The sequence below is a fragment of the Pelodiscus sinensis genome, chromosome 2 (assembly GCF_052426305.1).
Source record: "Pelodiscus sinensis isolate ZL-2025 chromosome 2, ASM5242630v1, whole genome shotgun sequence".
In the NCBI taxonomy this organism is placed as follows: Eukaryota; Metazoa; Chordata; order Testudines; family Trionychidae; genus Pelodiscus; species Pelodiscus sinensis.
This window is the reverse complement of record NC_143053.1, coordinates 118,170,553-118,239,892: the sequence shown is the minus strand read 5'-3', so window position 1 is coordinate 118,239,892 and position 69,340 is coordinate 118,170,553. Positions and strand designations below refer to the sequence as shown.

The window sequence follows — 69,340 nt, the reverse complement described above, 5'->3', positions numbered from 1 at the left end:
ATTATCTGTCCTGACTGCAGCTCTGAAGCCCCTCCCTTCCCCTGAGGGGCACTGCTTCTTACAGGGACACTCCTTGACGGGGGACCGACAGCTTCTGCAGGCCCCTATAGAGAAAGGGATGGGGACAGCTGGCTCGGCACTGCCCAGACCTCATGCTAGGACCTCCATGGCACTCAAAGCTGTGCAGAGCAGTGCTCCAGTGCTCTGGTGGTGATTCAAAGGTCTCAGGGTGCCAGCTATGGTTGCTGATCCAGTACCAGCAGCAGCCAGGAGCCCCGGGTTCATTTGAATCAGAGGGCCCCAGGACAACTGCTCCTTTTGCCCCCTCCCCTCGATCCCCCATTGATGGGCCTAACCCTTGAAGAAGAAAAAGAGACGATTACTCACCGTGTGCAGAAACAGGTTCCTCAAGATGGTTGTACCTGTGGGTACTCCACTACCCAACCCTCTTCCCTCTACTTCACAGTTTTTATACTAGATATTTTGAGGTAGAAAAGGAACTGCTGGTTGGAGGGGGGTGGGGCACATGGCACTATGTATTGCCTGAAGCAGCAGGAGACAGGGACAGTGCATATGTAGCCCTGGTACTACTACTACTACAAATCTCCAATTACAACCGCAGGGGATCTACGTAACCTAAAGTGGAGCGCCCATAGGGACAACTGTCTTGAATAACCTCAATTATGGTACAAGGTGAGTAACCTCTTCTCTGCACCTCTGGAAAACACCTAGAGCAGTGAGTGTTGCATGTCATATGTAGGCTTGGAAAATTAGATTTTTGCCAATAAATGTCGGTAAAGGTTGATTTCACCATACTCATACAGTCTGATTTTAAAATTTTCCATCGATAATAACTGAAATTTACATATAGGCAGAGTAAAAATAATGCTGCTTGAGAACATACTAGAGTTTGAATTAAGGATATTTACTTTTTGTTATGTGATGCTGACACTTTGGGTGCATCTAGACTGGCAAGATTTTGCGCAAAAGCGAGTGCTTTTGCGCAAAATCTTGCCGCCTGTCTACACTGGCTGTGAGTATTTGAGCAAGAACACTGACTTTGTACTGTACAAAATCAGTGGTTCTTGCACAAATACTCTGACATTCCCACTCAGGGATAAGCCCTCTTGCACAAGAGAGCGTCTACACTGGCACAGATACTTTCGTGCAAAAGCACATCTTTTGCGCAAAGGCACATGCCAATATAGACGCTCTCTTGCACAAATACTTAACGGAAAAACTTTTCCGTTAAAAGTAGTTGCACAAAATCATGCCAGTCTAGACGCAGGCTTTGTGTTTTCATGGTTAACAACTTGTTGAATCTCACTGGCTATTGTCATTAAATAAATATTGTCTGGCCTACCTACCCCATAAAATTATAAGAGAGAAAAATCAGGGGGAAATGCTTAAAAATAAACATTGATATTATCTGCCAAGATTCTATATAAAAAATTAAATATAGGCAGTCCCCAGGTTACATACAAGATAGGGACTATAGGTTTGTTCTTAAGTTGAATTTGTATGTAAGTCGGAACTGGCTCCAGATTCAGCTGCTGCCACTAAAACTGACCAGGGGCTGACTACAGGAAGCCGGAGGCAGAGTTGCTCTGCCCCCAGCTTCCTGGAATCAGCCTGATCAGTTTCAACAGTGGCTGAATCTGGAGCTTGGGACAGAACAGCTGGGGCGCTGCCCGGTAGGTTCCCACAGGACCAACCCGGCAGCACCCCAGCTGCTCTACCCGAGGCGTCCCGCAACAAAAGCCTGATCTGCTGGGGGGGGCGCACTAGCTGCGCCCCCTCCCCCCCCAGCAGACCAGGGAGACCCGAGCAAAGCCGCCCAGGCGGCGGAAGCCCCGCCGCCTGTGCGGCTTTGCTCCTGTCCCCCTGGACTGCTGGGGGGGTCCAGCAAAGCCACTGGACCCCCCCCCCCCAGCAGACCAGGGACACTCCTCGTTTGCCCGGGAGCAAAGCCACCCAGGCAGCGGGACCCCCGCCGCCTGGGCGGCTTTGCTCCTGTCCCCCTGGTCTGCTGGGGGGGGGTCCAGAAAAGCCGCTGGACCCCCCCAGCAGACCAGGGAGACCGGGAGAAGCTTTTCTCGTCCCGGAGGACACGGGTGGTGACCCACCGCCCGTGAGCTCCGGGGCGAGAAAAGCCCCGTTCGTAAGTGCAAGTCAGGGACTGCCTGTACTGCCAAACTGAATCATATGCCACCTTCATCTACTGGATTTGTATTTCAGAGCTGTAAATGAAAGACCAACTCTTGAAGAACAACAGAAACGACTGGCCCTCCTCCAAACATTAAAATCACAGCTGGTCATAATTCTGTCCAGGCCCTATCTTATACATGGCAATAAAGCACTTCTGTAAAGTTTAAATAATTTCTGAAAAATGCAGGTATTGAATTTGCTGGTCTGCAGTTTTCTATTCACCATGTTTCATTGTCACAAATGCATTAATAATGGCATCTCTTCTTCACGTGCATACTGTTGCTGGGAAGGGAAAGTCAGATCACCACCATTATCCATAGCAGACTCCATGTCAATGAGCCAGTAAAAATTCTGAGGAACATTTCAACAAATCTGACCTTTTGGGTATGTCTAGACTGCATCCCTCTGTAGGCAGAGGGATGCAGATTAGGCAGGTCGACATTGCAAATGAGGCAGGGATTTAAATATCCCACCCCTAATTTGCAAAAAAAATGGTCGCCGCATTTTGCCAACTCGGCACTTTGCCGGCGAAAAGCGGCAGTCTAGAGGGGGATCTGTCGAGAAAGAAAACCTTTTTCGACAGATCCTTTATGCCTCCTGCAAGGAGGTTTACAGGATTTACAAATCATACCCTTTGTGAGGTCGTGCCTTGCTATTTATATGGGATCTAATCCTATGTTTTCTTTCTCCACTTAATAGAACAATATTTAAACAAATTGGCTCTTCTATTCATGGCCCACCATAGCGAAGATCAAAGAACTCAGTGTATTTTTCTCCGAAAAAAATTAAAGCAGGAAGCAGGGACTGTGTGGTCTCTTTGAAGACGGAGTATGTGGGACAGGCTGTTGTCCACTCACAGAATGAGGTAGATAAGAGCACAGCAGAAAATAAAATGTTCACCTCATGATTTTCTTTCTTCTAAGAGAAAGGGGGAGATGGTTAGGGTAGCATGATGCCAGTCATCCTTCAAGAAAGAGAGAGAGAGAGAGAGGGTATCATCCTTCAAGAAAGAGAGAGAGAAAGGCTCCAGCAGTGGGGAGCTGGGTAGAACCTCTCCCTACTGCCCAAGTCTGTCCTTTCAGTGGGTAAATGCTCCAGCAGCTAAGAGGTAGCAAAGACACACCAACAGCAATGTAGACAGGAAGGCATGTAGAGTGATGATTCTCAGCTGGGGTACATGTACCCTTGGGGGGTACACAGAGGTCTTCTGGGGGTACAGCACCTGATCAAGATATTTGCCTTGTTTTACAGCATACTACATAAAGAGCACCAGCAGAGCCAGTACAAACAAATTTTAAACAAGCACTTGTTTCTACTACTGTATAGACTATACCCTGGAATGTAAATATAATATGTATACTCCAATGTATTTATTTTATAAGTATGTGGTAAAAATGAGATCATAAGCAGTGTTTCAGTAATAGTGTGCTGTGACACATTTTTATGCCTGATTTTGTAAGCAAGTAGATTTTAAGTGAGGTGAAATGTAGAGGTACACAAGACAAATCAGACTCCTGAAAGGAGTACAGTAGTCTTGAAAGATTGAGAGCCACTAGTGTAGAATATACATATGGGTACATACACCATTCAGCAAGTCTGTACTTCACCTGTGTGTATTTAAGCACATGTGAGGGGGTTACCTGAGTACATACCATACACACCATTGAAAGAACCATGCAGCACAGACATAGCTTTAATATGAAACACAAGAGAATCAATGACATAGAAGAGAGAGCTAGGCAGGGAGGGATATTTTGAATTTGTGCAACAGAGTGAGAACTGGTCTGGAATTTTTTTTTTTTTTTTTAACAAAAATGAAAATTGTTTATGTTCATTGAAGTATTTCTTGGAATTTTTCAGGTTTTTGTGAAAAACAGAAAAAAGCTTTTTGTCTCTGACAAACCCTGACATTTTAGAAAAGAAGTTTTGATGGAAAAAATGCAGTCAGCTCTAATTGTGATACATTCCGTGCAAAAAAAAAAAAAAAAAAAACCTGACAGACTGTCAACGTTACTTGGAAAGCATCTCTTGCCTTCTTTCTAGGGACTGTTTGAATTTAGTGAGTTGCTAAGTGGAAGAAGCAGTGACATAACCAGCTGTGACAGAGACCCACAGTGCTAAGCTCAGTAATTTGAAGATGGTTCTTGAATATATAATCTAAGCAGTTTAGCTTAATTTTAATAATGCTCATAGCCCTCTTATTTCAATGGAACTAGGCATATGCTTAAAATGAAACACATGCATAAGTGGTGGGAGGACTGGAGTTCCAAACATATGGGCTACAATGGAGACAATATTGTTTATGTATTGGGTCATATGCGACATTCAATGTATATTTGCATACCCTTTTCTCCCCTTTAGCTCTAGAACTTATATTTTAACTTTAAAGTTATCATTTTCTCCTCTAAGTTTTTGACCTTTGCTTATTGAGTGATCTGGAATTATACAGAAGAATGGCAAATACCATATATAAGCATTATACTATGAATTATAAATCACTATGCAGTGCCAGTGATAGAAATGTAGCCGTGTTAGTCTGGTGTAGCTGAAACAAAATACAGGACTATGTAGCACTTTAAAGACTAACAAGATGGTTTATTAGATGATGAGCTTTCGTGGGTCTGGCCCACGAAAGCTCATCATCTAATAAACCATCTTTTTAGTCTTTAAAGTGCTACGTTGTCCTGTATTTTGTATGTAGTGCCAGGATTTGGTTAGCTCTCAGGGAAATCACCACCACGCGAGTTAAACAATATCCTAATATGGAATGTATTTCCACATAAAAAATAGTTTACAAGTTCAGAAAAACAGAATGTTAATAATGGCAGAATGAGACCTTTCATCCCACAACCTCAAAATGCTTACATGGACCCACAAAGTAGTCAACGGCAAAATTCTCGTGTGTTTATCAATTAAGAGACAGCTCTCCTGTGATCTATGCCAGCATTATTGCATTAACAGGACTGTGGTGAGCAAGACACGAGACGCCATTCTGCCGCTCTACTCTGCGCTGATTAGGCCTCAATTGGAGTATTGTGTCTAGTTCTGGGCACCCCATTTCAAGAAAGATGGGGAGAAACTGGAGACGGTCCAAAGAAGAGCAACAAGAATGATTAAAGGTCTAGAGAACATGAGTTATGTGGGAAGACTGAAAGAACTGGGCTTGTTTAGTTTAGAAAAGAGAAGACTGAGAGGGGACATGATAGCAGTTTTTAAGTACCTAAAACAGTGTTACAAGGAGGAGGGAGAAAAATTGTTCTCCTTGGCCTCTGAGGATAGGACAAGAAGAAATGGGCTTAAACTGCAGCAAGGGAGGTTTAGGTCGGACATTAGGAAAAACTTCCTGTCACGGTGAATAAATACTGGAATAAATTGCCTAGAGAGTTTGTGGAATCTCCATCTCTGGAGATATTTAAGAGCAGGTTAGATAGACATCTATCAGGTATGGTCTAGACCAAAGGTCCCCCCACCTTTCAGGGCTGCCGGGCGCCCGGGGTGGGGCCACACATGCACCCCTCGGGCCGGCCCTTGTCACGTGCACTCTCCCACGTCTTCCATAGGAGGCAAATCATGTCAACTATCAGGTATAAACCCAATCATTTTTGTTATCCTATGAAACGACCATTTAGATTTCAAAATCACCTCCTTTGACTGCCATTTTCCCAGTGCCACCAGAATTGGAGTGTCACTAAAATAAATCAAGAAATGTGGGTTCTTTGTTTTTATTATCTTAAACCTTAATATCTTGCTGTGGAGAAAGGTGTTCAGTTGAAAAACATAGTTCAGAGTTTCAAACAGCCTTGCTTGTTCATACTAAATAAATAGATTATTATAATGATGACTGTGTCCCCACTGCAACGAAAAAAAAAAGAGTGTTTTTAATTCTAGTTAGCTAGCCTAGACTAGCCAACTCTTGTTAGTTAGCTTGGATTAGCAACTCAAGTTAAAGCAATAGTGTAGCCAATGGTAGGTATGCGTAAAATGAAGTTTAGCCACTTTTCATTTGGAGAATATGCAGTTTAATTTAGTTTACCAACTTCTATTTTTACCACTACACCATTGACTTTAAAGACTGTAGGAGCCCCAGGGGTTGAACGTGAGCTGTCTGACTTAAAAGCTAAGTTGCTGTATCTTCACTGCTGTTTTAGACCAAGCTGGCTGACACGGGTTATCACATCTTTTTTAGCAGTGTGGATATCCCCCAGCAGAGCTACATATGATACCTATAACTGCTCTGAAGTCATAAAAAGAAAAAGTAGTAAAAAGGTTGTTTTACAATTATATTTGCTACTAAGTAACACTATGGGTATGACAAGCAGACATGCACACACTATGGTCAGCCTCTACTGACCACATAGTAGTAAACACTCATCTGGAAATCAGCTCACTATGTGCTGCTAGGTGTTGCCTGAATTCATATACTATACATACAACATTTCCCATCAGCAAGGTCTAAGATGAAACGTATGCCAAGATTGTGCTGGCTGGTTTAAGAAGTTTGTTCCCTTTTTCTCTGGGCTTATACAAGTATGAGTGAATCTCGCTAAATGACTCTTAGGTTCCTCCCCTTTTTAAAGTGGGTTATTTTTTTTTTCTGTGGCTGGGTGGCCACTTTTCAATTTAACATCCTTCCTGCTCTTTAGCAAGCCGCTTAGCATGGGGAAGAAAGAATGAGGCAGTTCAAAGTTAGCTGAGGACTATAGCTGAACTTCCTTACTGTTAAATGTTAGAATGGTTGGAATACTCATCTTTACATCTTACTGCTTAGCTTCTTTCAGTGTTGTGGTTGGCTTTGGTTTTCCTTTAATAAGATCACTCCTTTCTCAAACCATGATTTCTGTCATTTTGTAGGATTCAGGGCAGGAGGATGGCCATGCCAGTATTTTTTACAAAACACTTTAACATGCTAATTACTGATATATGATTTCAACCTTGACTCAAACGTCACAAAGATGGTGTGTGTTGTGTCATGGGGAAGTGCTTTCTGAGTGAAGTAGGTCGCTCTACTTATTGTAGGAGGTGGGCTTTACACATTTTAAAATGTTGTTTTTTGTACAGAAGTGAAAAGTACAGAAAGGTAAATGATCAAATCAATGAAAAGTACAAAAAGATAAATGACCAATAGTGTGTGTCTGTTTCCAAATACCATACACTTCACAGCATAGCAAATAGAATTATGGAATTAAGCAGTTTGACAAAGCTACTCAAAGAATGCCAGACCTCCATTCTACCTAGCTTCTCCTCTTTTTCCTTTGCCCAGCCAGCCTGTCCCTATTCATTAACATCTTTTCTTGTTTAATATTACTGTTACCTGCCACTTTAAGTCTATGTAGTATCTGGTTAGGTGTTGTCTGGTCTTGCAGCTTTGACACTTTTTTTAGTTCCATAAAATGCACCCTGCAGTGTTTGCCATTAATTTGGAGAGGGGAAAGAAATGCTGGGGAGGAGGAGGAGTGATCAAAATGTTTCCAGTTGTTTCCTTGTAACCATCTAGTACTTCTTGACACATTTTAGAAAGTACTTGAAACTCAGATAGTTCATCTACTAAACCCAAATAGCAGTGACTCACTCACCAAGCTCATCTGGACAACCTCTTGTTCCTCCATAATAATTTCAGTGATAAGAGTTAGAGGTTCTCATGCACACATTTCATGGAAGCCAGCTCAGAATAAAAGACAGCTCTTCATTTCAGGAAACCTCATTTGTCATTTGTAAAATGGAGCAGTAGACACTTCCATTCAATCAAAAAAATGTATTTTTTTTTTAAAGAAAGAGGGTCAATTCTCCAATGGTCATGGCAAATAAACTGCAGTCAATGGCTTTAATGCTTTGAAACTGTAAAGACTGTATTATAGTAGGAGCTGACTGCAGTACCTTTTAGTAAGGTTGCTTGACATTTGCCATTATAAGATCCTGTTTTCAGTTTATTCTAACTCGACTAAACATTAACTTTTAGGCCTGACATTTTCCATCCCGGTTGTCTGTTTCAGGCTGATTTATTTATTTATTTGAGATTTCAGCCAGAATCATTCAGCTGTTTCCATGACTGCTATCAAGAAACAGTCTTTGTTTTCAAGACAACAAATTGTGATGACCTTTTCTTGAATGCCCCCCCTTGCCTTATGGCAGGGTATTGAAATTTTATGGCTGGGAAAAGGGGTGATCTTTGTGTCAGGGATGTGTTCTATTATTGCAGTGAAAATCTACCCAAATTTGCCCAAGGAAGCCTTTGAAAAAAGTCACACAGTGGAAATAAACTAGAGCTTGACAACTAAAATTTCTAAAGATTCTGCCATCATTGACCATGTTCTGTCTCCTCACAGCTCTTACATATGACCAGACAGTGCATATACCATCTCTCCCGCCTCCCCAGCAACTGAACAGCTGCATCCATCTGAAGTATACAGGGGTAAAGCTGGATTTTCCCTGGAATAGCTGCTGCCAGGCATAGGAACAAAGAATAGGAAGCTTGTGGCCACTGGGTAAATCTCCACTCTGGATGGGTCAATGAAGATATGCTAAATCAATTGCTATTCGCTCTCTGGTACTCCACCAGAATAAGATGCATAAGTGGAGTCAACAGGAGAGTTTCTTTGTTGACCCAGCATGGTGTGGACCCTGTAGTAAGTAGATCCAAGCTACATAAATTTGAGTTATGCCAGTAACATAAAATGCAACTTAGATTGACGTGTCCCTGTATTGTAGGCCTGCAACCCCCCCTCACCCCCACCCCCCCCACACAAACACTCATGCTGCCACCCAAGCAGCATAGAGAAGAAACCATCTGATCTGAATGCATAAGGGACAAAGGTCAGGTAGATCTGGTCAAAAAGTCTGGTTTGCACAGGATTGGAGAGGAGCTGACTGAGAACTTGGAGGGGGGGAGAGCTGAGACTGGGAGGAAGGAAAGGAGGGCAGGTTTAAAACTGGTCAGGCAAAGAAGCTGGGATTATAAGCCATGTGATGGGGAGACTGGGAGCAGGTGAGGGATTGGACAAGATACTGAGGAAAGCAGGAAGAGGGGAGTGGTTGCGCAATGAGACTCAGACTGTAAAAGTTTTGGGGAGAGACTGGAGCTAGAGGGGAGGGCAAAGAGCCTGAGGGGAGGTAAGGAGGACTCAGACTGGCTGAGGAGCCAAGGGAAGCAACTAGTGGCAAGAAGGGGAAGAAAGATTGGATAAGAAGCTGGGAGGGGGGAAGTGGGACTAGCTGGGCAAGAAGACTCAAATTCAATGTGAGTAGGGGAAGATTGGGACTTGGACTCTAGAGATGTCAATTTTTAACCAGTTAACTGGTAAGCCTCACCCATTACTGTGAACTGGTGGGGGCTGGAGCAGCCTGCCACAGGCAGGGGGCTGCTCCAGCCCTGCAGGGCCCACCAGGCATACTGCAAGTAAGGGCGCTCCAGCACGGTGGCAGTGGGTGAGGGTTCGCTCCAGCCAGGCTGGGCCACACACACACACACACACCATTTAATTGGTTAACTGGTTAAACATAACATGTTACGGGTTAACTAATTAAATGGGATTTTACATCTCTATTAGACTCTGAGCACAGAGAACTGGCTGGGCATGAAGCCTGAGGCTGGGATGAGGATCCTGATTAGTGGTGAGGCAGAGATCCAAGGGTGGGCAAGAGGCCAGACTAAGAGAAGGGCAAGTGGAGAAGAATGGGGGAGAAGTGATCCTGACTGGGGGAGAATGTGCAGGAGAGTGTGTCCACTCATGTACTCTCCCCTCCCGAGTCTAAAGTGGAATCCAAGATTCTTGACTCTCACCATTCCTCTGCTGTCAGCAAAGCATTGAACTCCAGTAGCATCTCCTCCACAGCTAATGCTAGGCAACATAAGGGATGACAACCTGCTACTGCTGCCAGTCATTCTGTTAGCTCAAGTGACCGAGGTCCGTGCAGTGGTTCTAAAGGTTCCAACCCTGCAGCTGCTAAGTGTGTGTGTGTATAACTGTGTGTATAATATGCCGCCACCTGCCAGAATTTATTTGTTTAGTTTAATGGAAAACTAGGAGATTATGCATGTGCATACAGGCACCCACATAAACACACTCAGAAGCAATCTTAATTGCCTAACCTCAGATCACTTGAATTTGCAGCCTTCATATTGCTTGTTTAACGTAGTTCTCATGTGTAATATCATGTGTAAAGTAAGGGGGGGAGCAAATAAGAGATCTGAAACTTGTGTGATTAAAGAGACTTCCTATGAGAGTTCAAGTTATCACACTAACTTTTCAGCAACAAAGTGGGTTGTAAATAATGAGTGGGTTGGTAAGTAAAGGTTTGTTTATCAGAAGGACTGAACACCCACCCCTTCACTCAATTGGTGCTACTGGTGCCCAGGACCTCTGAAAGCCAGCCCCTCTGTTGCATCTGAAACCTCTTGGGAACTGGTATCCTATCCCTGCTATGCTCTCCTGATGAAGAATGAAGAGTTTCATGCACTTCTGTCTGCATTTCTCCCTGCCCCCATGCCGCATATATTGATTTAATCTAGCTCTTTAGTATTTCTTAGACCATAGCTTCCCATTCTTTTTGGACACCTGGGCCAATTCCTCAGGCTGAAGTCCTGATGCTGCACTGGTTTGAAGCAAGTAGGCCGCTCCACCTGTGCAGATTCCCAAGTGCAATCAATGCGGTTCCAGGCATCTGCATGGCACTTATTGGCCTAGATCCGTAAAGCTAGACAGACCGCTACTTCCCGTTGAAATCAGTAGAAATTAGGCACTTAAATTCCTTGGCTACATCTAGACTGGCATGATTTTCGCAAATACTTTTAATGGAAAAGTTTTCTGTTAAAAGCATTTGCGGAAAAGAGCGTCTAGATTGGCACGGACGCTTTTCTGCAAAAGCACTTTTTGTGGAAAAGCGTCTGTGGCAGTCTAGATGCGGTTTTGCGCAAGAAAGCCCCGATCGCCATTTTTGCAATTGGGGCTTTTTTTCGCAAAACAATACCGCGTTGTCTACACTGGCCCTCTTGCGCAAAAGCATTTGCGCAAGAGGGCTTTTGCCTGAACGGGAGCAGCATAGTATTTCCACAAGAAGCACTGATTTCAGACAGTAGGAAGTCAGTGTTCTTGTGGAAATTCAAGCGGCCAGTGTAGACAGCTGGCTTTTGCGGAAAAACTTGCCAGTCTAGACCCCCCCCCCCTTATGTTTAATGTACTAGATTGGGAGGGGGAGAGGTGGACTTAATTTGCAGCTCTGCCCTAGATGCCCTGTATTGCTTTGGCTAGTCACATGGGGCTAAGTCCAACACCAGAAAGCCAGATAGACAAGGGGTACTTAAGATGAGCATTGCAGTAGCTAGCTGCTAGGCAGCCTGCCCCCAGGTGCAAGTCACAGCTCTGAGTTAGGAGCCCAGGCCCTCTCCACCAACTGTAGGAAGAAGATAAACACCAAGGCCTGGCTGCACTTTTAGTCACCTGAAAAACCTTTGGAATCCACAAAGCCTGAGTAGGCACCTGAGTTCTCCTGTGCACTGTGCTAGGAAGTGAGCAGCTTGCAGGGGAGCTGCCTAACCTAGCCAATGAGAGAAGCGTGGCCCAAGTCCTGCCCGTAAGTCCGGGCTGGAGAGAGATGCCTATCTGTGCCAGCACGTTACAGTTGAGAATTGTCTGCTGGAGTCAGAGGAAGTAGGTTCTCTCTTGCAAGAGAACAGAGGAGGTGATCCTTGCTCCCTGCTCACTTTGATTCCTGTCCTTTAGCCCCTCAGCTGGGATGGGGGAGAACCAGGTTCAAATCCCTTTATCGGCCTGCAGGGGATAAGGGCTTTGAATAGGGGCTCCATTCTCAGAAGTGTGTGGTAACTACAGAACTATGGTATGTGGAAGTGGGAATCTCATCCTCCCCTCTTGAGACTGTTCTGCTTCGTATTAATAACGAATGAGGGATTGGAGCAGGGCAACCAGTCCCCGGGGCTCCCGCTTGGGCTCGAATCAATTTTTGTCTTCTCTGTCTCACCAATGGCTATTTATCCAAAGTGGAACAGTATCAGTAGAAGAGAGTCCCACCTCAGAACAGCCAACTGCTTAGTGATTAGAGCAGAGAAAGGAATTGTTGGTCGCCGTTATGTCTGCTTTATACTGTTGTGATGGGAAGTTGGCTTCACCAAACCAGGGAAGCCCCTGTATGCTTGTGAAAGCTTAGGTTGTGCAGCATTGTTATGGCCATTTCTAACTCCAGCCTCCATGGGACATGTCAGAAAAAGGGGTGTGGCTGGAATAATGCACCAGGGGGGAGTTGATGGTAGATAAGAACACCTTAGGGCAGTCCAGAGGCTGCTCTTAAGTCCCCTCTCCCCAAGGCAAGGTGCAAATGGTGACTGCAAGCTGCCATTGTCCCTTCAACTCCCATTCCCCCACCCGCCTGCAACTTGGGTCCTGTGGAAAGCTTAACTGGCACTGAGGACTAGATCCAGTGCTGTCATCTTAAATTAGTTATGGTGCGATCTAGCAATGAAGGGGGCACAAAAGCCTAGGCTCGAACTGCCCAAAAAAACCCTCAGGCAAGGCTGGACTTCACTTTTGCAGCATGTGCATGTCACTGAAAAGCAGGAAGGCACACAAGAATGAAAATGATAGCATGAGGGTCCCTGAGAGAATGGAGCCTGTGGCTTAAAAGTAGAAAATCCCCGGCTAATTTCAATGGTAGAATGGGTGCAGGTTCATCTTTGAATTGTAACCATTTAAAAAAAAAGGGACCTCCCCAAGCATCACCTCCCCAAAGCCATTAGCCCAGTAACTACATTTTACCAAATGAACACACATTCATCTCCCCCTCCCCCCCACTCTGGGCTTCCATTCATACAGTGACTACATCAGTAAAATCAGTACAATTCAAGGACTGTAGATAAAGGGGCTTGGGTAAATGGAGGTCTCTGACCCGGTCCATATCTGACTCAGTTGTTCTGTTTTTAGAACAGTAGGGTCATGCATAAAAGCACTTAACTGTGTCTAAGGCCTGCCTGTTCTGAAAGGATCATGGAAAGCAGAACTAGAGAAGTAGGGACGGGGAACAGCAGATTGTGATTGTTCCCTGCCCCGGACACCATACAGATGGCAGAATAGTCTGAGCACTCCAGGCTACTACAGCTGGTCGACTGCACGGTTAAAACCAAACTCTTGCTGAATTATGTCAACTTTGCATCCCAACAGCCACACTCGGATGCTCACAGTTCAAGTCAAACATAGAGCTCCTGGCGCTGAGTAATAGTGGTATTTACAAACGGTTTTACACCTGTTCAGATCATAGAAATAAGATAACACCGCACACTGGAACCTAACAATAGACGTGGAAGAGGTGATACGCGTCAACCACGCTCTGCACTCAGCAAGCCAAAGTATGGGGGGGGGGGACATAACCTAGGAAACTGGTTAGCCCTCGAGCTCCATGGTTGCTGGGGACAATCATGCCATATGCTGGGGACAGGTTTGTGTGATTTAATAGCACTTCATTCTTTAACTGGTACCTCAGATTCAACCAGGTCCAGCTCACTTTCCTCCTTAGCAGAACATGATTGAAGTGTTTGGCACTTCCCACTTCTAGCACTCAGCTCACGCTTCCCATCCCAGCTACTGATACTGAGCTGCCTACGTTTCCTACCCCTGCCACCAGTGTTGGCTTGACTGTGATGTCCACCCCACTTTCAGTGCAAATTGTGTCTCTTCTTGTTGCATGGTGCCTGGATCGAAACTGGAGCTGACTGATAACCCATCACTGCACAATTGTTTGTTGGGGGACCCATAGTGCCCAGTGAAAGAAGGCGAGAAGAGTGGTGATCCCTTGACATGCGAGACGGAAGACGAGCAGACAGAGCCATGACGGCAATGGAAAGAGCTATCCCTCCTACAACATCCAGTAAGTCCTGGATGCTCTCAGATGCCCGTGTTGCCGCTTTCAAAGATGAAAACAGACAGAGACCACATGCTGCTTGAGTTGGACTCATCCCACCTCGGTGTAATTTAATAAACCAGAGGAAGAAACCACAAATGAGTCGCTGACTGGCAACTGTGGGTGGTGCTCAGTTTCAAAATCCCCCCCAACAAAACTGGCACGTATAACACAAATATTAGGCTTTAAATTTTGTCTTCACTTCATGCCCACCTAGTACAGCATTATTGTGTCTATGGTGCTTGCTCTTCCTGCAGCCCACATCAGCACTCAGCGATTCATAGCAAAAGGAAGGGCAAAGCAGTAAGAAGCCATTCAGAATAGTAATTTTTCCCCTTTACATTCACCCTTTATGACCTAGGAAGTTGGCACTATGAGCAAGGGTCTCATGCTAGCTAGTGTGGTATCATAGTTCAGGGCAGTCTCACCCAAAATGTCACAGGCTAAGGGTCAGCCCCGTCACTGCAGCATCATTGCTCTCGATAGCCATGCTGGCAGCTCTAGTCAGGAGCTGTTCCTTGTCTGAGATGGGGATGCTACTCCTAATGGTACGTGCTGGGGCAGCTGAGTGTTAAGTTGTGACAGCATTGGTGGCTGGCCTTTCTACTGTAGCCACGTAGCAAAACAGGTGCAACCATTATGGGCTTGGAGGTAACCCTGTAGCTGGACTGACCCCTTTCCTCCCCAACCCGCATTTAGCAGACTACTTTGGAGCTGCTAGCACCAGGCCAATCACTCACGCAGCTCCAGCAAATGCTTTCACATGATCCCAGAGCCTCAAAGGTAGGTAGGCACCTCACGCCCAGGAAAAGGAATGCAAATGAGCCACTTAAATCCTGTGGTGGTGCTGGGCCAAGGATCTTATGACCAGAGCAGGCTGCTGCCCTGCTGCACATAGAAGGGGCCTGGATCTCCCCCACCTCTCACTTTGTGAAGTCATTTATGCCCACGCACATTCCACGAAGTCAGAATCCTAGCTGTGTACACCCACGTGGCCAAAGTGTAAAGGGAAAAGTGTGAGGAGGCACCGCAAGCCAGACATGGTTAGTGAACACTTGGAAAGATTTTCTTGTCAGTGGCCCACTCTGGGGAGAAAGCTGGTTTATCAGCTCCAGTTCATGAGAGCTGACAACATGTGGTGACATTCCTGAGCACATCTTTGTAGTCGGTGATACTTGATTTGTCCTCTCGCTTAAAGTGCTGGAAAGCAGGAGCGAGTCCTTTGATATAGGTAGCCTTACAGTAATGTAAGCCCGGATCAGCACTATGCCCAGGCTCTTTTGTAACCCAGACTGTATTGTTCACACCATTTTAACTAGCTAGCGCTAGCAAGTGCTATTACGAATCATTTCAGAGATAATAACTGAGGCCCAGCATGACAACAGGTGATGGGACACTATATTTGAACTGAAAGGTTTGATTCCCAGCTTCCATAGATGTTCCCACACTAGCTCTGCTCAAATGCCCACCTAAAAATAGTAATGGGGCAGGTGTCCTGTGTGTGCTAGCTATCACGAGCTACTGCAATACAGTGCTTCCCTGCGTACAGACCACCAGGCTATCCTGCTATTTTTAGGTACCATTTGGAGCAGAGCTAGCACAGGTATGGCCACAGGAGCTGGGAATCACACCCCCCCAGTATAAATATAGCCTGGCCTGTGGGTGACTTTTAGTGAGGCTAAAGCTATGGCTGCACCTGGAGTGAGGTGGGAGGTGAGTCTTGGCTTCTGCTAATTCTAATTTAGCCAGCATGCTAAAATCAAATGTAGCCACAGCAGCATGAGTGGCAGTAGGGCCTGGCTACCCAGAATACTTACCTTCTCTCCCTCACGTGCATAAACTTGGGCTGGCTAGCTCTGCCTGCTGCTTTTGCTTCTGTGGATACACTCCAGTTTGAATGCCCTAGCTCAGTGTGAGCTAGCCTACATATGTCACCTCAAGCTGGAAACCACCCTCCCAGCTCTGTGAGGATACGTACGCTAAGGAACATGATTGCTGCCTGCGTACACACAGCCTTGCTAGCTCTACTTTAGCTGGCTTTGATACCAGCAGTGAAACCTCAGCAGCGCCTGCAAGGGCGAGCCAGCTAACTAATTACCCAGGGTCCAGGCGAACATGTACAGCCCACACAGAAACCCACTCTACAGCTTCAGTGCTCTGCTAGCTGCACTACAACTAGCCCGGAACAAGGGCAGAAGAGCCTTCCCGAAAATGGGGAGGCCAGGAATGGAGAGGAGCAGGAGTGTTCAATTTTGTGCCATGAGAACATTGGTAACCCTACCTCCACCTGGAGACATGGGCAGGGGCTGCTTTTGGCCCTGTGTGGGGAGAGGCAAGCTGAGGATGACCCATTGTGGCTTCCAACTTCTCAGGGGACAGAGTAGCTGAGGAATGGCAGGTGGGGACAGGGCCTTGCCCCCTCCCCCAGGCTGTACGCCCCCTGCTCATTCCCCCTCCAATTCACTCGCTCATTTTCACCAGGCAGGGGCAGGGTTGCAGGCTCTGGAGTGGGACTGAGGCTGAAGGGCTGGTAGTGCAGGAGGGGGACTTTGAGTTGGGGCATGGAGCTGAGGGCTTCAGTGTAAGAGCCAGGGCTCTGGGCTGAGGCAGGGAGATGGGTGTGACAGGGGGGTACATGTTCTAGGTGGGGCATGGAGGTTCTGCATGGGAACAGAAATGAGGGGTTCAGTGTGCAGGAAGGGGATCCGGGCTGGGGCAGTGTTACAGGTGGGTGAGTGGGAGTGAGGATGAGGGTGCAGGTTGATGTGGACTCTGGAATGGGGCTAGGAATGAGGAATTTGGGGGCAAGAGGCAAAGGGGTTTGGCCAGGCTGCGGGCAAGGGGTTTGGTTGGGGGGGTTCAAAATGGGGTAGCAGTTTGGGGTGCAGAAAGGGTTTTGGGGGGTTGGTTCCAGGTGGTGCATACGTGGGGTGGGGCTTCCTGGAAGCAGCAACATGCCCCTCAGCTCCCAGGCAGAAGCACACCCAGATGGCCCTAGCCTTCACCCAGAGGCATCGCCCCTACAGCTTCCATTGGCTATTGTTCCTGGCCAATGGGAGTTACAGAGCTGGTGCTTGGCTGGGGGCAGCACATGAAACCCTTGTCACTGTCCCTCTGACTAGGAGCTCAGGGATATGAAGTTGCTTCCAGGGAGCCATGTGGAGCCAGATGGGGATTCTGCCAGCCCCACACCAACCAGGATGTTTAACAGCCAGGTCAGTACCTAGTCCCTTGTCAACCAGGAGAAAGTTGGCCCACAGGAAACTCTTGCGCATCTTGGCTCTTCCCCTGGCCAGAGCCAGGTTGGGATAACAGGGCTTTGGAGCTACGGCCTAAACATGGTAACAGCTGCATGTGCACCTGTGAGGAATCGCCCTCCCGGAATGGCCTGGAGTCTCCAAGATTTTAAGCTTAATCTTTAATTAAAGATTATGGCATGTGAGTAAATCTCAGGAATCTATCCAGCCACAGTGGGCAATCCCTAGAAAACCAGGGCATGGCTCCTCCACTGGCTTCCAAGGGCTAGAATCACACAGGCACTTAGATCTGTAGGACTCAGTGCGACCTGGCCTAATGCTGGCATACTCTGTCAGCCAGGAGAATCCTTAGCCCTGAGTTTGGTGCCGCGGCTCCCCGGGGAGTGCCCAGGACACAGTAGGTGTCTCAGAAACCAGCAGTTCCAGGCCAAGAGTGAAGTGCAGAGGAAAAGGGGCATTGGTTAGGGCTAAGATTCTCAGTAGTGATGAGGGCATTTATGGCAAGAGCCACTAAGGGACTAACTGCCACTTTAGGCACCACTGAACGCCTCAGGCCCCCTCCTTGCTCAGCTGCCATCTAACCCTGTGGGTAACTGAATTCCCTAAGTGCCCAAGTGTCTACTGCTGGGCATGCACAAATGTGCCCAAGCCCTAGCATTGGTAGGCTGCCCTGCTCCCCAGCTGGTGCCTAAGGCCTGGCAGGATTCCCATACTAGCTATTTCCCTGCTGTCTTATCTGTGGGGCCCAAATCCAGAAGATATGGACAGAGCATTTCTAACCCTCACAAAACGCAGCTTGTGTGTGTGTCTCCATGTCCCCATTATAGCCCAGAGCTGAGCGAGTAGGTACATACCTGAGATGTAGGAGGCCTGTTTTCCTCTGCCTGAAGTGGAGCAGGGACTTGAACCACACAGCTGCCCTAGACACTGGTTTTTCAGGAGAAAGGGCTGCCCTGGCTTAAACCCCAGGAGAGTGTTTGGGGTTGGGAATCACTAGTGGAGAGAGGCATCTGCCTTTGGCCTGGTTTCTCACTTGTAAGGGGTGAGGCCTAATCACCACCCTTGTCCTCAGCATTGCCTACTGGTTAACTTAGGCACCTCCCAGTCAGCTTGCTGATTGGGGAATCCCTTTTTTAGGCTCTTAATGCTCCCTGTACAATGCACGGGGTACTGTGCTCAGGGCTGGGAATTCCACTGTGTGGCATTGCTTGGCATTGCAACACCTAAGTCCCCTTAGGACTCTAGCCCTTATACACCTTTGAAAATGGGACCCTGTTATCTCAGGTCACCCAGAAAGGGATTAGAACGCTAGGTGCCCTGAGCTCCAGCATCATACCCAGTGGACAATCTCCCTCCCTACCTAAAAGGAAGGCTCTCTTGCCAGGGCCATGAAAAAAAAACACTGTTTAAAGTTACAGGGCAACTGTAGAAACATCCTATATTTTCCCTTCCTCTTAAAAGTCAACCATGACACCTACCCAACTTAAGCCAATGATACTTCAAAAGCTCTAAGTAATCTAAGCCACCTAACTCCCTTCAGCAAACATTTTTGCATATCAAAGAAAAAGCAGCAAGTAGGAGGGGAGGGGGGAAGGAAGCTACTTAATTCAAAGATGATAAAACAGAAAATCACTAGCGTGGAGTTCCTGATGCCAACCGCAGGAGAAAAGGCACTAGTGTTTACATAAGTAAATGTGGTCAAGCATGGTGCTGGTTTTAGGTGTAATACAGAAGTGCAGAATATCTTTACCTTGAGTTAAAAGTATAATCTAATCCTTATTGATAGTACTGCAGAACGTTCACTGATGCCACGTTCCAGAGACTGCATGGCCCAGGGATCCAGAGAACATTGTTACAAAGAAATCATGACTTGATGTGAGACTAGTAATCGTAGCATCTAATACAACCAGTAACAGTTGTTCTTTGTGGTTTCATAGCGGGGATGAGTGCAACGATTTGTATTAAATAAAGACTGACATGAACCTTACCCTACAACTTCACGCCAGCATGCCCCTTGCTTGAAACACTTTGGTTCACTTTTTTTTTTTCTATTTGGCTTAACTTACAAATGCACCAGAACAGAGATTTTGAAAGCTGCCAAAGGGATTTGAATGCCCAATTAATTTTAATAGAAATAGGGCATCCAAATCACCTAGGCAGCTTTGAAAACATCAGCCCTCTTGGTTTCTGAAAAAGTCCTTTTCACCCAAAGAGTTCTTTGGAGCAGATGTAGCTGCCAGGTGCATAACAGAACAATGATGAAGGTGCTTTCTGTATACTCTGGTGCTTATGGGATGGTTGGCTTCCAGCAAAGCGCTCTGTATTCGTGTTTTCCTTTTGATTGTGTTTGTTGTCCATGTGCTGTCTTCTCCACTTACTATTATTACTCTTTTGTACTGTGGTAGCCCAGTGAGGATCAGTGCCCCATGATTAGAGCCCTACCAAATACTCAGACCATTCTGGCCAATTTTACAGCCATAGGCTTTGAAAATTGGTAAATTTCATGTTTTCAGCTGTTTAAGCTGAAATGTTACGCTGTTGTAACTGTGGGGTCTTGACCCATGAGGAGATTGAGGGGGGGTCACCAATCTGTTATAGGGGGCTCACGGGATTGCCAACCTCACGTCTGCGCTGCCTACAGAGCTGGACTGCAATCACACAGCATCCTGTAACCACTGGAGGTTCCAAGAGGTGGAAGTGGGTCTGATCTCCCCTGTGCTGCTGAGAGCACCCAGTCAGGTCTCTTCACTGCCAGTCCTGGCCATCTTGGGAGAAACATTACTTGCTCTCTTCACAGCTGCACAAACCTCAGGCTGCTGCCCAGTCCCAGAAAGCAGCAGCAGCAGGGGGAGGCACCCAGAGGTGGATCTGTCTGGTCTCTCCTCACCCCCCAGAAGCTATGCAGGAGATGGGCAAGTCCCGTTCCTCTGCTACCCAGTCAGAGCTCGGAAGCCCTCTTTGATGGAGTACTCCTAGGAACAAGAAGACATCACATTTCATGGGGAAGGGCTTATTTCATAGTCTGTGATGCATTTTTCATGTCCATGAAATTGGAAGGGCCCTACCCATGGTAGTAGATTCCATGCAAACACATATGCCTCACGGAGTTTACAAAATTTGAAACAGGACTTCACAAGCAAGAGAAACAAACTATAGAAGGCAGGGTGGGGAGAGAAGCAAGACAGAAATAATGACAATAAAATTATATGTTTAAGTAGGCAAATTATTGTTCAGTTGAATGGCTCCAAATAATCTGAAATAATCTCTCCGCAACTGCTGCTTAGCCTGTGGACTGATTCCTTGTTGGCATAAAGGCCAAAGTGGTTCGTGGGGGATCTGAAGGAGAAGCTGTAGTAAGTAGCCTGAAGTGTAAATGTAGCTGCAAAAAGTGCTTTTTTGCCCTCTTAAAACCAATAATGTTTTTCAGTTTTATTCTGCAGCAATTGAGGTATTTGGCCTATATTTGGCTGATGTGAATTCAAAGCTAACTGCTGGGCTATTGAGTGTGATGAAGACACTGAGATAAATATAAGGCTCCTGACTGCAGATGAAATTTCCAGAATAATATTTCTAGGGAGTCTGTGCTGCCAGTTTATTCCCACTGCTATGAATACAGAATGTCTTGGACTGCAAGGGTTGACTTACTTTGATGTCATGTGTCCAAGCAAGCAGTGATGATTTTAGGACTAACGTATGGGCTACATGTATAAGGAGGAGCCACTGCGCTCCTACAAGATCCACTGTGGTTACTAGGCAACAGTCTACTTACCATTTAGGCCAATCCAGTTCTTCTTCTCTGATGGGAAGTTTTTGGCCAAATAACCCCCACTAAAGTGGTGGCTTTGGTTCTCCTCAGTTGTGTGTAGCAGGCATCTTTGGGCCTCACATATGTCCCAGAATTATTTGCACTGTTTTCCACAGCATCTCTCTTTACACCTCCCAACATGTGGTACATAGGATTCTGGCACACATTTATTTAACTTCAAACTCATGCATCATAACTCTCACTGGCTCTCCACCTGCAAAATTTAAAACACAAGCAGCCATCTAACTGAAAATGTGACAAAAGGAAATTGAAAGGTATCTCTCTAAAAGGATCCCTCACTTCTAAAACAAATAACTGTTTTTTCATCTATGCTCTATTTCCATCAACCCTGAAAGAAAATAGAAAAAACATAAATATTGAAGCATTCTCAAGTCACCAAAGACATGTTCTAGCAGCTCAAGAGAAGCTGTGACAAAAGACCCTTTGCTAAGAATGCCCTGTCAAAATCCCCTCCATCTTCTAAAGCAACAGACTATAAGCTTGAGCAACAACTGTTGATTACAACTGCAGCTAGGACCCAAAGCTTTTGGGAAAGAAAACTTGTTCAGAGCACACACAACTGAGGATGGACAGGGACTGATTTCCTTGGGAACTAATGAGTGCATGAGCTGGATAGGTTTGTAGGGTAAAGTCATCAAGGAGTGACTAAGGTGGCGAGAGGAATGTAATAACTTTTAGATGACCCATCCTCACTTGCCCAAGTAAACTATGAAATGAGTCTTTTGTCTTATAGCAAGTTCATCAACATTCCTTCCAATACAGTTCCAAATTCCCCTCCACACACACAGCCATGCATTAATCCCTCATCATGGGCCCTCAAAATAATTCAATCAATCTCCTAACAAAGTCCTCATGAAACAACCCCTTTCTATTCTCCCTACCTTCCCCTCCCCAGCCATACAAAACCCACTCCACCCACCTCCAGCTCTTCCTAGAAGGGAAGATGCCAAATGCTTCACTCACCTGTGATGAAAATGCACCTGTGAGCACCTTTGATAATGTGGTAGACAGTTCTCTTAAAGATGCTATTCATACCAATTATTGTCATTCTCTTTCTCCAAACACTGACTAAAAGGGTAACTCACTGTAAATACTGAAATTAGGTATCTATGGACAACTTTCTTCTAAAGGGCGTTGTTTTATTTTCCCTCATGCAGAGTCATCCATGGACTTGGCGATGTGGTCAGAAGGAGAACTAGGGAAGTAACCCCCTCCAAGCGCTGCAATCAGCTCATAGTTACCATAAGGAGGAATGGTGTTATTAGCTTAGACACAAGGCAAACATTATATAGACATACATACCAGATTATACACTGAGGGCTGTGTGTCCAATAAGCATTCAGGTAGCAAGTAATGGGTCTGATGCTGGTCTGAGTTATTTTGGTTTTATGCCAGGAAAATGCTAAGGAAATCAATAGTTACACTAGTGTGAAACTGACAAGGAATCAGACCCATTTCTTGTGATTTTATTTTTTGCTATCACAACACAGCAGGTCACTCCAATGAGTACTGTAGCTCACAGAGCTTCAATGCTCCCTACAGATGCATTAGCGTCACCAGTATGCTGTGTAGTTGAGCACTTTGTCTTTATTTTTTTTTCTGTTTCACCCACAAGAAACTTTAGTGGCGCACCTATAACATAAACACATTTGGACTGTCAACAGGAGCCAGGCACTCAAAATAGTTCCAGTGGAGGCTGCTTGTCTTTTCTTGTAAAAGGAGAGATTCAAATAAGTTCTGACTCTTACATTCCCACCTTGACAAACAGAACAGGGAAATGCCATCAACACGCAAGCTTTTCCTCAAACTACCTTGTTTTTAGCTAGTCTTACTTCTCTGCCAGTCACAATGGAAACACACCACTTCCTCCCACATGCTCTAATCTGTTGCTGTTCTCTTCAATTAAACCAGCCCATTGCTTCTCTGTTATCCTAACCAAGTGCTTATGTACTAGAGACTGCAAATATTCTGCTGCTGTGACTAAATCAGACAGTGAGATAATTATTTCCATGGCTAAAAAACCCCAATCCTGCAAATACTTTCACTTTGCTCCCATAAGCAGTTCCATCCACTTCAGGTGGACTACTCACATTAATTAAATGAAGCATAGGCTTAACTTAGGTGTAGCATTGGGGCCATATGTAATATTATGTTGCTCTACAGACAATTATGTCTTCCAAACCTGTCATGGGCGTATCTTAAAATCCATTTACCATTGCTTACGCAGTTATAAACACTGTCCTAATGAATATTTCATTTGGACAAATTTAAAAATGACATGCTTAAAATCTATTTAGAATCCGACCTAAACAAACAGTCCTTTACCCAGTTAGCACAGAGCAATTTTAGTTGAGAAAGGCTGGTCTTGTAGGTAACATTCTGGAGTGAGACCCCTGAAATTAGAAAAACTGGGTTTTATTCCTGGCTCTGCCACAGACTTTCCTGGCTCTGCCACAGACTTTCCAAATCTCTCCTTTTCTCAGTTTCTCTCCCATCTTGTGTATCTATACTGTAAGGTCATGTAAGAGTGCCCAGCAAACTAAGGCCATGCTCTTGGTGGTGGAATACACTGTACTTTAACATTTGAATGACTTGCTAGTAGAATGCCAGTAGCACCTAACTAACATGCCACTGGGATTTTTCCCATCTGCCAAGAGGAGCAATACACAGGGCAACATGTGAAGCAGCTGGAAGGAGGCAAAGCAAAAGAAGCATCTGCTCAGCATACAGGTTGACTCACTCCATATGAAAAGGGAAAGAGTAAGGATGCTGGAAATGGCTGATTCAAAACAATACTGCACATCTTGGGCTCGGTCAATCACTTCCTTTGCTGTCAAAACTGCCTTAGTCTGTATTTGCAAAGCAACTCCTCTGCTTTGTTGAAGTCAAACAGAGCTACCCCTCTGATAATTCTTTTGTGCCCATTAAACGGGTTATAACTTGTTACTTTATACTGTGCAGCTTCCCGGCAAAATCAGTGTGGGACCAGCCTAACCTATGAGTTGAAATAAAGGCAGGGATGGGACAAGGGGCCCAGAGAGAACTGTCTCCGTGAAAAGCAGGAATCCTACTAGAGGAGAATAGGCCATATCCCTAACTGGCTTACAGTGCCATAGTTCCACTGAGGTCAGCAGAGCTACATCCGTTTAAACTAGCTCTGGATCTGGCCTAGGAGTTTTAGTTTTCACCAGTCACTGCCTGAGATTCCTGCTGGTGTATGGAATAGGTGGGATATTCTTTTCTCAGCCCAAAGCAGGACCATATCAGAAGAAGTTGCAGTCACCTTTGGTCATGGCAACATACCCATTGGAATCTGGCTCCTGAGGATAATTTAACCCAGTGGTCTTCTTGATCTGAAACTTCTTTTTAAAATATTTCCAACACAAGCTGTTTCACAGGCATTTTCTGTCTCCTGAATTGTTGCAGTCACTTGACCAATTTGTATTCTTGGGACATGAGCTGGATTTCACTCATTTTGCTGTCAGCAAATTTACATCTAGACAGTTAAAGTTCCTTCTGAGTGGAAGTAGTACCAAAAGAATACTTGTTAAAAATTGCTCCCACAAATTAAAAAGAAATGCAGGTATCATCTTACATATGAAGATGCAGATGGCTGTGATAGCATATGCACATGTGTGTGGTTGTGGGCAATTCTTACATGAAGCCCTGGGAAGCTTTGCTAAACTTTGGTGAGGAAATGAGGAATTATTCAGCAGCCCAGTTTCACTAGGGCTTCACCACATGGAGACCACTTGTTAACTTTCACTCTCCTTTAAAAAGTTCTCAGTCTAAACATTACTCCTTATCTGATCTCTGGTATCTCAGTTCCCTATCTTTGACCATCTTCTCATCTCTTTATACACCACACTCATGCCTCTCCACCCAGCCCTTTCTGGACCCCTACACCCTCATTGTCCATGATGTCTCTGCTGTTGAATTCATTCACTTCATTGTCTCTTCTGGTTTTGCCTGACTGCCTTGTCTTGTGACCTGTTTCCTCCACTCCTCCCCAGTGCCTTCTGGCAAAAGTCCTAAGTGCACAGTCAGGCAGTAATTAATTTGCCCACCTTGCTTAGTTCTGTCTCATGTCTTGCCCAGCCACATTACTTTCCTTCCCTTATTGATTCCCATGAACATAACCCCATCGCTCATTTATGACCATCAGCTCCCACTATATTTCAGTTCTGTCCTGAGGCCTCCTCCTTTTTCTTGACAGGTCTTGCCACTGTAACCTCATTATTTCCTGCCTCCTGTCTCTCCTGGTCCCAGCAGTTCCCCTTTCCACTCCTCCCCCTTAGTTTCTCATTCTCCTCTAGCTCTTTTCCCGTAAAAGCATGGCCCAAGTCTGCCATCTTCAGAATGCTCTCCTTTGACCTCTCCACTTACCTCTTCAGCTAGCATCCAGTCGCTTTTCACCACTAAGTTCATAGGTGGTGCCATTTGTAACCACTGTCTCCCTGTTCTTTCCTGCACTTCATCTTGGATCCTCTTTAATCTGGCTTCTTCCCCTTGCATGCCACATAAGTTGTTCATCAAGGGACCAAAAATTCCTGAGCCAATCTCCATCCTCATCCTCCTTGAGCACTGCTGAGCTGGACACGGAGAATGATTCCCTCTGGCTTGATATCTTGTGCTGTCTTGGGGTTTGTGATACCTTCCATTTCTGGGCTCCTTCCTGCCTTCCCAGCCATTTCATCAGCATCTCTTTTTGTGGGTCCATCTCCACTCTCCCATGTTCCAGAGAGGTGCCCTCAAGGTTCTGTTCTACATCTCCCTACGTCGTCACTCCCCCTCAATCCCATCTACGAGCACCTGACCCACTCACATAGCTCTAAGTATCATTTCCATGCAGATAATTCATACTTTCTCCACTCCATCCTTGACCTGCCCAGACTCTATCTAAACGTGCCCTGATCAATATAAAATGCAAAAAATCAAATCACTTAACTTAGTTACTCAGCATATTATCCTACCAGATGAAACCCACCTAGTTGTGAGGGGAACATGAGGATTCCTCTCACAGCAACTCCTGACCACCTTCCTACTCTCTTTGTTTCTCCTGAATCCACCTAGTGAGCCATGGATGTATTTAGGCTGCAAGCTCTTTGGGAAAGAGGCTCTATCTTTTATCAATATGCTGGCTGTAATTTTGAAGAGTGTAAGAATGACTAAAATAAAAATGGCGAGGAGTCCTGTGGCACCTTATAGACTAAGCGAAGTGTTGGAGCATAAGCTTTCGTGGGCAAAGACCCACTTCGTCAGATGCCACGTGCAAAGTGGGTCTTTGCCCATGAAAGCTTATGCTCCAACACTTCAGTTAGTCTATAAGGTGCCACAGGACTCCTTGCCGCTTTTGCAGATTCAGACTAACACGGCGACCCCTCTGATACTTAAAATAAAAATAATCATCATTTGTTTTATGTTCCTTGTGGTAAATACTCTTGCACAGTTCAAAATCAGCCGCACAGAACAGGTAGCACAAAGAGCTAATTGGGCAGTCACCTGGAAGACACACTGGCATCACCACTCCTAGGTCCATCTTCATCCATGAACCCAGGCCTCTGAGTTTATAGCCAGCCTGCACACTGATACGTTACCAATCTTATTTTAGAGGCTTATAGTTTTTTTCAGAATCTGGAGGTGAAACTCTCTCCCACAGAGCAAACTTCGCAATGAGAATGAAGCTAAGCACGAGAGATTCTTGCTGATCAGGGTGAAAGGAGTCATTCGGCACAGATGAGCGCCCTGAAAGAATATCGTAAATTCCAGCTGACTCGATGGTCGCAATGGTCTTTGAGACAGGGCTTGGTATGGATTATGGTTTGTACAGAACCTGACTTAATGGGATGCACGCTGGTTGTGCAGCTCTTGCCATAGAAATGTTCAATAATCATTACAATAGCATCTGTGGGGGGGGGGGGGGAAGGGATTAGGAATGGGAGGAGGGGAAAATAAATATTTTATGATTTACAACAGGGGTGGGGAAATGTTTTTGGGTCGGGGCTGCTGACCCACAGAAAAATCAGTTGGGGGCCGCACACAAGTGAGAAGCTAAATAAATAAATAAACCAAACCCGCTCTGACATGAGCCCTGGCTGAGAAGGAGAAAGACACTCCCTGCATTCCCCTCACACACCTAGAGCCTAGGAGGGGCCAGCCTAGCCGATTTTGTGTGCTCCAGCTCCACGGTGCAGTGGTAGGGGGGAGGCCTGCAGCACCAGGGTGGGCTCGCCAATGTTGGGGGCAGCCCTGAGCCTTGGGGGCCAGATTCAGGGAAACCAGGGGCCACATCTGGCCCCCAGGCCTTAGGTTCCCCACCCCTGATTTACAAGGGTCTTTTCTTTGCTCATTATTCCCACATTAACTATATTCACCAATAAAAGGGTGCACATTGGCATACTCCCAGATTGGCTATGATAATGTTCCTTTAACAAGCACCAACCAGTCAGAGTTTGGGGGGGGGTTGCTTAACGTTCTAATGTCACCACTATTCAAGCTTTCCTTTTGTGATTCATGTCACCTGAGCAACTTGATATATTCATTTCATTGCAAGTTACAGATAGCAATCAATGTATTCTAAATTTAAGCACTGTGACTAATGTACTTGGGTAAGCCATATCTGGTTGTTTAATGGCTACAATAAGACAAGCATTCAGGCAAACCACTGAAGCTGTCATTCTCCTGCCGTGATGGCTATTCAACTACACCCACTTCTATCTCAGGCAAACTTTAACTAAATAGCCAGCTCAACTATTGCATACAAACAGGTTCATGGCAAAAGGCCAGCTCAGGATTTCTGTTGCAAAGTTCAAACAAAGAATAATCCAAGGAAGTCCTAGGGCTCGCATGTAGGTGATCACACTAGACCAGTGACACTCACATCTCAGTGGTTCAGAAGCCAAATTAGAGATCACCATTACACAACAAAGCCACAAATCGTGAATACATTGTTTCTGTTCAACACTTACAGCAAAATGACTGACCACAAAATACTATTTTATCACCTACCATTGATTAATAACACAGGTTCATAATTAAATGACCAGGATTTTAATATCACATGCTGCAAAGAACTGCAGGAGTCACATTGAACACCTGCTTGCAGCTTGCAGTGTGGGTATCACTGGACTAAATGGTCACAGTGGTCCTGTCTGACCTTATAATGTAAGAGACACCTCTCATCTGTCCTCTATGGAATCATGAGGCTGATCTTCCGCTCTCTAAAATTGCTATAAATCAGGTATAATGCTATTGTTAAACTGGTCTGAGGTAAGAAATAGGACCAGAGAGGCCATCCAACAGGTCAGGGGTGCATTTATGCCTGAACATACAAGCAGGGAGTGGAAACATGCACAAAGTAGCATAGCAGCTCCCCCACATGCTCCTACTGCCTATGAGCTCACAGATGCTCCTCAGCAGGGCTACCACAAGGAAGCAGCCACCTTATGTATGGCCCCTGGGACACAGACCAACCCTCTGTGATAGAGTTGGTCAAAAATGTTCAGTCAGAAAAGGCCTTCATTTGGAAAGTATTTGATTATTTTTATTTTAAAAATAACCAATAAAAATAAAACCCAGAAACATCTGTCTTTTCTTTCACAGTTTTTCCACCGCCAGCTCGAGTCTGGCAAAAAGCTATTGCACTTTGTTTCTCTGGGACAAGCATCGCTATCCCATGCCACCACCGCCACTGCTACCACCGTAATTCTTCACAGCCGTGTCGCCTACCGGCCATCTGACAGGGAAGCTCAGGGCAGCGGGTAGTAACAATACTGCAGGTCTGGATGAAATACTCATGGTTTCACCAAGTAGCCCTGATCTTTTGTAGAACCAGAAGGCTGCCAACACCGCATTAGATAGGGGATGATGCAACAGTCACGCTGCAGTTAAAAACGTACCATATTTTTAAAGTCTCTCTCACTCACTCTCTAGCCCTCCCCATGGGTTTTTCCATGGGAGGGGACAATTATGAAGAGTGATGAAGCTCTGGGTCATGCATGAAAAGAGGAATTGAAAATGACTTATTGGCGGTGCAGTTAGTCCTGACCCAGGACTTTGGTTTCTGAGGATATAAAGCCCAGAGCCATATTACAAGCTGAAAATGAAAATGAGGAAGATAGAGACATTTGATCTGATCTCATTCTATCCACACTATCCTCAGAGACTGGAAATGATCACCTTCCACTTGTGGAGGAAAGAATATTTTTTCCTCCATGAGATGTCTGATTCCAATGTATTGGGGAAGCCTGAGAGACACTGGTTTCTGTGACAATTCTAAGCCTGGATGGTATGCAAGACTCCGATGAGCATTTTTTATGGATTAGAAAATGAGAATCACAACCAGCAGGCTTATTACTAATAGTTATTGGTATTCTTATACTGCTTAGACGCCCCAGAAAAATCTGTGCCCTTCTGAGAGAGGGCTGTGCAATGACAGAGTACAAAACAACTCCTACTCCCAGAAAGCTTGCAAGCTAAATAGCCCCAAAATAGGAGAGAAGAACCCACAGAGAGGGGACAAGGCTGGTCCAACTTTACATCAACTTTAGGTGAGTATCTAAATTAGGATGAGAGTGCAGGTCTCCTGAGTCATTCACCTTTGCCTTATCTGCTGAACCATTTTGCCTCTTCTTGCACACCCTGGAAGAATAATGCTCTGTCATCAGATGGGAGCTGGAGGGCATAAATACCAGAAGAAATTGAGACCTAAAGTAAAGGTTGGCTCCTGCTTAGATGACTTGAGATGCCAGGAGGCATTTTCAAAAATGGGAGCAGAGGACGGAGCCATACACAAAATTGCCCGGTCCCCATTTTCTGAGTAGCAGAAGAGCAGGGAGACTAAAGATAACCTATAACTCAGGTTCCAAACAGGGTGCCTAAACAAGAGATTTGCATTCAGAAGCACAGAGCACCCATAATTCTAGTTGAAGTTAACGGGGAGATGTTGACATTTGGCATCTCTCACAATCAGGATGAGATGTCTCTTTTTGGGCACCCGCATTTAAAAACTTGGTGCAAAGGAGCAACATAGCCCATATTGCAATGTTTGTGTCAGCTGTGATGTTTTGTCTCATTGCTTATTGGTATGGCAAAGACAGCAGAGAAATAAATATGTGTCGACGATCAAGATGTAAATATTTCATTTGAAAGTCTCCACATAATCCATTAAGCAGAGGGAGATTTGCCCAAGGGACGCCCATAACGATTTGCTGCATCAATCACATCTGGACTGGGAGGGGACTGCAGGACAGACACACCAAAGGTCAGAAAATAAACTGTTTTCCAGCTACTGAATGGGACATGGATGTAGAATCTGGGGTTTCTGCAAATGACGTTGTCTTGATATTTTTGTCATCTGTGCTCAAGCAACAGGACTTGTGCATCTTTCATGAATAAAGCCAGACCACAAAATGATACCCAGAGTCTGTTAAACTAATTTCAGGAAACCGACCCCCTGCAAAGTGCCAAAATTACTTGGCAAACCTCATAAATGCTGGCAGGACTTTTCTCTTAACATGACTAGCACACAGGACAGTCATGTTGCGCAATCAGTGATAGAGGATAAAAATATATTTGCACAAAGATGCTCTGTGCTTTGTCACAATTCGGCCCAGATTTGTAATCTAAGCGTATAATCAATAGTCAAGTGACAAGCTCTGGCTGAAGTGAGCATACCACAGTGTGGGGATTTGCACAAAGATGGGGTTTTTTTTAGCCCTTCAATCCTAAGTCCTGTGTGTTGGGTTCATCTACTAGCCTACCTTAGCACAACCTGATAGTTGCTTTCAATTACACCAGCTTCCAGTTGGTAAAAGGGGCAGTAATAGCAGTCTGTAAGAGCCAGGAGCATAAGGAAAATATGGCCAAGTCCCCTTTCAACTGACCGAATCCGATCCAGTGCCATAGAACTATTGTAAGTTTCTTCCAGCACTGGGATGCTAGAAATAAGGGCTTGTGTATACTATGGGGGCAGGGAAAGTTCCATTGAATTTATGCAACTTCAGTTATGGGAATAGCAGAGCTGAAGTTGACATACTTAGATCTACTTATCATGGTGTCTTCGCAGCAGACTGTCAATGGGAGATGCTCTCCCGATGACTTCCCTTGTGCTTCTTGTTGAGGTGTAGTAACAGAGTTGATAGGAGAGCGATCACCAGTCAATTTATCACATCTATACTAGACATGATAATCCATCCCTGCTGGAGCAATTGCTGCCCAGTCGATCCAGTCTGTAGTGCAGACCTGCCCTAAGGGCTTTAAGGGGTGCGGTTGCACCCCCAGACATGAAGTGGCTTTCATCACATAAAGAGTTTACAGTTTGGTTCAGTGGCTCTCAGCGCCTCTGGAATTTACACCAGCTTCAATATTGCAAACTGCCAGAAATGAAGTGAAAAGCAGAGGCACCACACATAGAATTATAGTCAAGATTTCTTACCTGTTTCTTGACTCACATATGATCCATTTACTTGATTATCAAAAAATGGGAGCTAACTTGCCATGTAATCATTTACATCTACACCATAGGGTTTGTCAGATATTTAGCTGTTTAGCCTGGGGAGAGGGTACATAAAGGAATTGCTATTTTAAGGTACTGTGCTACTTCCTTCTTGAATGTCACTTCAGAGAAGATAAGCCTCCAGTTTTCTGTATTTGTACAACTGGGGTCAATTTCTACCCTCAATTACACATATTTTCTCAGGAAAATCTGTGGAACTAAATGTGTAAACGATATATTCATCCCTCTGTCATTTAAAGGTATTTTAACCTTCAATTTGAGCCCTTTTAAAATCTAAATCTCTTTTAGCTTGTTACCATGCAGCCTCACAATTCTCTAACAGCCAGCATATTAAAAGGGAGCTTTATACTCATTTTTTCTTGGCTCCAATCTGTCAAGATGCCACTATCCACAACAACTTCCAAAATTAAACAAACAACCCTTTTAAAAACATAGTCTTGAATAAATATGAAATGAAAATGTACTACAAACTTAAGGAGATATAGTTTAATTCATTTGAAAATACCACAGTGATCAGTTAACTTCCACCTCAAGTCCAACTAACAGTGACATAAATGGCATTACATTGTTTCTGAGAAAGGAGAAATCAATATTTTTAAAAGGGTTGTTCTTATTAAAAAGGAACCACATATTTATGGTGTCTCTCGGGGCTAGAAGGAGACAATGATCTACAGCAGCATGACTGTGAATGCTTTACTTTTTCCTGAAAGCTCTCTGATGAGAATGGTGTTTCCCCACCTCCACTTTGCTGGCAAATGCTGATGTAAACAGCATACGTACAAAGCATGGGGGTTTTCACGTGAATCCTGCGTTTTTTCCACAAACCCTTTTACACTGTATTTGCTTAAAATATATCTTCTCATTTCTGGTTAACCCACATCCCTTCAAGTGTTAATGAGCTTTTTTCACAGGAGACTGAACCATTTCACAAAAGTGAGACAAAGCCAGTTTTTAGGAAAGCAAAGAGTTTGTTGGACTGGGGCATGAAGCTCCTACAAAAGATCTCAGACATTTGTAGCAATATTAGAATGAGATTACAATATTGACAAATTGCAATGGGGCTCATTTAAAACACAGATCAATCTTGCTTATCAATCTTGCTAGGAGTAAAACATTTAAGATATTATACCGCTGAAATCCTACAGGAAGGAAGTAGACTTCTGAAGCTATAAACAAAGTTTAACAGAAGTAGGAAGTAATTCAAAAGCTCTTATACTAGTGCTGGTGTAAAAATATTTAACCAGAGAAAATGTGCATGTTTTTCCCACTTTATTTATGTATTGGTTATTTGGAACAATAGCAGGTTGTCACACAAATCAAATACAGTATTTAAAAATCAATTTACAATGTAATTCACAATGCCACCGAGATAGTCATTACTCGTTTTTCAAAAATAGATCTTTCTGGATTTTTGTCTGTATTAAATAAATTTTCACCTTTATTACACTATAAATAGGGTATTTAATATTAGGTCAGAATCTGTGGAAAGTCCTACTGGATGTCACATGCAGCTTCTTATTGGATGCTGTTCTTTTTCTTTTCTTTCCTTGTTTTTTCTTCGACAGCTGCTAACTTTACACTGGGGAGAATAATTAAAAGTTCCTTCAGAAGACTACCTCCCTGTACCTCTGACTTTGTATAGTAGAGAAGATGCAATACAAAGACTTGCATAGTTTCCCCGTCTTAAAAGGCTTACTAGATCTCTTTTCAGACTCTTCTCTTGCTTTGGGTTACTGTGTGTAATGGCATAAGCTATTGCTACACCAGCAGGACAATTCCCATTATTTAATTTATTCATCTCCCTTTGGTCCTATCCCAACTCCTCTTCTCTCTAACACATGCACACACATCCCAGTGCCTCACTCTCTAGGCCCAATTCTGCAAAGCACTAAGAATCTGTCATGCATTCAAGTGCTTTGCTGAGTAGTAATGGATTTAAACACATGCTCAAACTAAGAGTTCCTATGCTTTGCCTAATCGGGGTAGTAATGTAACAGCAATATAGGTTGTCTGCAATGAGTCTGTGAAATCCTGGCCATCATTATCAAAGGATTAAAAAATCAGTGTAAGTTTGAAAACTTCTTCACTCCATGGCTAGAAGGGGTAAAACCTGGAACACATTTTGAGAAGCTGCCTTATTATATACTTGCAATTCCCTGCTTTCCTGGAAGGTATCACATTCCAAAACAACAAGTAGTTCAATACAATCAGGTTTCAGACTAACATAACAGTAAACTATCCTAAAATATCTACAAGCAAAAAATAAATGTAATTTGTAACCCCCAAACTTTCAGTGTTTCTGTAGCCTTTATTCTAAAACATGTAAGCTTATGAAGCTGTGGTCTTTATACTCTTGAGGGAACAATCTGAAACTCCCTTCACGTGCCGGAAGGATTAAAACTGATCACTTAACAGTCCGTTCCATTCTTTGCTCCTGCAAGGCATCATCTGATTCCCACTGAAGATCAATGGGACTTTCACTATTGATTTCCATGGGAGCAGGGTCAAGAGCCAATATCACTAACTTTCAACCTCTTATTTTCTCCTAGGGAATTTAGTAATATAATCCTGAAAAATAGCATATTACAAGTCACACTTGATGAACTGAACAAAATGTGTAGTGGTACTGAAAACATTCATCATCATCATCACTATGCCTTCATTTTAAGAATCCAGATTTCACATAAGCCATAGAAGACATCAAGATCCAAATTCTGAAATCCATGGGAGGCCCAGGCATCCAATAGCAGAATCTGGCCCTCAGTTATTTGTATTCCTTACAATGACTACAATTCAGCAAGGAAAAAACGTGTATTTTTCAATGTTTTGTTAAGTGAATCAACATACTGAATATTTTCATATTTCAAACTCCCTTTGTTGTGGTCTGTTCCTGCAACCTTTACATAAACAAACCTCACACTTACTTAACTGGCTCTCTTGCTCGCCTGAGATGTTAATGCAGGAGCAGATCTCTAAGAACTAACCTACCTCAGAAAACAACCCATCTGGTCTACCAAATTGACCAGGTGGAATCCATAGCTTGATTCTGAGGTGAGAGTTGATATACTTAGCAAGGAAAGCAATGACTATTAGGAAAAGTTAAAACCACATCAAATACTGTATAACAATTCATTTCTGCAATCCTGCACACAGAAGTCTAGTTGATATCAACTGAAGCTAGGCATGCTTCATTGGACTAAAATAAACATAGATGTGTGCAAATTGAAAAAAAGGGTTGGAGGCTGACTAAAGCAGAACTTTTAATGTCTCTGGGACAGAGTATTCTCCTAACAATATATAAATCAGAGAATACATTTCAAGAAATAAAGAACATCAAAACCTAATGAATTTATAAACTGGATTTATGGGGAGGGGAGAAGAAAAAAAAAGAGGGATATTATATCCCAAAATAGTATGCATCTTTAAGATGTATAAATTTAGGTGCCCTAGAATGCGAGTCTGCTGTCAGACCATATACGATTTTGTACTAGCTAGAAATTCAAGCAAAGAGTATTTCTAACTGTGGAGAGGATTTTTCTGGCATGAGAAATATAAATTCACAGATTTTTAAGGCCAGAACAGACCATTATGATCATCTAGTCTGGCCTGCTGCATAACTGGCTTTAGAATTTCACTTGTACATGCACATACATTTGAATATGACAGATCTCTCTCTCTCTCTTTGCCATACAAAAGAGTTTCATGTTCATTTGCATATGCAAGCAAATAATCAACAACCCAGCATTAAGAGTTGTAAATCTCCTGAAATTACACTTTTTTAAACTTTTTAAAACAAAAGCTAGGATAAATATTCCCAACCCTACTAATACTGTGAGCCAAAGTCTGCTCTTCTTCGGACACCTGTTGCCCACTGACGTCTGTACACAAGAAAGAGTGCACATCCAAGAGCAGAATTTGACCTTTTGTAAGACAACAACTTTTTTTGTGAATATTTACCATATCTGTACAAATGTACTTTGGAAATCTATTACATGTTACATACATGTGCCACTGAGAATGCCCATCCAAAATAATCACTTATGAAAGAATAATTATCAAAGGTTACAAAGCTTTGTTTCCTCAAAAACCTGTTTTATTCTAGGCTCTAGCATTCGAGTCAATGGTCCCACCTGCAACACAGACAGCAAAAACTCCCCGTTCTAGAGATTGTTAGCAAAAAACATCAGTTGATTGCTGACTCTGTAATGTTAAATGGTCACGCTTCAAAATATACTACCCCAAATACACCATTCTAGACAACTCTTCTAAGTGCTATTATGGGTATCAATCCACAAACAGCAATGATCGCAACAAAATGTCCTGTGAAGAGAAATGTCAGGCATTAAAAATATATATCTCATTAGAATTGGATTTTTTTTTAAAAATTAACACTGAAACTTTCATAGAAGAATATAGGCATAAAAAGTTTACCACACTTAATCTAAATTCTTAACCATTTACATATGTAGCTATTCACAACATAATATTTATGGATTCCTAGGCCACTTGTGTGCTATCTTTCCCACAGTAGCTACAGCTTTGTGCTGGGAATACTGCTAATATACTTCTCCGCCCTGAGATTTGTAATCACAAATAAATAGCTCTGCAAATTTAACATTGTAAACTTTGAATTTAAGTCTTCAGTAAGAAGTCATCCTCAAACCATGGAGAATGTTTAAACAATGTAAACATATCAAACATTTTGTCAGTTTTCACAGTTATCCCCAGTAACCGCAGAATCTATGTGAGATGTACCGTCCAAATCCTGAAGACCCATTGTTTCTATTGTACAATATTCTTGTCTAGTTCATTTTCCAATCTCTCAGACTTTATTTTCCTGGATAAATCCAGTTGTGATTTGCATCCCCAAAATGTAATCCAGTTCTGTTCTTCCAATATGTATCATCTTTACATAGCTTTAAACACGCTCCTTCTGAGGAGATTATTCTTGGATGGAGGAATGGCGAATAGCTCTGTGGTAGTCCTCTGGACTAGTGACATGTTCTGGTAAGTCATAGCCTCTCAGAAAATGTCCACTGTTTTGTTGAGCAAAGTAGTACAGCTGCCTTGCAAACACTGGCTCAACCTTAACAACAGATAAAAACGTTATTGAAGTGTGACAGCATACTCAATGTTAGCAACTTACTCAACAATAAAACGATGTTTTAAAACAAGACAAAATAAAACAGTTCTGCATACCAAAATGGAAGGAAAATGCATTCTATTTTCATTGGACTCTGTCTTTACTTCATCTCCAGATTTGTAGAGCTGGCTGCAGTTTTTGCCAGCAAAAACCACTGCATAAAGCAGTTTGCAACTATACCCTGTCAGCTAATCCATATTTACATGTAATGTCTGATTGGTGTGTGCCCACATTTCCATGGCTAAATTAGGCATGGCAAAATGCAGACATTCAGCTTCACATGCTTCACTTTCAAAAATCTGTCCCTTATTCTGTGTCCAAAAAGTCTGAAACTTGAAATGATTAGAGTTATTTCTCAAAAATAATGCTTCTCAGTTTAAATATGACGGTATGTCCATTCACCCCTAACTGTACTTGTTCAGCACTTTGCTGGTCTAATATGGCCAAGATTTTGTGAAATGTTTGAGAGGCTCTACTTATTTTGTGTGTCTCACTGGCGCTAAGGGCTCCCATCTTTGCACAGGGGCTTTAGTTAAATATTTAACCTTGACTCCTAAGATCTAAAAAACTTGAGACTTTTAAATGGAGAACAAAGATGCTCTCAAAAGGGTTTTTTTTATGGGCCAGGCCCTCCTCCCAATTTGAGATCCTTAGACATGTCTGCACATGGACATCATTGTACAGAGGAAAGATGTGTGTGGGTGGCAGGGGGGAGAACATGTTCTCCCAGCTTTCAGCTGCTATCTGCAATGGAGGAAGGGATGGGAGCCTGAGATTGCTCAATGGAGCCTGCTCAGCTCCTGCCCTCCCCAACTAATGTACCACCCATTCCAAGTGCAGAACTCAGGACCCAAGGCAGGGGCTCAGACAACTCCAGAGAAGAATTGAGCTTCCAGTCCCCTGCCCAGCAGCATAACAAAGGTTCAGGTCTGGGGCATGGCCCTGGAGGAGAGACAAACTCATTGAGAGGTGTAAGGAAACAGTGGGCACTGGCTTTGTCTGTGTATGTGGGGGGGAGGGGGAGAGAAGAGGAGGATGTACTGGTGAGGGCCTCAGGAGATAATGAGGAGGCTTGAGGTACAGTGATATCCCTGATCTTTGCTAGAATAATTACTGTATTCCTGACCTGATAATCCCCAGAAATCTAAAAACCCAGGACTGATGCCTGTATGTGGAGGAGGGGGTTGGATTTCTGTTAAATCTCTGAACAGAAGAAAAATCTAACCAGACCTTGGGAACATTATTCAGACAGAGGATGACTGGGTAGGACAGCAACCTGAACTTGAAAGTTGCAACCCTCCACCCAGGGGAACCACATGCCAATGTGTTGCAGGCAGATAGTGGTAAGGAAGTCACAATTAGCTAAGGGAAGTTAATTATTTTATTTAAAAAAAAAACTCTTGGGAGTCTATCATCTTAGCATCCGGGTGCCTTAAACACTAGTATTCTCACCTCTTACGGTATGTCTACACTAGCTCAGAAGTTCGAGCTAGGTAGGCAAATGAGGGCAACCGGAGTTGCAAATGAAGCCCGGGATTTAAATATCCCGGGCTTCATTTGCATCTTCCCGGGCGCCGCCATTTTTAAATCCCCCTTAGTCCGAACTCCGTGCCCGTGGCTACACGCGGCACGGAGTAGGTAGTTCGAATTAGAGATCCTAATTCGTGCCCGTAGCCACGGGCACGGAGTTCGGACTAAGGGGGATATAAAAATGGCGGCGCCCGGGAAGATGCAAATGAAGCCCAGGATATTTAAATCCCGGGCTTCATTTGCAACTCCGGTTGCCCTCATTTGCCTACCTAGCTCGAACTACCGAGCTAGTGTAGACATGCCCTTAGAGATAATGGCAACAGACTAAGCCCTGGCACTAGTGTAGGAATGGAGAGCAGGGGTACATCTCCTTTGGGGAGCTTGAGTTTTTTAAGATGCAGTGTGGAAAGCTGAACTCAGCCTCCACTACTACTGGAACAGCTGCACCACAGCAGGAAATGTAAAAGTATGCAGCATAGTCAAGGCCCAGGATTAAAAAAGTAACTGCTAAAATGTGAAGCAAGACTAACCCAAACAGTAAAGTCTGCCTCAGTCTGCCTACGGCATTTTTCAGTGCAGACACCAGAGGCCACGAGAGGAGAAAGGAGAGAGAGTATCTGTGAAAAACCTAATTGTGCTCCAGCATCTAATGTGGCAATGCTAAAGGAATTCACACTTATGCACCAGCTTTGCCAGCCATGTAATCATATTACATACAATGTCCTGCTTACTAGCATCACATGGCTGACACTAGTCAAATCATTCCATTTAGCTAATAGTAATAATTGCTCCTGGAGAGTGCTTTCATTGGTCGATCTCAAAGCACTTTACAAATGAGGCCAGTCTTCTTAGCCCCATTTTAGATGTGGGGAAACTGAGGCATGGGATGGGACATGGTTTGCCAGCAGTCTAGTGGCAAAGTAGGGAATTGAACCTGGTCTCCCAGTTCAGTACCCCATCCATTAAGCTGTACTCCTGCCTCATAACATACCGATAGAAGGTAGAGAAGACTACCTGGAAGATTCACAAACCATTGATTTTAAACTAAGAAATAAAATAAATCCTACTTACGTGGGCTGTAATTAGCTTCCTTTGCCTTTGTGGGTCTGGAAATTCCTCTCCAAAACACAGAGCAACCTGGAATCTAGGCAATGGACGTCCATGGTGGGCAAAAGCTTGCAGTTCTGAAAGCAGAAAAGATATGTTCAGAAAACCCTCACCATCAGTGGCTGAGTTCCAGACTAGTCATGAAGGACCTATGAAGAGGCCCTAGCAAAGGGAATGTGAGGCTGGGAGAAAAGAGAGATCCCAGCAGAGAAAAGTGATCTTGAAGACTTCACCACAAACATAGGTAAGTATCAGCAAGAGACAAACAGCTGAAAACTTTGTACCCCCCAAGAGACTCAAATTATTCTATCTGCATTGCATTCTGAGTAATTTCCTATGAACTGCAATAGAGAGTTCCTCAGATTCCTGCTTAGGTTTGGCACAATAACAGAAGTTTCGGAAACACTCTTTAGGGCTTTTGAACTTTGCCAGGTTAAGTTCCCTTTACCCCTCTCCCACCCGCCACATTTCAGAAGGATCATGCTATGCAAGTCACAATGCATTGCTTCTGTCAAAGACAATGTTGCTGAGATGTTGTAGGAGGGCCTGTCACCCTTCTGAATAGAACCCAGAGCAGTTGAAGTAACAAAAGTGTTTAAACTTTGACTTCAAGCTACAGTGCTGGTACCACTTCTTGTGATGAGTGAACATTGAAACATAGGCTGTTCATTAGAAAGCAGATGGCCAATCCCCTTGCAAGGTTTTGAACCTGCTCCCACATAAAATAATAGCAACACTCCAATTGACTTCAGTGGGTTCAGAATCAGGCCCAAGCAGAGCCATGCTAGTATCTGTATGCTGCCCATTCTACCCAAGCCATGAGCCAACAAGCATGTCATTAGCTCAGAGCACATATTTTCTCGATGGATTTCCTTTCACTTCTACTACTGGAGCCAGGGTCCCAGAGATCTCGTGTTATCGCTCTCTAAGGGATACATCTACGCTGCAATCTGAGGAGTGACTGCAGCTCAGGAACGTAAGACATATATGCAATAGCAGGGCTAAAAATAGCAGTCTAAGATGGGGCCACATGGACTAGCATTACACACAGGTCTCCAGGTTCCCCAACATCCTTGTGTGGACCACACTGGACCTGATAGTGTGACATCAACATTATTAATTTTAGCCATCTTAGTACCGGGAAAGCCAATGTGGGTCTGACCACCGAAGCTGCAATCACACCTCATATTGCCATATACAGCTACCTTTCAAAAGGCTCCAATACAGCGACATCTGAGGCCTTTCAATGCCCCCCTCGTCCTTTTTTCCCCTCTCTGCTGCTGTCACGTCTTGGATCATGTCTGCTTCTCTATTGCAAACTCTACAGAGTAAGCTCTTTGGGCGATATCCTGGCCCCACTGAAGTCAATGGGAATCTTGCCGTTGTCTACAATTGGACCAGGATTCCATCCTTTAGGTTGGTCTATAAAGTACTCAGAATTTCTTTAGCCACAGAGTAACAACATCCAAAATGTTTGGCTTTAGTACCAAAGTCTCAAAACAGTGCAACATGCAAAGTGCAAATCTAGCTATAATCGTTCTCTGGTCCTAATAAATAACAACAATACCGCCTCATTCTTAAACAGCACTTTTATCCACAGAGTTCTAAGCTCTTTATAAAGGACAGCAGTACCATTCTCCTCATTTTACAGATGGGGATCCTGAGGCACAGAGAGGGGATGTAACTTGTCTAAAATCATTTAGCTGGGCAGTGGCAGATACCAGATTAGAACCCAGGTCTCTTGAATCCCACTCCAGTGCTCTAGTCATTAGGAAATACTGCCTCTCCAATACATACATATTTATATTATGTATATCAATAGCCACATTAGATGTTTACAAGAGGGTTCCATTTGGATTAAAATATATTGCCCAGTGGTGCTATAAAATTAGTGACATTTAATTGAATTAAAAAAGAAAACCACATATTTATTTCGACATCCACATCTTTTGCTTCTCAGAAGGTATGTTTATGCTTTTGACTTATAAAGAGCTAACAATGCTCGGTGGTGTGGTTTGTGTCTTTCAGGACACTTTTCAGAAGGAAATCAATAAACATAATTTTAAAAAATGAATACACTATGGACAGGGGATAACACCTCACAGATTGCGGTTAAGGTATGCAATGGGGATTTGGAAGATGTGTACTCAGTTCCCATAAGACCTTGGGCAAGTCATAAAATCTCTCCATGCCTGACTTCCCCCATCTGTAAAATGGGGAACAACAACTCTTCCTTTCACTTGTGATTTGCCTGTCTTCTCTCTTCTGACTGAAAACTCTTGGGGAGCCAGGATTGTTTCTAACTCTGTGTAACTGCAGTGCCCAGCACAATTGGGCCTAGTCTCATCTGAGAACACAAATGTATAATAATTCATGAGAAATTAACAATGACAACTAGGACACAGTTGACTTGCATAGGCAATGTTCTCTCTCTATTACCAATGAAACCCTAAAAACACTCACAACCTTATAGAAGCAGAGGAGGATTTTCAGTTCTTCAGTCTGATCAATCCATTCACTTATAAAAGAGGGCAAGGAGGTGTCTGAGATTAATGCAACTCCCAACTAATTAGTCCCAATGTTACTAGTGGGGAAATAACTCCATCCCTACCCCTCCTCTGTCACAGAATGTTATCAGCCTTGGTGATTCTCAAAGTATTGCAAAATATTGCAGTATTTCAGTAGTGGCACGACAGACTAAAATACAATGGTCTCAAGTTGCAGTGGGAGAGGTCTAGATTGGACATTAAGAAAAGCTATTTCACTAGGAGGGTGGTAAAGCACTGGGAGGTGGTGGGCTCACCATCTATTGAGGTTTTTAAGTCCCAGCTTGATAAAGCCTTAGATAGGATGATTTAGCTGGGCTACGTCCTACTTTGGTCAGGGGGTTGGACTAGAGGATCTCCTGAGTTCTATTCCAACCCTAATCTTCTATGATTCTATGATAATAGCCTGTGGAAGGGATGGAACAGAGAAGGGAGTTGGAACATGGAAGCTTTTAATAGTAAGAAATTCCTTTCAATATGAAAGAGAATCAGAGAATCCCTGATCTTTCAAATGCATGAAAGCGGGTACCTGAAGTCCTCTACTGCTCTGAGCATGTCACTTGGTTCATCAAACAGCTCCACTGGCACTCTCTCATCTCCTGGATTAAATTCAGACTTCTGCCGCCAGATTTTCCACATACCACCCCAAATCAGCTCTCATTTCCTTCTATTCCAGCTCCAATTGCCTGTGTGCCACTCATGCTAGCCTCTTTAACAAACCTTCAGATCCTTCCCCTATTCCAGACTTTAAGCCTTCTCCTAATTCCCACCCCCTCCTAGTTTTCTAAATTCATCACTCAGATCTCTCTATAAATAATCCAAGTGTTAGAATCTGATCACCCTGTAATGTGTCAGAATCATATAATTTGCAATCCTGAAGAGAGTCCTATATGGACACACTCCTGCATAAATATGCAGTTGTACTGATTAAAGGCCACAGCTCTGACTCTTCAACTTCCTTCTGTGAATCTCTAGGACATGCATCTACTAGTAGAAATCTGCAGTGTTTCCTTCCACTAAAGGTCTAACCTTCTGACTGTCTGCACCCCGATGCCCTTAGTTTGGAGCTCAGTAAGCAAAATTTATATTTAGCTATGGTTTAATGCATGGCAAAATAGCCACTTAAGAAGTTACCTGGCTATCTGCATGCACAGATATGATAACTTTTAGGAGCAGGTTGGATAGACATCTATCAGGGATGATCTCTAGACAGTGCTTGGTTGAGGGCAGGGGACTGAACTTGATGATCTCTCAAGGTCCCTTCCAGTTCTAAGATTCTTTGATTCTAACCGCACATAAATTAGGCATGCAACTGTGCACATGTATATGCAAATGCATAGCTTACAAAAGTTAAATTAACCTTTAGGAATAAACTTCTAAAAAGCTACTTCCACGTGTCCTGTGAATGATTTGGAAGAGCCAGATTAAATTTAAAGTGACATCTGAGAAAGGAAAAGGGGCTCCCCAGCACATGATTGCAGGCATAATGATACATCTTATAATTAGCATACAACAGAAGTTGTAACCCTATAAATTCAGCTCAAATTCCCCTTTTTAACTGTCAATTTTCATATCCTCTTCAGATGTGAATTTAAATGCATATGCTGCTTGATAATTCTGCTAGGATGACACATCAAAGCCTGGAAAATGAAGTATTTTAGAAGTGATGGTTCATTTTGGGCATTTTTTAAAGTGTTGCATTATTTTTCTGTGAAACAGTAACTTGCACCAATGTATATGCCTGAAATACAGCAAGGTGTGCTGTACAGAGGGAAGAGCAGGCCACTCTAAAACTTAAGAGATTAACTGTAGCTCTGCCACAAGCCGGAACTAAAGGGCTGCCCTGGTTCTCCTCTTACTCCAAGGGAGGGGAAGTCATCTGTGGGATCCCTTTCCCTGGAGCAGATTGCTCACCTCTCTGGTGCAAGCTGAGAGTGCTGGCCAGTGTCTTGGAAACTGGGGTCAACACTCCACCCACTCCTCTCTCAGAGGAGGAGTATCCATGTGAGGCTGTTTCCCCCTCCATTCTGCTATCCAAAGACAAATAACTGGAAGAAGGGATTTTGAGTAGGCGCCTTAAGATATTTAATTCACTTTTGCAGGTGAATTGGAATAATACTTTCTGATGTTTAAATAATCAGAGTCATATTTCAGACTCACAGTAGGGTAAGTCTGGAGTAAATCAGCAGCAGAGTATGAAATTACTGAAGATTTACAACAGAGGATCCAAAATCAGAATATGGTCCCATCTGCTATTCAGTCTTAAGAAAGACTATTTTGTTGGGCTCCTTCCAGCCAGTATTAAATAATACAGGCCTTTTCTTGTCTTCAAGTGAGCATAAGTGGTTCCTACCACTTTCAATGGGTGCCACAAACGTGTATCAAATGCAGAACTAACCATGATAATATACAAATGAAAAACTATTCCCAGGCTGTGCTTGCCTAACACTTATATATAGGGCCGTAATCAGAGAATAGCTGAGTACCTGCATCTTCCAACCCCTTTTGTGGAAGACAGTAATTTAGTGCAAAGAGCTATTTAATCATGCCCCTTTGGAATCACAAGATAGTGATTTGGTGACATTTATATAGATACATGTAACCTAAATTGAGAATTACCTGCTAAAAACTGCTGAGTATCAAAAAGTTTGCACGTCTGCTCCCTTTCCAGTTTATTTGGCCTGTCACTGCATAATGCCAGAGGTCCATCCCAGTAGATCCTGCTTTGACAAAGTCTCTTAGCATAAAGCCCATCAGGTGCCATCCAGAGTATTACTCCTCGTTCCAAATGGCTCAGTAGTTTTTCTATGTTTTTCCTCTGGCCGTTATCTTCAGGATAAGGGAAGATAACTTGATCCAAGCTGCTGACTTCATAACTTTGGGCATGAGATATTCTACAGCCTTCAGGACTTGAAGTCGTTGTCTCTTTCACCAGTATTTCACGGTAATATAGACAGATGTGCAGTCGACAGTCTGTAAGTATATTTAGAAAAAAATACTCTTCACTACTGTGAGTATTTTATATCACATCGCATACATTAAGGCCAATGGGCTAGATCTTGCCAGGTACTATACACCTGTGATTTCTAATATTCAGCATCTCTCAGAATTTAGCCCTGTACTGTATTAGGGAAAAATATAGATTGAACTGAAATAATGAAATATGTTGGCGAAGGAAACACAAACTCTAACATCAGTTTCTACCAATAGAGGCCATTGGAATGAGAACCGATTAGCTCATGATGAAGACAATATTCTAGCAGAAAATATGCTAGAAATCAATGCCTGGCAAGCTGCATATTTTCATTAATTAGGAAAAAATATTCATACTTCCCGGCTACGTCTACATTGGCCCCTTTTCCGGAAGGGGCATGCTAATTTTTCAGATTGTAATAGGGAAATCCGTGGGGGATTTAAATATCCCCCGCGGCATTTAAATAAAAATGTCAGCCGCTTTTTTCCGGCTTTTAGAAAAGCTGGAAAAGAGCGACTACACTGGCCCCGATCCGGCCCGATCCTCCGGAAAAAAGCCCTTTTCCGGAGGATCTCTTATTCCTCCTATTCAAAGTAGGAATAAGAGATCCTCCGGAAAAGGGCTTTTTTCCGGAGGATCGGCCGGATCTGGGCCAGTGTAGACGCTCTTTTCCAGCTTTTCTAAAAGCCGGAAAAAAGCGGCGGACATTTTTATTTAAATGTCGCGGGGGATATTTAAATCCCCCGCGGATTTCCCTATTACGATCTGAAAAATTAGCATGCCCCTTCCGGAAAAGAGGTCAATGTAGACAAGCCCCACAAGTTGACACTGGAATTAATATTCAGTCTCAGTATGTTCTCTTAGGATATGTCTACACAGAAAAGTTATTTCGAAATAACAGCCATTATTTCGAAATAACTTTCCTAGCATCTATACAAGCCAACTGCTATTTTGAAATTAATTCAAAATAGTGGAGGGCTTATTTCGAAATTGGTAAATCTCATTCCACAAGGAATAGCGCCAATTTCAAAATTGCTATTTCAAAATAACTATTTTGAAATTAGGTATTTCAAAACAGCACTGTAGTATAGACATAACCTTAGATGCATCAGAAAATGGCTATGATTCTCTCAAAATGTTGTACATGACCATGTCAAGCGACTATCCACAAGACTTGCAAAATGCAATCAGTTGCCTTGTAAAATGGTCTTTGAATGAAATGCAAACAAAAGTATACATGAAATCTTAGGCATGAATGTAAAGTGGTCACTCAACACAAGAGAGTGACTAGGCCATCACCACTGTACCAGGCAGCTACATTTTATTAAGGATTAATAAATGCTGCATATCCTGATGTAGTCAACAGAAAAAAAGAAAAGTATCAATAGGACAAAATCTTGAACAAAAAAATAACAAAAAATCATCTAAACCTCTGAATCTAAAAGCAATATGGCTGTGTGGTAAGAATCTGCTTCCCTTGTCCTATCTCACAGAGCAGCAGCCAAGAATTTACTAAAGCCTTGAAAGAGCAAAGTACTTAAGCATGTGTAACTTTAAGCACATGAATGGTCCCATTGATCTCAATCTGAATTACACATCTCAATCAGGACTACTTAAGTACTTCAAGTTCTGCATGTGTTTAAAAATGTTGGGAAGTGTGTACGCACAGAAGTCACTTGGTAGGGAAATGTTACTTTCACTCACAATGAAGCCACTACAACAATGAGTAAACATTTACTTGGAAAGTTACAAAGAGAGCCCCCTAGAACATTCACCATGAAAGCCCAGTGTTACAGACTTACCTGATAGTGCAAGAGCTTCACCAGACCTTATGCTTGGCTCTATTGGGATCCCAGGAGTCTGTGACTCAGATGGTGCACAAGCATAAAAGGTTCCAGTCACCTGACAACCTGTTTTACAAACAAAAGTCAAATAATATCTAGCTACCTAAAACCCAAAAGCAAAGTTAGAGTTCACAGCCATGCACGTGGGAATTTCGAGTTCCGTCTCTATAATTTTTTTTCCCTTGACCAAAACATTTTATCCATTCAAGATGTTATCTAGAATCTTTTCTTTACATTTTTTAACTAACCATATCAGTGCATATTTTTATAAACATAATCTGCATTTTAACCATAGAATGATGTTCTTGGAGGCTGATGAAAAATAATCCATTCAGTCTCACAGGTCTTAAAGAGTTTTATCAAAGACAGTCAAAATATTCAAAGTAGTTATGTCTCCAATTGGGTAACAGAAAGAAGGTAATTGTGGGTAAAAGAGAGATACTCCTGCATTAGAGCATTAGAGCTTTCATACCACAGTCAACATTAGTTCTTTCACAAGCTATCCCTTCTTGTGAGTGAGATAAAATTGAGGCAAACTGAAATGTGATGACACTTGATCCAAAGTCTCTTGAAGTCAACAGGTATCTTTGGGTTGACTTTAAAGGGCTTCAGATCAAGGCTGGGTTAAGCACTATACTTATGATGCAGGGAAGATAAACAGATTTGTCTCTTCTCAAAGCTAGTTTGCTTTTTAGCCTATGCCAATGGCATACTTTAGTGACTGTTGACAAACAAGGGAGATATTCTTACCATTTTCACAACCAGGACCTTGCCAATGGTGACTGCGAGCTGCAAAAGGAACACTTGGGCACTGGTAAGGGATGTCAGGGTGTGGTTGTTCTGGGGCAAAATCTCTCCAGTTACGTTCATGAGGTACCATGTAGTTTGACACCTGTTGAGTTTAATGAGACATTATTTTATTTGGCTGTAATCGGAACTGATGCTGTCACTCTCATAATCTCCCATATTAATAAAAGTTTCCTTAGCATTTGCGCATGAGACCTTTTGTTATTTTTTCTCCCATAACTCTTGAGGATCAAAGTGGATGATATTTTGCCATCAGAAGGAGGCTTTCAAAAAAGGTGTGTGTCACCACTGCTGTAAACTATAAACATGACAAAAATTACAACAGGCAATGGAGCACTGTGGCAAAATGTTATAGAATATCAATGTTTCATCATATGTTCAATTTCTAGCACCAAAAGTACTAAGGTAATATACATCCATTTTACAAAACAAAAAACAAAAAAAAACACACCACTAACAAAACAGAGCTGTAATTCACATTTTAAAAAATCACAGATGGATCAGCTGCTCTGTGGTTTCACATGATGAAAACATTGCTTCCAGATCTCTCAGTTTCTTATAAAAAAAGTATTTTTCCATGCAGAACTAAATGGTGGTAGATCAGCATAGAAAGGCTTGTAGTATAAAATGGTATAATCTTGCAAAAATGAGCTCAATTGGCACCTCACAAACAAGCTAAAAGATAATACATGGTAGATGCTGTACCTGAGCCTGTAGTGAAGTATAAGGAGAAGTCATTGTGTAGGGATGGTTCATCATTATCTGTTGATCCTCTAGGCTGAGTTGCTTTGCCCCTAAGTATATGATAAGGATAAAAACAAAGTTATTAACTGTATCTTAAATGAACCTGAACTTGAAAATGATCTGCTGCAGAGAAACCTGTGCAAGAGACGGTCCTTAATAAGCAATTTCCTCGTTTAAGAGGCCATTCTACACCATCCCCAAACAAGGGGCTTGCATGTGCTTCATTGACGCAGGCCTACGCAGCATATTTCATTTATGTGCCCGTTCAGCTTTTATGGCCAGTGTATAGGAAGTTTGAGTGGTGGCCTTGCTTGCTTTGTGCCCTTTTTGGGTTGTCTTGCAAGTCTGAGAAAGAAGGGGCACAGGGCCAGGACTGTGATGGTACATCTACACAACAGGGCTAAAGTCGAATTAAGATACGCGACTTCAGTTATGTCAATTGCGTAGCTTAAGTCTAAATAACTTAATTCGGCTTTTGGTGCTGAAAGAACACTTCCTTCAACTTCCCTTACTCCTTGTAAAATGAGGGTTATAGGAGTCAGAGTAAGAAGTCCTCCAGCTCGACATTATTTTGAAATAAAGGCTTGTAGTGTAGACAAGCACTATGTTATTTAGGAATAACATCAGTTATCCTGAAATAATGCTGCTGTATAGACGTACCCTGACTACTTGATTGCTATGCAGAGACAAAGAAGGTAAGGGAGATTAATGCACTCCTCTAACCTTCTTCACTCCTGGAGGAGTAAAGTACAATCTGTCTCATAAGGAATTCAGATCTGCTCCCCCTTTATTTGAAGTCCATTTCCATTAAGCAAACTTACTTTTGCCTGTCTCTTGAGTGGTTACTTAAAACAGGTATCACTGTATTTAAAATTGATATAAAGGATGTACACCCAAGATTAAACCCTCCAATAATTTACTTACTGCCTATATCTCCAGCAAAGGGATATTTTTTCAAATGCTACCATTCAGGTTCCTGCAATTCTTTTTCAGCAAAACTTCCAATGTAAATCAAAGGGAAGTTTATCCAAATAAGCTGTACATGGGTATTCCACATCTTGTTATCGTACAGATTGCTACAAAGTCTTACATGAGTGATTGAATGGTTATACATGACCCAAATGACAGCACATTGGTCATCTCTTTGGTTTTTGCACATTGGAAAATGAGACTATAAATGTACTGTATATAAAAATCTAAGCTGGCCTACCTTTTTTAGCTCCTTCTGGCACTATTCGGTATACTTTATATGGATCAGAAATATCCAGCTGGCTTCTCTCAACCAGTTCTTCAAAGTCATTGCTCTTATTCAAAGCACACCGGAGCCTTGTCTTCCAAGTTGGGGGATCTGGTTTATCAATGCCCTCTCTGAACTTTCCTTTAAACAGAGCCCAAGCCTGAAAACATGTCACATAATAAAAAAAAAAATCACAATCACAATTGATAGATAATCACAAAAACTGAAATTGCATTTGAGTGTGTGTCAGAGAATTTATTCCTTATGGGTTTATACTAAAGTATGTGTGAGGTGGTCCCTTGGTAAAGAAATAAAAAACAGCCAGAAGAAAGAAGAAAAATGACAAGGAGGATGCAGAAATAAATGTTTTCTAACAAATGTTTAGCATTATAATTGGAGAAGGAAAGAGGGGAAGTGTTCCATGTGGAACCTGGGAACTCTGTAGTTAAAAACAAAAACCGAACCCGAGCTCGCTTGCTGTGGAAAGCAATTAACTGCATTCATTCTGGGAGAAACTACACAGAGTTGCTGGGGGCAGCAAGCAACGCGTTTGAAAAAGAAAGACATGGTAGCGCGCCCTCAAACCAACTTCCGCTGAAGTCAAGGGCAAAACTCCCCTTGGGCTGGGGCTGCGGTGGGTCCTGGCTGAAAAGAGCTCGGAGAGGGAGAACAGACCCCCTACCCGCCAGGGGCGCAGCTCGGGCTGTTGTTCTGCGCCGCGTCCTGACTGGGGCTTACGATTGTTTGACCCTGGCTGGAGCTGGCGGCTGCCGCTGCTCGCCCAGCCCATAGAAACTACCGAGGGGGGAAGGATCGCGAGGGAGGGGGACGAGAGGAGAGAGAAGGGGTGTGTGTGTGTCTCTGCAGGATTGCGAGTGGCCCTTGGCCGCCCTACCTTGAAGAGGGCGGCATCCTCCTCGCGGTTGTAGTCCTGCTTGCCGGCGTGCTTCCAGGGGATGCGGAAGATGCTCTTCTCCTCGTTCTCCCACACCAGGCCCGGGTACTTGCCGCTGTCGATCTGGTCAATCAGCCACTGGCGGAGCTTCCCGTTGCCGCAGCTCACCGAGCTCATCCCGCACTCGCTGCCCTCCAGGTTCATGCCCCCGCGCCCGCCGCTCGCTGCACACGCCCGGGCTCCAACTTGCGGAGAGGAAAGGGAGGAGAGAGACGCCCCCTGTCAGTCGCTTGGACAAACCCCGCGCCGGAGCTGGCAGGGCCGCCACCCCGCAGAGACCCCCCCATGGCCCGAGCGGCTTCGCTTTGGGACGGGGCGGGGGCCTGGCCCGGGAAAGGGAAGGTTCCTCCTCCTCCTCCGTGCACGGCAGCCGCAAGGGGGCCCGGTGGAGTAGGCAGGCCCTGCCATCGGGTCTACTGCTCCCGCCAGGCACGGCATGTGCGGGGACATGGGGAGAGGTTAGCGAACGGGGACAATGCACGTGCGCCTCTAGCCAGTGTGTGTGTGTGTGTGTGTGCGCGCGTATGTGCTTGTAACCTCTGTGTGTGTGTGTGCGTGTTTGTAGCCTCTCTCTCTCTCTCTGTGTGTGTGTTTATGAAACAGAGACTGAGAGTCTAGCTGGGCATGTGTTCATGTATATACACCTGTGTTCGTATGTAAATACTAACCCCCGGACACTGCTTTGAAAACCTCAACCACAAATAGCTATAAATAGCGCGCATGAGCTCTAAGACTACCTAGATATGTGCGTGTGTGTGTATATACACACACACACACACACACACACACACACACACGAGAGAAGTGGTGCGAATTCACAAGCCCCACACAAGAAGATGCTTCTCAAAGCCGTGCCTGGAGGACAATGCGTTATGCGGAGGGGTCTCGCTAATAAGCCCTCGCGATGCAAGGCTAGAGCAGTTCGCTGCCTACGCCTAGGAATGGCTGCAGACCGAGCAGAGGCGAGGCTGTGCCTCATCCAAGCGTGTGCAGTGACCGGCCGAGACACAAACACAAGCATCCAGACACAGACGCCGACCCGAGCTAACCTCGCAGCTAGCCCGGCCAGAGCCTACCTGCCGTCAGGACACTCGCACACGCTGCGCGCAGGCAGGGGGACTGGACGGGTGTGCTTTTTGACAACCACCACGCCCACAGAGCCGGGCTGTAAGTGGAAGTGTGTGTGGCGCTCCCTAGCTTCGCAGCTGTGACTCCCGCGGCCAAGCGGCGGGCCTTGCGCCCACGCGCTCAGCGCTGCGGGCCCAGCCTGGGGCTTTTCCAGTCCTACACGGTTCTGATGAACATCATTTCCACGCAGCTGCTGGGGGAGTGGGCGGGTCTGACCGACTGAGCCCGGGAAAGAGCATCCTCGGCTCAGAGCGCTGGGCAGCGCTGGGCGCGGGTCCTCAGCCACCTCCACGCCAGCGGCCGCGTAGCAAACGCCGCACGGTAACATTTAGGAAGAGAGCGAATATGGTTCCCCTGGGGCCGAGGAAGAGGGAGCAGGACTCCCGCTGAACTCGGCCACGGCCTGCGATGCGAGCGGGCCCTTGGCAGGTGTACTACAGAGCCAGCATTCCCAGCGGCTGGGAGGTTTTAACCCAGATCGGACCGGCTGGCATCATTTGGCCATTACTACCGATAATGGTAAAAAGCCGGCAATGAAAAAGAAATGACAGGGAACATGTAATAATGGAATCCACCCCCAACTTTCAATTTCTCCCTTTCCAAAGTGATAATGTAGCCAGAAAATACGGGTCTCACCAAAATCATGGGCTGCTGCTGGAAAGCAGATAAGGAGGGTAGGGGTCGGACATCGAAATGCCTGACCCTAGCTAGACAGGGTTACATTAACTTAATGAAATATATATATATATATATATATATAAAGAGAGAGGTGTAAGGTCCAGAAATCAATGGATGTGCAAATGCGCTTAATTACCAGTGCTGCAGTAACCCTTGCTCTCATAGAATCACAGAAATTAGAACTTAGCAAAGAAGACACATCCAGTCAATCCCCTACTCCCAAAAACAAATGTAGGATCATTCAAGCCAGCCAAGCTATGTTTAAAAACAAGACATTCAACAGCAAATCCTTTTCCCACCCAGTCTGACCTGTTGCATTTATGCAACTTTTTGCAACATTATCACTAAATGTCCATGATGTTACTTGAATACAGCCTCTAGCAGGCTCTATAGCCTATCCAAAGTTATGTCTATTTCTCTAACTTATCCCAAACAGGAGTGAGCCCATGGGTTGAAAGAGTTTTCTCTTGAGAGAAAGCTTCTGTGTCAAACAAAACGAGGGGGAGAATTTGGCAGATAACTCTCATTCAATTTGCAGCCAGTAATTACACCCCTAAAAGAACAGGGTCAAATCCCTACTTGCTTTAATAACCAAAGGAGTGTCTAATTTTCCCTCCCACCCCGTCCAATCTTTTTCTTTACCGCCAGCATTGTGGAGGATCGGTCTCTTACCTCTTTCACCCAGCCGCTCAGTGCAGGAGGCAGCCTGTTTTCTCAAATGGTTAAAAAAGATATGAAACAGCCCAAGTGAGCGAAAGCAGGAACTTATAGGACTGAAGAGCTGTCAGAGATGGGGGAGGGGGTTGAGGGCGGAGTTTTACAGAGGTTGGCCGAGGCATATAGACTCAGCGCGGGGGCCGCGCTGAAGCGGCACAGTGACACGTGGAGAAAAGTACAGAGACTTGTAGTTTTTATACACATACACATACATGTATAAATAGAGCGGGAAATCCCTGCCCGATCACCTGTTTTACTGCAAGCTTTATTTTACTGTAAACGAGCCGTGTATCAAAATCTACAAGAACATGTCTGATGGTGATGGAAGGCTTCTTAGTTTGCTGCCAAAAAAAGTTCTTGCGAGAGAATCTTGCGTCTCAGTGCCCTCAAAGCAACAGCTGTCAGCGAGAGACGGGAAGCGAAATGCACATTGGCTGACATTCCATAATAAGCTGCCACACGTGGACTAGTCAGGACAAGCTCCCCTTCCTAAACGCAGAAGCAGGCTCACCCTACGCCCTGTCACTGTGGATTTTTTGTAAATATATTCAGAGCCAAATGGTGTATACAGAGAATAAGCTGCCTCAGCCCCCAAGTCATTGGTACCAGAAGACACCTGCGAGTTGTGAAACAGACTGAGATGGGGTGGGGATGGGGGTCTGGAACGTCAGATATTGTTGCAATTCAGTTCTGAGGCACAGCACTTCTGAGCGAAGCCCTCTGATAAAGCCACGTGGATGTCAGGACAGCGCTAAGCTGTATATATTGTGTGGTTACTCTTCCGAGGTTCCGATCTCACCCCGATGGAGCAAACGTCAGTTAATCGGATTCTGAACCGGATACATTTTTAATGCTAAAAGAACAGATGGCATGGGGCAGTCTATGCTTTCATACCCAGAGTATGCACACACCGTCCATAGCGTCAGAACGACATGTATGCAAACAGGAATGATCAAGTAGATCGAAATTTTTCAACTGAGCAAACCAAATCTCTCCGAGCAAGGTCCCTTTTAAACCGCGCGGCGACTGACCTCACGGTATGCAAACACAGCGCTGGTTGTAAATGACTTGTTAATATATTTGTTTTAAAAAAATCCGACTCTCCAAAAACGAAGGTGGGCAGGAGGAAGATCGAGGTTTGAACTAGCAACAAGTCGTCTAGGAGCTTTCAGGTTTCATACACATTTCACGCAGCAGCTGTCCTATTGCCCCAATCCGTTTTAATACTTTTAATACAAATCCACATCCTCTGTTCTTAAATAGCACATTGAAAACAATCAGCGCACACTGACTTTTTCGACTATTTATGCACAGGATACATACTAGTGTTTAGTATATTAATTGCTAATCTTCAACGCCATCTTCTGAAATTTAAACGCAACTAAAGTCAGGGCTTTTTTCTAAAGCACGTTTAGGTTTTGGTTTATAACAGGACTCAAAGCCATGTCTAAAATGAAGTTTTAGGGTGAATCAAAGGCATGAACATTCCTTGAACTCAGGAATAACCAACAATTAAACACACTGTTCACATCTGCAGGCAGCTATCCCAGTAATCAACTCCTAAAACATCAAAGCAAGATAAGAAGTTCACAGCTTTAGCCATGGTTAAACATAGCCATCTAAAGTACCCCTAATATTTCCCAGAAAAGGCCTGATTTGGATATTGTTCATTAGAAGCAAAGATAATAATAACGGTATAGAGAGAATCATGGCAAACATTTCATCGGCTATATAAAAGTGTTACATATTGAATTAAGTGATAAATGGCAATTGTGGAATCCTTCCCCCTTTTTCCAGTTTGAAAGAAAGAACTCTGCCTCAGTGGCTGTGTCCAGACTCAGGGGTTTTTTCGGGAAAAGTAGCCTTTTTCCGAAAAAACTTCACCTGCGTCTAGACTGCAGCCACGTTCTTTCGAAATTAAATTGAAAGAACGCGGCTTTTCTTTCGACGGCGGTAAACCTCATTTCACGAGGAAGAACGCTTTCTTTCGAAAGTGCTTCTTTCGAAAGAAGGCGTTCTTGAATGTAAATAGGGCTTCTTCGAAAGAGAGCATCCAGACTCACTGGGTGCTTTCTTTCGAAAAAGCGGCTTGCTCTTTCGAAAGTTCCGCGTGCAGTCTAGACGCTCTCTTTCGAAAGAGGCTTGCAGTCTAGACATAGCCAGTGTGAAAAACAGACAGAACAAACCCCTCAGGATAGAACTAGAACTTTTCCCCAGTTTGGAGTAGTGGTTATATTTAATCTTACTTTTCAGCTGAAGTTAAAATAATTTTTTTAAAGAAAAACCCCTTACCTCTTAAGAAAAAAAAAGCCAGGTAGAACTTGCAAAAAAATATATGAAGACTGTATAGATGACAAACAATGTTTGTTGTCTTTTATTAATTTTGCCAAAAGCATTCTATGGGAGAATGACCCCAACTGCCAAAATATTTAGGCATGAATGCTTACAAATAGACTCCTAAATCCATTTTTAAGCGCTTAAATAGTAGTGCTCAGATTTTCAGATGCTCTGGCATCTGCAGATCACGTCAATGTGAATACCAAAGTTTTCAGAGAAGCAGACCATTTCAATTTAGGTGGATAATCAAAAATTTAGGGGACCACTTTTAGGCATCCAGGTTGCAAAATTGTGTCCAGTAATTAAACTATGTTATTTTAAAGGTTCAGGGGGGTAAAGTTAATCTATAAAAGGAAAAACTTAAAAAACAACAAATAGTCTGGTAGCACTTTAAATAACAAAAAAAGTAGATGGTATCATGAGCTTTCGTGGGCACAGTCCACTTCCAGTCATTTGAAGAAGTGGGCTGTGACCACAAATGCTCATGATGCCATCTAAATCAGTGGTTCTTAACCTTACTGCAGCCTGCACCCCTTTGGATCTCAAAATATGTTCTTGCACCCCTTATTAAAAATCGTTGAAGTAAGTCAGTTCTTTAAACCTAAGATATATCATAAAAATCTGGCATAACTTGCACCCCCGGAAAGGGCATCTTGCACCCCCAGGGGGTGCATGCACCCCAGGTTAAGAAACACTGATCTACATGCTTTGTTAGTCTTTAAAGTGCTGCCAGACTATTTGTTATGTTATTTTAATTAGCTATTGGAGTATCAGATTGATGACCTACATAATGTGCATATTGTATATGCCGGAATCCTAATCACCCACTGGCCTTGATTATGTTCTGAACAACACAAAAATCTTGCAGCCTATGCTCTTTTTTAGCAATCTAAATATTAATAAAAGGTCCAAAACTACATTTGGAAGTTTCCTGTGTGAATACAGTTTTTGCAAGCCCACTGTCAGAAAGCTTGTATTGTTTTATAACCCTTCTGTTAACCACACTTTGAAGGTCACTGACTAAAATCTCTAAATGTTTGCCAGGAAAGTGGTTGTTTCTTCTAAACAGTCATTCACAAATATTTCATGTACAAGGGACTGATTCAGCTTTTACATACACATATGAAGTTCCTACTGACTTCAGAGGGAATTGCACCCATGTAACCCTGGAAAAAATTGGGCCTATAATGTACAAATGGATGTGTGAAATAGGTGTATTAGTAAGGGTTTAATAAGATTGATAGGATACTTGCATCAGAAAGTCTTGTTTTTAGAAGTCACTAATATCCAAAAACATTCCTTTCAAACTCTTTGGACCCCATGTTTCCCTAAGCAAGTATTTCCATGTGAATGTAAAGTCACAGTTCAGTTGGAAAAGTTTCCCTGCAATTCTTCTACTAAAAGGGTGACGTGTGAGTTCTGCCTCCTAAATCAGAAAGCTATAGACACAAGGTTATCCTGTTGAGGTCCCTGCCCCATTGCTGCCAGAGGCTCCAGTACAACGCCATTCATTCAGGTGCTCCCCCAGCTGCAACTACTCTGAAATCCCCTTGGCTGGTGGTTGGGGGAGAAGGGGAGTTCCATGGTTCAGAAGGGGAACCTGTGTAAATTTCTGCAGATTACCGGCCATGTTCACTAATACAGTACTCCAGTTTACACCACTGTAACACCATTGGTTACTATGAAGATGCACCAAAATAAAATCAGAGTCATTAATCATGTTGCGATGGACCTCCCTCCCCATGCTTTATGAAATTGACTTATGAACATGAATTTAGGTAACTCAAAGGTGCTTTGAGCAAATATTTTCCTGTAACCCTCAAATCTTCATGTCACGATCTGCCGGTTCTGTTTATCTTACTTCGCTTCCCTGCTCCATGGGAGGGAGAGTTGGCTCCAGAGGAGGTGCTCACAGGGGCTTCCCTGCGCCCAGGGAGAGGGAGGTGGGCCTGGAGGAAGCGCACACGGGGGCTTCCCTCCTCTGCAGGGGGGCGGATTCCTGGGAGGAGGCTGGTGCAGGGAATTCCCTGCCCCCACTGGCACCCTGTCCCCTGCTGCAGAACCCTGCCCCCACCCCAGCACTCCGTCCCCCGCTCCAGAGCCCTGTACCCTCCTTCCCGGCACCCTGTCTCCTCTCCCCTATGCCTTGCTGCAGAACCCTGCCCCTAACCAAGCTCGCTGTCCCCTACCCCAGCACCCACTAACACCCTTCCCCAGTACCATGTCCCCTGCTCTCACCATCACAGTTAGGGCCATATTACTGAGGCTTGGGGGGAGGGGAGGGTTGCAAGAGGGTTTTTTTTTTTTTTTTGCATCTCCCTTGTGTGGCCCCAACTGACTTTTCTGTGGATCAGTGACCCCCTGATTCAAAACAGGTTTCCTGCCCTTTCATAAATAAAGACAACGCAGACACTTTTTGTGTTTGACATAGTATTATATTTAAAAATGAATCCTGGCCAACAAACCCCCAGTTGGGGCCAAGCCCCCATCTGGCTGCAGCGTTATAACACTACAGCACCCCCACAGACCCTAGATCTGAGCCTATCATACACTGGAACCCCCTGCCCTGAGCCCCTCACATACCGCACCCAAATTCCTGCACCCTCACAACCACAAGCCTGTGGCTTGCTTAGTACCACTACCCTCCATCTGACTCAAACACTCCCCAGCCTGGAGTCACCTTCCCAAGCCAGCATCCCCTTCTCCACCTCTTCCTGCACCCAAATTTCCTCCCAGAGCTTGCACCTCTCACTCTTTCCCACCCTCAAATCCATCACTCTCACCCCAGAGCCCAAACATCCTGTTTCAACCCAGTTAGGGTATGGCTAGACAGCAGGGCTGTGTCTAAACTGCACCCCTTTTGCGGAAAAGGGATGCAGATTAGACACAGCACAATTGCAAATGAAGAGGGGATTTAAATCTTCCCCGCTTCATTTGCATGAACATGGCTGCCGCTTTTTTCCGGCTCGGGGCTTTGCTGGCAAAAAGCACCAGTCTAGACGGGGATCTTTCGGAAAATAAAGCCTTTTCCGAAAGATCCCTTATTCCTGATTTTAAGAGGAATAAGTGATCTTTCGGAAAAGGCTTTATTTTCCGAAAGATCCCCGTCTAGACTGGCACTTTTTGCCGGCAAAGCCCTGAGCCGGAAAAAAGCGGCAGCTATGTTCATGCAAATGAAGCGGGGAAGATTGCAAATGAAGCGGGGATTTAAATTCTGCTGTGTCTAATCTGCATCCCTTTTCCTCAAAAGGGGTGCAGTCTAGACACAGCCCAGGAGTTTTTCCAGGATTCCAGAGATATCCTGGAAAAACTCATCTGCATCCAGGGATGCATTTGTTCTTCTGCTTTTTTTAGTGGAAGAGCAAACATGCTCTTTCGGTAACTCCTATATTCCCCGTTCCACGAGGAATAAGAGGGATTCCAAAAGAAGGGGTTTTTCTAATATTTGGTCCAGTCTAGACAGACCAAATGTTGGAAAAACCTCTTCCTACATAAGAATTGGGGGGAAAAGTGGCAGTGTAGAGTGTATAAGGGCTGGGGATAGCAAGTGATGAACAGGAGGAGAATAGAGAGAGTGGAGCTTCAAGGAAGGCTTGGGGTCTTGGGGGACGGATGGGGCAGTAGATCTTTGATCTTGGGTGTAAAAAGGTTGGAGACCACTGGTCTAGAGAGAGAGCGTGATATGAAAAACATTCTTGGAAACGCTACTCCAGCATTGGTTTGCTGAAAATCTTGTCTTTCCTTGCAACTCTTATAGGTTAGAACAAAGAGACTGATATGGATGATAAACCTCTTGAAACTGTGTAACATACTTAAGATTTTGGAAAAGTTTTTGTGCCTGCTATGGACAGGAGTAAAAAGATCCCAGGATCATGCACTTTTTAAGCTAATGATTGATTATGGGCTTAGATCTGGGTGTAGCAGCAGAGACAACTAACCTGCATGGCTTTGTGAAAGAGGAAACTGAGGCACACTGCCTCACAGCAATAGTGACTAAATACCAAGATATTTGCACATTGCTATCTGCATACCTCCAGACATTTTGGATCATTGGGGAACAGGAACCCACAACTTTGGAAGAACTGCCAGGAGTGACAGCACCAGGTTTGGTGGCACTAGATGGTTGTGCAGCCAAAGCCCAGGTGGACTTCTGGATATACTGCCTTCGCCTTGGACACTGCCCAACTCTCTGGCAGTAATTTCAAGGGAAAGGTGTGATGGACCCCACCCTTCATGCTTCATTAAATGGACTTACGGACATGAAGTTAGGTAACTCAAAGGTGCTTTGAGCAAATTAAACCCTCAATCTTCATGTCACAATCCACTGGTTTTGTTTATCTTACTTTGATGTATGTATCATTTTTGGGTGCAAAATTAGACTTATAGAGTGGGGAATGCTTTGTGGGTTTCAAATGTGTGAATGAGGGACATGGAGGGTGTTACCTTCACAAACTTGATGAGCATCTGTTAGACTACCTCTTTGGTCCTTACCTCTGAGCAGGGGTTAGTAGGGAGTGGCCTCAATTCTTTAACCAAAAGGATAGGAAAGCAGAGTCTTACTCTTTTGACTGAGTTGCCCCTGAATGAAAGGAGCCGAAGACCCCAGGTGGGGCAGCCAGCCCTGGTTTGGAGGGGCAGCTGGAAAAGAGTTTTTAGGGTGAGTTTGAGTAAGTTTATACTGAGGTTTCAGGGTAGAATTAGTCACGCGTTTTTGTTTCTTTTGATTTGTAGCCTACTTTGCTCTGCCTGTTCTCACTTATTACTACTTAAATCCTACTGCTTCCACTTAATAAAATTCATTTTTATTTTCTATCAAACCCAATGTAAATCATTGTTACCTGGGAAGGGAGGTGCACCGAGTGTGTACATTCCCCCTTTCATTGTTAAAGGTGGCTTACCTAATTCTTTGGGGTCTGATCCCATATGGGGAGTGGTACCCTGGGAAGGCCCTAAACTGCACTCTCCTTGGTCCTGAAGAGGTTCAGTGTCTGTACTGCTTCTCGGATGGGAGCAGGGACCTCAGCTCAGGGTTTTGGTTGGGGGAGACCAGCAGAGCTAGCCCAGCGGGACCGGGTGGTGAGGAGCCTCAGAGAGCAAGAAGGTGAGTGGCAGTGGCCGTGTCAGCGCCCTGGGAGTCACCTCCAAGAGGTCTCCTCTGACCGCATCCCATCACACATGTGTACTGTGATGGTTCCAGGGATCAGTCAAGATAAGCGCTAGGCACTATAACAAAAGGCAATAGTCAAAAGATTTTATATTCTCTAAGGAAGTAGATAAGGTTTAATGTACTGGTGATTCAAGCTCTGTGTAGGCTGTAAAGGCTCAATTCTGTACCATTGGAGTCAATACCAGTTTGGCTGTTGATTTCAACTGGAATAGGATCAGGCCCCTACTTATCCACTTCCTGTGAGTAGGTAGGGAATGCTAACCTGATCCCTCTCTCCACCAAATCTCCTGGAGCAGAGGGACAGAAGCAGGAGGTTTATATGAGCCTGGTTTATATGAGCTTTGCCTGGTGCTGAATATCTCTGCCAAATTTGAAAGACAATTAAACTGGCACAGCCATTTTTGATGTATAGCAGGACTACTCAACATGCGGCCTGTGGCCCATTTGTTTGCAGCCTGTGGAGCAGTTTGGGTTTACACGGGGTTCAACATGCGGCCGGCGGGTGGGATCCTTTGAACATGGCCTGCACTGGGAACAGGAGTGGCCCTAGACGAGCTGCCGGAAACTGGCACACAAGGCAAAACGTGCGATTGGCGCACAATCGGCACCCCTGCCTCCAAAGCCCTCAACAGCCGTTTATCTTGGTGCCGTAGGCAACCACCTAGTTTGCCTGTATTGATGAGCTGCCTCTGACTGGGAACACACTCCACAATGGCAATGTCTCTCCCAGGCAAGGTAAGCATTGCAAGCGGATGGGCTGGCTGGAACAGGCAGATACAGGATGTCAGTGTTTCTAGCTCCCAGGGAGGAGGTGCCGGGAGTGCTGGTGCATTGTGTGAAAGAAGCTATTTGCATATATTTGCATGAATATACAATCATGCTTAAGCTGCGGCCCTTGGCATGTGCTGTATCATTGTGGCTGCCGGGGCTTCCAAAGTTGAGCAGCCCTGCTGCATAGCAACACAAATGTGACCATTTCACTATATTTCAAGCTTCAGTTTCAGCACCCTTTAAGAATTTGGTTAGCTCTGTTTCAAACACCAACTCTTTGGTAAGTGAGTTAGACTACATTTTCGAAAGTGCCCAAGTGACTTCAGGACCTACAAGCCATTTTCAAAAGTGAATTAAGCACATAAAGGGATAAATGAATGTCCCTGACTTTCAATGTTTTTGAAATGTTTATCCTTAGGGCTTATCTACATGAACAATTAGTTCATGGTAAGCTGGAGCATGAATCTACTCCAGGGGTGGGCAAAAGGGCCTCCGCAGGCTGGATGTGGCCCGCCAAGCAGGTTGATCCTGCTCACGGAGGTCCTGACACTCTCCCAACCCCAGACCAATCAAGGCCTAGAGACAGGAGAGTGCGCAGCACTTAGCATCCGCCCTGGCAATTGACTCTAAGCACCGTGCACCAAGCACCTGCTCAGCTGGCAGGTGACTCTAAGCACAGCGCTCCCTGGCAGGGCGAGGGCAGGCTTCAAGTGTTCTCCCCACCCCAGACCCTGGCTGACCTGGGGGTGGAGGGGAGCACATGAATTCTCTTCCCACCGCCAGGGGTGTGGGTGCCTAAAGGCCACCGTCAGCTGTTCTGAACTCTTGAGGGGGTGGGGGCAAAGACTTCATGCACTCCCCCACGCACAGACCAATCAGGGTCTAGGGGCAGGGGAAGCACTGAATCTTCCACCTGAGGCCCTGCCCCTCCTGGGGAAGCCCTGAGCCACTTTAAAAATTTCTGAATTGGCCCCCGGGTCAAAAATGATTGCCCACCCCTGTAGAATCTACTCTCACTAGTCTGCCTCATTCTACTGGGTCTTGTAGACCAGGGGTTGGCAACCTTTCAGAAGTGGCATGCCAAAATTTAACTTATTCACTTCTATTTACAGATCTGTGTGTCACTGATACTTTTTAAAGTCAATAATAGTCCTACTTACGTTTTAGCAGCTTCATTAATCTCTCTTGGTAGCCTCAAGTGTGCACCGCATCCTCCTTCACCCCACTTCTGCTTCCACATCCTTCTTCCCCCAACACACACACCGGCAGGGTAGCAAGGCTGGGACTCGCAGCCTCTCAGGGGCAGCACTGGGGCAAGGAAGAGCTGTGAGGGGGGAAGAGTCACTTCCTTGCCCAGCCCAGCCCTTTGCCTGCAGCTCACCCCACACCTGAAGGCTGCAGCTCTGTGGCTGGGGCAGGCAGAGCCCAGGGCTGGTACCAGCTGGCAGAAGCGCTGGGGAAGTGTCTCCCTACCTGCAGGAAGTAGCCATGGCTTAGTCCGGGGCCTGGCACCCCCACAGAGGCAGCAGAAGCATGTGACCATCCATGCTACCCTGATCTGCGGAGCAGCCCCAGCCCCAGCCCCACCCACTCCTAAAACAGGAGGTTAAGCCTGTAGCAAGGGGATGAGGGGGGTTTAACGCCTTAGCTCCCAGGAGCTGCATACCCAGACCGGGCAAGGGCAGCCCCAAGGATGGGGAGCCCAGCTCAGGGTCATACTGCCCACTCTGCTTGCCTGGCCCTACACCATGCTGCATGGCAACCACGAGGCTTGAGCCGCAGCGCGGACTCCCTGCTGTGTGGGGGAGGTGGGATGCACTTGAGCCTCAGGCTACCTGGGAGGTGGTCGCACGCCACTCAATCATCTTGCGTGCCACTTATGGCACATGTGAGTATATTACCGACCCCTGTGTAGACCCTGCTGACCTGCACTGTGTTTGTTAGTAATCTGTGATCTAACCTGCTTTGAAACAAGAGTAGATTAAAGCATACTAACAACAAACTACTGGTGTGAAGCAGCAGAAACAATCTGCATGCAGCAGGGTAATAGAAGGTAAATTCACACTCCAGCTTGTCACCAACCTTAGTCCTTACACACATCAATTCCTATGACTAATCAGAAGCTATAACTATTGTAAAATATATTTTGATTAAGCAATAATCCATTTTAACAATGTTTGAAGGGTCTTGTTGGAAGAAACATATAAAGTTGTTATGGGCTGCTACTTGTATCTGCAAGTATAAAGAATTTCCAAAACTCATTTAAGATCTTTCTCCATTTCTAGGAGTATCTAATAAACTTTGATTACAAATTAAAAAGAACAAAACCTATCACCATATCTTGCTAACTATATTTTTAACCAATAATACAATCCCTTGGTCCAGTCCTGCAAACAAGTAAGCAACGAGTAACTTGGTGTCATAATACTAGGACTGCTGCACTTGTATTTCCAGTACATGGTCCCTTGTGGGCATCTACTGTAGGCTCAGGTTCTTTAGCCATCACTTATCTTGGGCGGAGACCTACATGTCTCTCTGACGGGTTTTTCCAGACTACACAGTACCCTGCTTATACAGGGATATTCCCAGAAAATCAGACTGCTTCAAGAGGCCAACATTTGATCTTCTCTTTCTCTTTAAAGCCTATGAACAGCTGTAATTGCCAGCAGCTACAAGTTATCACACAGCCCTTTTTAAGCAAGCACATTTATTCTTAAGGCAAAAGCATTGCAAAGAAAACAAATAAGAACAATAAAAGAACCTGCATTCATGTTCAAAGTTTACCAGTCTAATGGGGCCTTAGAAGATCTAACTCCTTCCAAGAATTGGGCTCTGCCTTGGTTAGAGGGTTCTCTCTGTTTGCTGAATTCAGGAGAAGGCTCCTAACTCAATTTGAACTCAGGATATTTATCCAAAAGTCCTTCCTTTGTCTGTTGATCTCTTTTTTGGGACCCAGTTTGAAAAGTAGATTAGAGCCACTCTAGGAGGTGTTACCTCTATGAGGAAGTTACAACCTGGCTGATTGGTCTTAATTACCATCTATCATTATTAGCTCCTGCAAAATCTGTGGCATCCCTCCCTTCTGGAATAAAATGCAGACATACATGCACCATTCATTTAAAACAACGGACACCCCTCCCCCCCATCGATACGCTAAGGGGTTGCAATCTTAGTCCCATCTTCCCCTGTGATGGACCGGGCTGCATCTGGGCACAGCTGAGGGCGTCCGCTCAGGGCGAATTGCTCAAACTCGGGGATCCTTACAGCCCCAGACTGGAGACTTTCCCAAATAGGCCACAAACCAGTCACACTGAGCACTTCAGCTGACAATCTGGCCAGCCAGAAGCCTTACGAGCAAAACCCCTCTGACACCCCAGCTCTTCCCGTGCCCCAATCAGCCCCGGGCCTGTACACAGGTGGGAGGTTTTAGAACCCAATCTCACCTACCCCAAACGGGTTCTTCCGGTCCCAAGAAACCAGCCACAGGTCCTAATCAATTTACACTCTGGATCTTACCCACAAGACCACACTGAGCCAGTCCTTTAGAATCTACAATCTAAAGGTTTATTACTAAAATAAAGAAAAGCGTGAGAGTAAGGTTGTTAAAGAAAATACATTACATGCATCGAATCACCAAGTTCTCAATGCAGGCTCTTAGGAGAGATGTTATAAACAGTTATCTTAAAAGGCTCTGATGTACATCCTATGTCAGGATGGGTCCACAGTTCTTTCCGGCTCGTTGTTCCCTGCAAGGCTGCATCTGGGATCAGGAGTTGAAGATGGACCAAAATGGAGTCTGCCACATGACATTTTATAGCCATCCCTGGTCTCTTCCAAGTTGGAGTGGGTCACATGGCCCAGGGACCTCTCCTTGTGTCCCAAACCAGCAATCATTATTCTGGCTGGTCTGCAGGCATCAAGATGCATTCCTCAGGTGTGTCTTTGGCACCTAGAGATCTATTGTCCCTGGAGCCTTGCTAATTAGCATAGCCATTGAACGAACATTCCTGGCACATTGCTCTGCCTCAGACAGAGAATTTTCCAGCATCAACACAGAGTACATACTTATAACTCCACATGCAGCTTTTATACAAGTACATGAATAGCACATACAGAATCAGTAGAACATAAGCTTTCATGTGACACCCCATATGACCCCCTTTGTACAGACTTTTGGGGCAAACACCCTCCCCCAATGGGTGCAACAGTGATCTTTAGTGACCTTATCTTGGCAGAAGCAAGGTAGCAAGACACCCCTATGGAGAAGTTACATAAATTCAGAGCCCACTATAACAAATACACCTAATATCATAGGGTCTTTCAAAGATATCACAGGAAATTGCCATATCTGTCTCACATGGGGACAAGTTATCAAAGGTATTTTGGCATCTCGTTTAGTGGTAGACAAGTTGTGGCCTGAGAGCTGCATGCAGCCCATTGGAGTTCCATATGTGGGCCATAGGACATTTTGTTTACCATTGCCCAGGCACTGGGATGCCAGATTCCACTGGTTTCCATCTGCACAGTTTTTTTCCTACTATTATTATTAATGTGACACACACATAATACAAGGGCACGTGAAGTGAGCTGCCTGCTGATGGCAAACAACAGTGACTGTGAGAGCTGTGCACTCCCTCTGAATGCAGTCAAAGTGCTGATACAGTTCAGTCAGCACATCATTCAAATCCTAGGTACGCAAGCACAGTTAGCAAAACTACCTTATCCTGGGAGACTGTCTTAGTTATAACAATTTTGCAGCCCACCGAGATGAAGGAGGGCCACTCACACATCCCACTCACTAGCCTAGGTTGCCTGTCACTGATGTAGTAGGATTTTTTAAAGTTCCTATACGAGTTAGATACCCAGCTCCTAATGAAAGTCAATGCCAATGAAATTCCCCTAAAAATCCCACTAGTCCCCTATTTACATCTTTAGACACCTACATATGTTTCTAAATCTGGGTCCGGGGCCTACAGCTAGTATTTTCCAAAAGCATAAGAGTTTCATTACCCTTTACTTTCAATGGGAGCCTAACTCTCTGAGGCATCTTTAAAATCCCAGCCTTGGAGGGGGGCGGGGGGAAGGAACAAGGAGGGTGACAGATTTGCTGGGCCCCAGGGCAAGGTAGTGGTGGGGACGGGGCAACTCTGCACTTCCATAAAAGGCAGGACCTCGGACAGAAGGGGTGAGGTTGGGGCAGCCAGCCCTCAGCACATAGTGCTGTGTCCCGCCCCCCCCCCCCCCCCCCCCCCATAGCTAACCGGAGAATGCTGTGTGGCAGGCATGTCCAAAGTCCGGCCCACGGGCCAATTGCGGCCCGTGTTCCGGTTTAATACGGCCCCACAGGTAATTTGGCAATATCTATCTTTTATGGCCCCCAACGAATCCATATGTATTGAGATGAATACATTGTAAAATCTCAGTTAATCAGTTGGTCTAAATCAGTTATAAATATATTTGGACACAACATGTATACTTGGTGTTATGTTCCTGATCATATTTTTTGAACTTAAAAGTTGACAGACAAACTCTATTACCAATAATATGTAATGTACTTTACAATGTTCCTGACATCTATTTCAGCTTCCTGGATTTTTTTTTCATCTGGCCTTCAGATATGAAAGGCAGAGTGATTTAACACCTGTTTAGATTAGATTTAACACATGTGACGAAATGAAAAGTATGCCGTTTGCAATAAACTTTGCATAAAATAGTTAATTTGCGTTTAATTTTAATGGTTCAAAGAATGTCAGGCAAAATGGTCGGCCCTCACGCATGTTCACTTCATCAAATCTGGCCCTCTTTGAAAAAAGTTTGGACACCCCTGCTGTGTGGTGTTCTTTTGGCAATGTAAAGGGCCCAGGGCTCCAGCTGCTGCTGCAGTAGTGCCCGTCATGGAGGCTGGGAGCCCCATGTCCTTCTGAATTGCCAAGCCCTGGAACAACTGCCCCCCTACACCCCACCCATGGTGGTTGGACCTGCCCAGCTTACATGTTTTCAGGATGAAGTTCTGGAGGCTAGAACAACATTCAGTCATTTAAAAAAAAAACCCTATTTACATAGCAAGATGGAATCCAACTTTAACTATGCTGAGGGCCTATGGTGTTAACAATCACAAGTCCTAATTGTTTTACAGTGATGAAAAACCCCAAAAGTTGTCAACACAATCCAAGAGATTAGAGCAAGAACCTCACCAACTCAGATGCACACCAGAGCACCACAAGTGGCTGTGTTCTGATGAACCAACTTTCTCAGTAAACAAGGTCTGGCTCCTAAACATTCTCCATTGCTACAATTTTTTTTTGGCATGAGCACTAGCATGCTTATTTAGGTGTGCTTATTTAGGTGTAGCTTTTACAGGTGTTCTTCCTGATTTTTGTGACCTGCAGTACTCTCCCTTCATAAAATCCCCATACGATAATACTAATTATGTAATCATTTCAAACATTTAAAAGCAAAGTACCACAGAAATAAATGAAGCTAAATCACTGCATGACTAAGTAGAAAAAACACCTGCAATTTTATATGTGTATATAACTACTTTGTCCAAATTTGTTTACATTCTATTTCCTTTTATTTCTTTTTTGTTTTGTGATCTAGAACAGTGTTTCTCAACGTTTTTTTATAAAGTACCCCATTAAAAAAATTATAAGGACCTCAGTACCTACAGTTTTCAGACACATTACATTTTTTTTCTACGATTGCAACACATTTGTTTAAAAAAAAATGTATCCAAGCAGGTGATGACATTTTTGGGTGTAAAAAGTACAAAAATATTAAAATGCTTAAAACTTAAAACAAAAATTCAGTTTTCTCCAAATTTCAGTTGTGTTGACGTACCCCCCACACTTCTCTTGAGTACCCCATAGAGTACTCATACCACTAGTTGAGAAACACTGCTCTAGAATGCTTCTCCTGTCTTCATAATCCATTAAATTAATGTGTGTTCTAAAAATAGTTCTCTCATATGTAGTAACATCTGAAAGAGGATTTGCACCTCTCTTTTGAAAGAAAATTTAAGTGAATTTTCTTCTTCTGATGGTTACTCTTTGCCAGTTAGGGCAAAGTCCTCTCCTAAACTTGAGAATTGGAATGTCTCTGGATGTGGAAGTTTCATTGTACTGAATATACAACTAATATATAGATCCTGCAATGGTCAACTAATATAGATCCCTCCTCGATTCACTAGGGAAAAAAGGACAGATCGTCCTCCATGCCTATAGAATCCTTCAGTGAAATCCTGATCTCGGTAAGATCAATTGTAAAACTCCCACTGACTTTACTGAGCCCAGAATTTCACCTCGAGTCTCTTGGTTGAGAGTCACATGATTCAACTGAATATTAGTTCCAGTTGGAAAGGTACTATTTTATAACATGGTCACCGGTCCACCAGGAACTGGAATGAGACCATAAACCTTTTCATATAGTGGGATCAGTAGTAAAAGTAACCTAAAAATTTTTACAGGACTGTCCTAATGCATCCTAGGTCCCTGCTGGCTTTTGCCGCAGCTCAGCCAGCTCTTGCCCAAGCTGCGTGCCAGGGCACACCTACTTACTTTCACCTTTGGATGGGATACCAACTGGCCATCGTCAGCTGGTGACAAATAGGGTTGGATGAATTATTTATAGTACATATTGTAATGTAGTGATCAAATACAGCTCTTTCTGCTGCTTGTGAATTGTCTGCGGAGAGATCACATTTTCCCTAAATGAATTCATTGCTCAAGATGATTCAAAAGTTTGTACTATGCAACTATTTCAGTCTGTGCAGTGCTCGCAAATTGTTCACTGTGCATGCTGCTTTGAGTATTTGATGTCTGAAATGTTTTAATCAGACATGTAGATTAGATAGTTCCTTTTGTTCCCTCGATGAATGAGCTTAACTCTTAGAATAATATTTCTGGCATGGACACTCAGGATTATAAGCAAAAGTTCACTTTCCATATT

At 44.2% G+C, this 69,340-nt stretch overlaps 1 protein-coding gene across 1 annotated transcript; it reads right to left on the bottom strand.

Annotated features, from left to right (window-relative positions):
- Positions 1-32,962: 32,962 nt before the first annotated feature.
- On the bottom strand, positions 32,963-53,222 carry IRF4 (interferon regulatory factor 4). Its single transcript, XM_014581444.4, has 9 exons — positions 53,074-53,222; positions 50,536-50,780; positions 49,614-49,800; positions 48,365-48,453; positions 47,603-47,744; positions 46,811-46,918; positions 44,654-45,007; positions 39,453-39,565; positions 32,963-36,794 (listed from the first exon to the last, which is right to left on the bottom strand). The coding sequence occupies exons 2-9, from the start codon at positions 50,737-50,739 to the stop codon at positions 36,651-36,653; spliced, it is 1,341 nt and encodes a 446-aa protein (XP_014436930.1). The 5' UTR covers positions 50,740-50,780; positions 53,074-53,222; the 3' UTR covers positions 32,963-36,650.
- Positions 53,223-69,340: the final 16,118 nt, after the last annotated feature.

Bases quoted from the DNA above. Each gene is read 5' to 3' on its own strand.
- IRF4 (XM_014581444.4), bottom strand. From the start codon at position 50,739: ATGAACCTGGAGGGCAGCGAGTGCGGGATGAGCTCGGTGAGCTGCGGC. The intron at 49,801-50,535 runs GTAGGGCGGCCA...ACATGTTTTCAG, and splicing joins AGGATGCCGCCCTCTTCAAG to GCTTGGGCTCTGTTTAAAGG. The intron at 36,795-39,452 runs GTAAGTAGGATT...TCTGTTGTTAAG, and splicing joins GGAAGCTAATTACAGCCCAC to GTTGAGCCAGTGTTTGCAAG.